At 44.3% G+C, this 60,948-nt stretch overlaps 2 protein-coding genes across 2 annotated transcripts; one reads left to right on the forward strand and one right to left on the reverse strand.

Moving 5' to 3' along the window:
• Nucleotides 1-201: 201 nt before the first annotated feature.
• On the forward strand, nt 202-5,621 carry sdf2l1 (stromal cell-derived factor 2-like 1). Its single transcript, XM_088995112.1, has 3 exons — nt 202-521; nt 2,398-2,594; nt 4,492-5,621. Exons 1-3 carry the CDS (start codon nt 350-352, stop codon nt 4,780-4,782), a joined length of 660 nt encoding a protein of 219 aa, XP_088851238.1. The 5' UTR covers nt 202-349; the 3' UTR covers nt 4,783-5,621.
• An 11,744-nt stretch (nt 5,622-17,365) lies between these two features.
• oclnb (occludin b) lies at nt 17,366-60,732 on the reverse strand. Its single transcript, XM_088995111.1, has 9 exons — nt 60,621-60,732; nt 51,793-51,866; nt 42,603-43,287; nt 41,334-41,492; nt 38,415-38,530; nt 22,568-22,672; nt 21,501-21,672; nt 18,676-18,717; nt 17,366-18,595 (listed from the first exon to the last, which is right to left on the reverse strand). Exons 2-9 carry the CDS (start codon nt 51,840-51,842, stop codon nt 18,497-18,499), a joined length of 1,428 nt encoding a protein of 475 aa, XP_088851237.1. The 5' UTR covers nt 51,843-51,866; nt 60,621-60,732; the 3' UTR covers nt 17,366-18,496.
• Between the last annotated feature and the right edge of the window lie 216 nt (nt 60,733-60,948).

Raw genomic sequence — 60,948 nt, forward strand, 5'->3', positions numbered from 1 at the left:
TCGGACCCAGCGTGCAAGGCATTTATAATGACTTTAACAAACATAATAAACCAAAATGCCAATTTGCCGGGAGAGAGGGGAACTGCTATGTGTTCACGCGCCGCCATCTTGGGAAAACAAAAAAACAAAAATAACAAATGATGATTAAGCAACAATACAAAACTGATGAGCCATTTGGGAGCCAAAAGAGCCCGTTCTTTTTAATGAGCTTACATATGCCACCTTTATTGCTGTATAGAGCGGTCACTTCCTTGTTGTTGCATGACACGCCAGGATTAGCTCAACCAAGCTATGACGTTTTAACTTGGTTGGCCAACGCTTTTTCTTCTCGTTCTCCCGTCCCACGAAGATGGAAGTGATCTACGCAGTTCTCCTTAAATTGCTGATATTTTTTGTGATGTGGTCACATTTCGAAGGAAGGGAGACCGAATACAAAGATGTCAGCTGCGGTTCACTGGTAAAACTTATGAACACCAGACACAGCGTCCGTCTTCATTCCCACGATGTCAAATACGGGTCAGGTAATTGTGTTTCTTCATTGAATTCAACTTAACACTTCAAATAAATTCTCTTTTTTGTTATTTAAATGGAAAGTGGTCGTTTTAACATTAGGATATTTCATGATCACCGCAACCACGATTATGTCAACACTTCTGTACCGTATCAATTCTACAATAGATAAACAATAAAATTACATAAATTTTATCTTAATGTTCAGCGTCACGAGTGGAGATTAATAATAGGTACATCGACTTTTTTTTTTATTCTTAGTGTATGCTGCTGGAAGCGAATAAAACACATCACAGCTGAATTAGTGCAGTTTGGGCGGCCCCCTACTCGAAGAGTCAGGCTCAGCAAAGGTTGATAAGAGCTTTATTCTACACTCTGTACAACGGTAATACGGCGCCAATGCGCCCCGCTGAATGTTATGCTAAGGATGTCGAAATACGTATCTATTTAAATCTATGTAGATATCGATGTGGATATAGATGGTTTCCAGTGTATGAGGCAAAAGCCTTCATTTTCTTCAAAAGATGACCATTATACGCCGGTGCGCCTTATATGTGAAGTAGCTGTAATATTGAGCCACAGCAGGTCGCAACTAGCAGCCATGATTCAATTTCCTCCTGTAGATGTAGTGTGTGGTCCATGCACACTGCAAGAATCCGAACAAGGGCGCGGAAAATCCTACTGGACCCTCCGCACCCTGCCCACCACCTTTTCCAGCTACTCCCCTCAGGCAGGCGCTACCGATCCATGCGCACCAAATCCAGCAGACATTTAAACAGCTTCTTCCCCCAAGCCATTAACTCTTTGAACTCTTCAACAGTAGCCAAAATAGAACTGTATATAGTGCCACTTAGCAGTTTTTTTGACGACGATACTAGTGCAGCGTGTTCTACCGGAAACAAATTCCTTGTGTGTTCTACATACTTGGCAATAAAGATGATTCTGATTCTGATGCTGGGAAATAGGAAATGCAACCCCAGCCTCTACTGTAGTGCCGCCTAATATGGTCTTGTAGTCCGGTGGCGCACCTTATACAGTTTATGGAAAAATTGTGACTTGTAAGTCTTTCTCGATTTGAGTCTTTCAGACTTTAAACGTCTCCTGAATGTTTTGTAATTTGTAACCGTCTTCGTTTACTCGGACACATAACTTTTTCTTCCGTGAGACATAAATGTAAATGAATGAAATTGTAAACTTTCACAATTCGAGTAAACTCTTCAAGAGTCACTTGCATGTCATCATTTTGGCTTCAATGATAGAAAATAGCCGTGTGGACACACTTATTCCGTCGCATTGAGAGTTGCTCGAGTTGGCAACTGCGAGCTTTCATATGGCTTCCACAATTCCCGTTGTTTTCAATAAAGAAAAAAGTAATATAGTATGAGAATGTTTAATGCCTGCATTTGTTTATTTGTTTGTTTATTACCGGGTTTGGAAATTCCCCTTTGACTGAGGTCAACCAGTGGTCGATAAGATTTATTTCACAATCTCTTTATTTCTTTTTGTCTCCCTTCCTCCCTGCGCTCTGCAACTTGAAGGAAATGTTACCTGGCATTGAAATACATGTCAACTCCAAAGGAAATGAATGCAATCATTCATATCAAACCTCAGTTGTATACCAACTTTCTGCGGGATGGATTAAAAAGACCCTTGAGCCGTAGTGTGTCCACCTTTGATGTAGCTTCATAGTTATGGAAGAAGTTGGTGTTGCACCATGGTCACAGCAATGTGTGTGTGTGTGTGTGTGTGTGTGTGTGTGTGTGTGTGTGTGTGTGTGTGTGTGTGTGTGTGTGTGTGTGTGTGTGTGTGTGTGTGTGTGTGTGTGTGTGTGTGTGTGTGTGTGTGTGTGTGTGTGTGTGTGTGTGTGTGTGTGTGTGTGTGTGTTAGGAAGCGGACAGCAGTCTGTCACTGGAGTTGAAAATGCAGATGATGGCAACAGTTATTGGCAGATAAGAGGAAAGGCCAACCATCCATGCCAGCGTGGTACAGCAATTCAGTGTGGTCAGCATATCCGCTTCACGCACATGAAGACTGGCCGAAACCTTCACACGCACCACTTCAGCTCCCCCTTATCTAATAATCAGGTTTGTTATATGTGCACAATGTCAGAAGGTCGTGCTCTTTGAGATATATATCCATCCATCCATTTTCTGATCCACTTATCCTCACAAGGGTCGTGGGCATGCCGAAGTTCATCCCAGCTGACGTGGGGCATTCAGCAGGTGCCACCCTAAAATCGTGGCCAACCAATCGCATGGCACACATAGACAAACGACCATCCGTGCTCAGACTCACACCTATGAACAATTTTGAGTGTTTGTGTGTGTGCGCGTGTGTTTAATAATAATACATTTTATTTCAAGCGCCTTTCAAAGCTCTCAAGGACACTTTACAGTCACAGACAAGCATAGATACAATAATAAATAAAATACAATTATAAATAGAAACAAGAGATAAAGCTACACAGAAAATGTAATTTTAGATAGGTGGGTTTTGCGATGGGATTTGAAGGTAGGAAGAGAATCTGTCACGGTTTGAAAGGTGGTGATGGCGGTTGTGGATCCCAAAAAGCAGGCAGGAGGGAGCAGCAGGTTGTATTTAAGAAATGTTATTCAAATAAAGTCAACAGGAACAAAATCTAAAACATCAAAATCATCTGAAAAGAACAATACAAAGTATCAAAGAAAAAGCAGGAATAAAAGTCTGCCAAGATGAAACAAACACATGCACAGCATACACAATGCACAATGCATACAATGATCCTTTTAACTGCCACTGATGAAGACGACCAACACCTGAGCAACTGAGGGCGGGGCCGACAGCATTACCCGTTGGTCGCCAACCAGAACGTGGCAGTCTGCCACTGATCAAGACGACCAGCACCTGTGCAGGTGCAGGCGGGGCCGAACAGCGCCACCCGCTGTTCGCCAACCAGAGCGTGACAGAATCAATGTTACAAATGTTAGGAGGAATTGAGTTCCAGAGTGTGGGGGCAGAGCGGCTGAAAGCTCTGTCCCCCATCGCGCTGAGACGGGCTGGGGGCACACAGAGGTGGAGGGAGGAAGAGGATCTGAGGGAACAAGAGGGAATAGAAATTTAAAGAAGGTCAGATCAGTATGGGGGTCAAGGTTATGGATAGCTTTAATGTAGTATAAAGAATAATTTAAAAGTTGATTCTATATTTGACCGGGAGCCAATGAAGCTCTTAGAGGATGGGGTGATGATGTAGATGAGGTTCTGGTGATAATCCAGGCTGAAGACTTCTGGACTAGTTGAAATTTGTGGAGAAGTTTCTGAGGGACACCAAGGAGAAGTGAATTGCAATTGTCAATTCGGGAGGTGACAAGACTATGAACAAGGATAGCAATGGTGTGAGGGGTGAGAGACGATTGATATTGCGTAGGTGGGAGTGCGCAGATCGGGTTAAGTTATTTATATGGGAATGGAAAGATAGTATGCTCTCAAGGATGACACCGAGGCTCTTGACCTGATGGGATGGAGAAACGGTCGAATTGTCAATAGTGAGAGAGAAACTGTTCGCTTTGCGTAAGGTGGATTTGGTACCAACGAGGAGAATTTTAGATTTTTCGCTGTTTAGTTTGAGGAATTTATGGGTAAACCAGGATTTAATTTCAGAGAGGCAGAGTGAAAGGGAAGAAGTTGGAAGAGAGGCGTCGGGTTTGCTGGAGAGATAGAGCTGGGTGTTTGTGCATGTGTGCGTTGAAATGCCTGTAAATACTAGTCCAAATGAAATAAATGCAACCATTCATATCAAAGTCAAAGTCAGCTTTATTGTGAAATATGCTAATATGTATGACATACAGCACAGATGAACTTGCTGTCCTCTCAGACCCAGCATATCGGACCTCAATTGTATACCAGTCTTTGTCGGCCGGATTGAAAAGACTAGATCTGGCCCAGGGGCCATAGTGTGCTCACCTCTTCTATAAACTGTAATTCTTCTAACTGCTGTCTCTGCAGGAGGTTAGTGCATTCGGAGAGAATGGCGAGGGTGATGACCTGGATGTTTGGACAGTGCAGTGTGATGGTGTCCACTGGGAGCGCAATGATGCTGTGCGACTCAAGCATGTAGGTACCAATGTTTTCCTGAGTGTGACAGGTGAGCAGTATGGCCATCCCATTCGTGGCCAATGGGAAGTACATGGCATGACCTCACCAAACCAGCATAACTGGTGGCAGGTAATGGAAGGTGTCTTCATCCAGCGAGGCCAGGATCCACCCCATCAATCTGCCCATCACAGTGAACTGTGAAATCAAAAGCCACAAATCTGTCCACGGCTGTGCCTTGGTAAATTATTTCATTTGAATGGTAATTAATTTAATTTGTTTTATAATATAGGTTTTAGGTTTGGGTCAGGCATAGAGATTGGCTGTCAAAAATATTTTTGGGTGATGTGGCCCCTGTATAAATGACCATGAAGGATCCATGAAAATTAAATCAATGTTGATTTCCATGTTTTTCTTTTGCTCAGGTGCTTTTTTTTCTTAGAAAGTACCTGTATACCAGACTTAAAATTGAGCACGTGTCCATCCACTCACTTTGTCCCCGTTCGCCCCAATTGCTAAGTCACGATTACATTGACACACCATGAAGTGGAGATCGGTTAATTTACCTTAGCAATGGTAGCCAGGTAAACCCCCACAAAGATGTATTTGCTAAGACATCTGTTTACTAATGTGTGTTCTCCCTATGTGATGTGTATCTGTATGCCAGTGGTGGAGAAAAAAAACACAAGAACAAAAGTTTCTGGCGCAGGACTTTAAGTGTAATTGCAAACTGGTCACTGCTCAAAAGGAGGGAATAAAGCCCCAGTTTAAATGAACAAAACCAAGTCCCATTTATTTAATCTGAAGTCTTTGAACCAAGTTCACAGTTCACCACCAACTATGATAAGGAGGTGATCACACTGATGGAAAAAATCAATGAGAATTTTTATTTTTAACATTGTTGAGCCTCTGTATGTACCTGATGCATGTTATGGTCATTCTATTAGGACACATAGAAACAGGAAAAATCCCAACCGTGTGGTTCTTTAGTATGAACCTGTTTTTGAAAAACGAATAAACCTGTTTGTAAATTTCAAACAAAACAGTTTGTCAGGTATTTTTTTTCCCCCATCATTAATCCAAAACTACATATACATTCTCATTCTGGCAGTGTGATTTTTTTACACCAATGACATGCAGTCAAGGCCTTCCATGCTTGGCCTAAGCACTGACCTACATTTAACACCTCCATAAAATAATACATTGTGGAAGGCACGAGGACTACGCGTCTCACCCAGCAGGTATACAGCAGGGGGCATGTTTATGTTAATGTTTTACTGCACTTTCCTTGCTTTAGTCAGATCCACTTGTTAGCAATTGGAATAAAGACACGCTCCAGTCAGTCGTGTGTGCTCCTTTCTCTACTGCTACACTGGTGACCCCCGACGTTCAAAATGTTCCTGGCAACGGACAAAGAGGCGCGTCTTCCTCGGCTATGTTGCGCCAACCTGTGCAACTGACAGCCCGCGCCACGAGTGCAAAGCTGCCGGAGTTCTGGCAGAGCGACCCACCTTCATTACAGACTGCGGAAGACGTTTCGTTGTGGACAGCCGATCACAGGTGAGCATGCTGACACGGCCGCGGACAAGGTGGCCGGTGGATGCGGGCCTCCCCTGTGCGCATCTAATGGCTCACCCATGAATAACTTTTGTTCCACGTGTGCCATTTTCATTTCCTCCTCGAACGGCGCCGCTTCACCACCTATGTGGATCATAGACCATTCACATTTGCCATGTCGAAGGTGACCGAACCATGGTTGGCCTGACAGCAACGGCACTCAGCCATTTCAGAGTTCACAATGGACATTCGGCATGTGGCTGAAAAATGTAACCCTGTAGCTGATTCCTGGTTACACGCGATAGTATGTCCAGTCCAGCTCGGGGTAAATTTTTCAGAGATGGCCGCCGCGCAATCTGAGGATCTGGACATCCACAATCTCTAGGCGGCAGGCACGGCCCTGAAGCTTGAGGAGGTGGCACTGTGTGTCCCGCTCTCCTCTGCGATGTGTTTACGGGGCACACGTCGTGTGGTTCTGCGAGAGTGGCGTCGCCAAATTTTTAATTCTATTCATTCCCTCTAACACCCTGGCGCCTGGGTGTCAGTCAAGCTACTTGGGGTGGCTCGCTTACGAAAGAACGTCAGGAGGTGGGAAGCTGCATGCGTGGCATGTCAGTGCGCCAAAGTCCACTGGCACACCCGGGCGAACCTGGAAACTAACGATCCTGACCAGGAGATTTGACCACGTCCATGTGGATCTGGACCCTCCTTCGTAGGGTTGTACACATCTTCTCACTATGGTCAATCGGACCACTAGGAGGCCGGAAGCAGTCCCCCTGTCTTCCACAACCTCGGCAGATAAAGCCCGCGCGTTTCCGTCATCCTGGGTCACACGTTTCGGCACGCCATCCGATATCGCCTTGGACAGGGGTCGCAAGTGTGTGTTTGAGCTATAGTCGGCCACAGCGCAGTCCTTGGTTGTGCAGATACGCCACACAATGGCCTACCACCCGCAGGTGATGTGTGATGTGTGAACATTTTCACCAGTCACTTAAAGGACAACCGACGTCTCCGGACAAGTTGTGTCCATAATTTGTAAAATGGCTTCACATGACTTCTACTGGGCGTATTTTAATAAGATTCCACCGCATATAGCTATATTTTACATTTTAAGACTCGCTCTGAACATTCAGGAAGTCTTGTTTTTGAGTTGGTGATGAGTCCTCACGTGACGTTAGAAAAGGACCGCCTCCTGACCGTAAAAAAGACGCATTGTAGCATCTTTCCATCACATCAATGTATTTTGCTGTACTGTTTTTTTGAAACCCTTGTGTTACATCCAAAAGCCACCAGCAGAGGGAGTCAAGCTCCATGGAAGGAATTTATCAGCCTGTGGAAACGGGCTAATTCATTCTTCACAGCTCGGTGGCCATTTTATTGCCTCTTTTTGGGTGAGATATTCCCCCCGCGCGTTTGCCTCAAAATGACACGGAATAAATTCTGTAATCGATTGCAAACATCTATGCTTTCCTCTTCAGAACTATTTGAATCATATTCATAACTGGATGTGTAACAAGAAAGGATATTATCCGAATCTGAAGCCATTGTTTTTATTCTCCAGCAATGCAAGACGTCTTGGCGTGACGTCACAAACTGGGGGCGGGACTTTCTGAAAATGCTCGATTTTTTTTGCAGATTTTGGACACTGAGTCATTTTTATTGGTGTTTTGCATTTGACTAAAAATATAATACTGTGTGTTTTGGGTATTTTAGATGCTATAAAACGTTTTTCTGGAGTCAGTTAAAAAACAAAAAATGTGATGTCGATTGTTTTTTAAAGCTGCGCTCCGTATGATGGTGCGTTTCGAGTGCTTGAACACGGTGAAAAGGGTTTTGTGCTTGATAAGGTTGGTCGAAGGGATTGGATTGGATTTGCCTTTATTAGTCTTGCAGTGGAGAAATTTACATTTCACAGCAGCAAAGTTATGAAAGTAGAAAAGCAAAACACAGGAGCTGCTGGAAAGGCAGCCACTCTCGCGGCACCGTCTTGAAGTGCGTTTCATTAGACAGGCTCAAACCAGATCATTTGATTGTCGGTGAGGACATTTTGCCAGCCCAGGTCCCACGCAGCAGTTGCCCTCCGAAACCTCCAGCCTCACTTCTGCATGCCAGGGATGAGTGTTGTTCCCCCACTCGGGCCTCACCTGGGTCGCCTGCCCAAATAAGTTCACCTGCGGCACCGAATGAAGGAATGTGTAGTCGTTGTGGCAGGCCCCTGCAAAGTTTTCACTTTGATTTTCCTTCTGGGTGTTCCTGGGTGTGTGGCGGGCACAAGGACATTGCGTCTAACCCAGTGTCATATTCGGATTTGGCAGCAGGTTGCGGGTTCGTCTGTTACACACCTGCTGCCAATCACCTCATTATGTTACCGGGTATTTAAGTGGATAATGGGTCATTCAGTCATGGGATGGCCGGTTAATTCACGTTGTCTCGCCACTTCCATTGCCCAGGTTTGACTATTTCGTCTGAGCTTTACTTCCCATCCGAGGCCCCTCCGTGAGTTTTATTCTCTTGAGAGGGTATTACTCGTTACACTCTCTTGTTAAGTAACTTTTATCGTTTGTATTTGCGAGGGTTGTTTTCCCATTGCTTTCTTACTCTCGTTTTCGTTGGTACTTGTTCATATTCTCCTGGTCCGTATTTGACCAGCGCCTTTAGTTTGTATTTTGTTTCGTGCGTGTTTATGCTACCAAATTAAATCATTTACGTATATGGTACACCTGTATCTGTCTGCTACTTTGGAGATCCAACTAATTATTTCGCTCCAAACGAGGCGTGACTCTCTTCGCCTCGTTCGGGTTGTGACACCCAGCAGGTATACAGCAGGGGGCATGTTTATGTTTACAATGTTTTATTGCATTTTCCGTGCTTTAGTCAGATCCACCTGTTAGCAGTTGTAATAAAGACGTATTCCAGTCAGTCGTGTGTGCTCCTTCCTCCACTGCTGATTTATGTTGCTCTTTCACAACAGCTGCAGCTGTAACAAAATAAAACAAACACAACACCTAACTTCAAAACACAGAGTTGCGCACTCTGAACCACTTGCCATCATGTATGAAATAGTAATAATGTATTTCCTGCAGTATTTTGGTCTTAATGTATCCATAGCTTCCAGTTGTTTGTAGCTAATTTATTTATTTTTGTAATTTGGTTACTTTCCAATAAGATTTCCAGCTGTGTTCCTGTTCTTGTGTGTCTCCAGCGGATGGCAGTCGAGGTCCCTCGTTTCACTGCACACCTGTATTTATCAATTGCCAGGCACTAGAGCGGTGGCACGGAGGGGGCAACCAGTCGGTGATTTAAGAGCCATTTTTTACTGTGTTACTGCAAAGAGCCACATCATAGACATGGGTACAGAAAGACAACATCACCCCCTGGCCCCATTTCTCCTACTCTCTCACTCACACTTCTGCCCTAACCAAATGTTAGTGTGTAGACAGCGCGCTTAACAAACGAAGATGAGAATCCATCGTTTGGTATTTTTATTGAAGTCTTTCTTGTAAAACTACAAACAAACAGAAAAAAACAATAGGAATGTTGTACAGCATCCAATCATACATATAAAATTACATTCATGTAAAGAAAGAGGATGGATGTGGATGTGATCGCACCTCTCCACTGGTATATTTCAAAATAGCTACTCCACAACTTTTTGAGTGGTTTTAACTATTTCCACCACTAGGGGGCACTGTGCTGCATTGTAATGCAATTACTGGGGGCAGAACACTCCCCGCCTGGCATCTATAAGATGGAAAACCAACAAACATCATCAGAAGGTAGGTGTCAATATCCTATCTTCTTCACAGCGACCAATTTTCCTGTCGTCTTGACGGTGGCGATGCACACGATGCCCATGGACCCCTCCCCGATCTTGATGTACTGGTCCAAATAGGTGCGCAGGTTGCCGGGATCCACCACTAATTGTGTAGCTGCCCGGAACTGCTCGTGGGACACACACTGCGGCTCTCTCTGCGGATATCTGTTGCCGCCGGCGGCAGGGCGGAGGGGGCCAGTAGTCGTGGGGCTGGCACGCTGGGGTGAGGCGTGTGTGGGTGTTGACCCGCTTCTGACGTCAGGCTGGGATTGTCACATCCTGATTGGCGTCAGGTGTGCGCCCCTCCCCTACCTGCTCATCCGGGCTCACGCACCTGATCCCAATCCACTGATTGTGCCTTCTGGCTATAAAAGTCACCCGGTTAGGCTTGGTATTCACCGGTGTATTTCCGCATTCCATGCCCTTGTCGCCTCGCAGTCCGCAGGTTGGTCCTCCTCTGCAGTCGTTGCCTCACTTTTCCATTTCGCCACTTTGTTTGTTCCCTGCGTGTGTCAGTAAAGCCTCTTTTGAACCTATTCCTGTCTCCATCGAGTATTTTAGATTCAGCTCTCCTTTTTGTCCGACGAGATCTGTCGCCACACCTCGTTCGGACGTGACAGGGATGAGACGAGGTGTGGTGAGAGTGCAGTTGCCTGACGGGGGGCTTATGGCCGGAAGGTCCTCGGAGGGGCGCGGGGCGTTTTGAGAGGATGACTCGTGGGGTCGCTTTCCGCCCTGGGATACGTGTTGAATGGCCGAATTGTCTGCTGTGTGGTCTTCATCACACCATCGGTTGGCGCCAGGTTAGGGATGCGGATGTTGCACCCTGAGAGGGGTCTCTTTTCCCGGGGGGACTGCGGGTTGCCATCCCACACCTGATAGCTGGACTTTGGCCTGTGTTCGGCATGCGGATCAGCTGATCCTGGTTCTGGTCCCGATGCTGTCTGTGTGAGCAGGTGGTAGAGGGGGACCGGATGCCGGTCTGTCTCTGTTGCCCCGGCCTAGTTGTTGGCCTCGGGGCTGCTGCTGAGGTCGAGCGTGGTTGGACTCTGATAAAGACTCAGACGAGGAGAGGTTGGATGGCTTGCTCTCTTCTTTCCATCTAAACTTTACATAGTGATCTTTCATCTCTGGCTTCTTCAAAGTACGCCGAAGAGACAGGAGACAGTTGAGGGCGTGCTCCCTGTTGTTTGGCAAGCGTTGCCTTGGAAACCGTAACGGGAGGGGAGCCACCCAACTGTTTGAGTCATCCTTTGAGAACTCCTTATTCATGATTTGGAGGAAGAGTTCATCTTTGACAGAGAGGGACAATTTCTCATCCTCAATGGTGTGACTGAAGATATGCTCGCCAAAACCATCTTGAACTGGCTTTTGAGGATGTTGTTTAGGGTGCTCTCCTGTGAACCTCTCATGCTGGTCTCACAGGGTCTGAAGAAGCTAACTCGACCATTCTCTTGGATACTCGTCCTGAAAGTGTTCACAGTGGGTATGTGGGCTCCCCTGAAGCAGACGTCTCCTATAATTACCCATCCCAAATCAAGGCGTTGGGCATATGGCACACTGTGTGGCCCATTACGCTGACTGCGAACTTTGTGAACTCGGATGACATCTCTTCCAGGCAACAGAAGGATTGCGGCGGTGGTATCCTGTGAGCAATGGTTTTGAGATGGCGATGATGTGTAGCAGCCTCTGGAGTTGGTAACTCCTCTCTATTATTAGGTATCAGATTGCACTTAATGAGTGTTGGCAGTACCATGGATACTCCGCCATCAATAGCCTCGATGATGAAGTTTGTGGCTCTTCTTCTACTGGTTTCTGTCATGCCAGAACATGTCTTCAATGTATAAGGCGAGACCATTCCCTGAACGTTAAACATGTCGAAGAAGACTTGACGAGTGACAAATTACTTTGGTCATCCAACATCACATACATTTTCTTCTTCTGTTCAGGATATCCTTTGGGATACACTTTCAGAATCAGAAAACTTTTATTCGTTCCACAATGGGGAAATTTGCAGTCCACATCAGCAATTTGAAAGGGGATGGGGTGGGGGGATGAAAGGATAGAAAACAAGATATTCTACGCATAACAAAATAAAAATGTCAACTCTATACTGTGCAAATGTAAATTTGAAAAAACGTTTCATTAAAAAACTGTACATAATGCAAGTATCATGAAAGGCATATTGATATATTGCATCAACCCATCGATGAGAAGGTTTCTTCAGCCGTCATCTGTACAAAAGTGAAGGTTTCGGACGTTTCGCCTCTTATCCAAGAGGCTTCGTCATCGAACTAAAGTCTGACTGGTCGTATCGGCCCCATTTATATATCCCTAATGTCCAGACATGGTGGCGCCGGACACAGCTATGATAGGTCCCTACTCTCAGGTTGGGAGGGGCGGGGGACCCCTCCCTGTGGCCCCACTGATTGTTCCTACATTCCTGACTAACGATTGGCCTATTACCCCCACTGCCCCCGGTATCACCTCATCAGCATAACGACCCTCATCAGCATTGCGAAAGTTGCCTAACCTGTTTTGCCTGAGCAGGCTATTGTATGAACGAACATAGATGGTTTGAAAGGGGGGTAAAAGAGGCGATTCTTATAAAACAACAAAATCCTTCATTAAACCGGTCTGGTGGTGTGAGGTTCAATTTGGATCGTTCATACAGAATCCATAAACCTCCTCTTCGGTCTTCCTCTTGGTCTCCTGCCTGGCAGTTCAAGGCTTAACATCCTTCTCCCGATATAGTCACTCTCTCTCCTCTGGACATGTCCAAACCATCTCAGTCTGGCCTCTCTGACTTTCTCTCCAAAGCCTCGAATGTGAGTTGTCCCTCTAATGTACTCATTCCTGATCCTATTCAACCTGGTCACACCCAAAGAAAACCTCAACATCTTCAGCTCCGCTACCTCCAGCTCTGCTTCCTGTCTTTTCTTCAGTGGCACTGTCTCCAGTCCAAACATCATGGCTGGTCTGACCACGGTTTTATACACTTTTCCTTTCATCCTAGCTGAAACCCTTCTATCACACATCACACCTGACATTTTTCTCCAGCTGCTCCAGCCTGCTTGGACACGCTTCTTCACCTCTTTTCCACACTCTCCATTGCTCTGGCCAGTTGACCCCAAGTACTTAAAATCCTCCACCTTCTTTATCTCTTCTCCCTGTAGCATCACTCTTGCACTTGGATCCCTCTCATTCACACACATATATTCCGTCTTGCTGCAACTGATCTTCATTCCTCTCCTTTCCAGGGCATATCTCCACATCTCTAGTTTCTCCGCCACCTGTTCCCTGTTCTCGCTACAGATCACAATGTCATCTGCAAACATCAGGGTCCAAGGAGATTCTTGTCTAACATCGTCTGTCAGCCTGTCCATCACCAGAGCAAACAAGAAGGGGCTCAGAGCTGACCCTTGGTTGAGTGCCACCTGCACCTTGAATTCCTCAGTCACACCGACAGCACACCTCACAACTGTTTTCGTGATACATGTTTTCGTGATACATGTCTTGCACCGCTCTGACATACTTTTCAGTCACTCCAGACTTCCTCATGCAATGCCACAGCTCTTCTCTGGGCACCCTGTCATACGCTTTCTCCAGATCTACAAAGACACAATGCAATTCCTTCTGACCTTCTCTGTACTTCTCTATCAGCATTCTTAAAGCAAACACTGCATCTGTCGTACTTTTTTTTGGCATGAAGCCATACTGCTGCTCACAAATGTTCACTTCTGCTCTTAGTCTAGCTTCAACTACTCTTTCCCAGAGTTTCATTGTATGGCTCATCAACTTTATTCCTCTGTAATTAGTACAACTCTGCACATCTCCTCTGTTCTTAAACATGGGCACGAGTACACTTCGTCTCCATTCTTCAGGCATCTGTTCACCATCTAAGATCTTGTTGAGTCAGGAACACCATTGCCACCTCTCCAAGACACTTCCATACCTCGATTGGTAAATCATCAGGCCCGAGTGCCTTTCCCCCCTTCATCCTCTTCTCCCTGCAGCTCCACTGATTGTTCCTATTGTTCTGACTAACAACTGGCCTGATTGCCCCACATCCACCGGTATCACCTCATCAGTATTACTAATCCTATTTTGCCTAAGCAGGCTGTTGTACGAACGATCCAAATTGAACCTCACCCCACCATATCGGTTTAAAGAAGGATTTAGCTGTTTCATGACAATCGCTTCTTTTACTCCCCTTTCAAACCATCTATGTTCTTTCGCTAAGATTTTAACCTCATTGTCGTCAAATGAGTGGTTGATAGCTTTTAGGTGCATATGTACTGCCGATTGAGGCCCACTCGTATTATCCCTGTGATGTTGATAGTCTTTTTTTGAGAATTTGTTTAGTCTCCCCAATGTACTGCGCTTTACAATTTTCATTCTCACAATGTATTGAATAAACTACATTACTTTGTTTTTCATTTGGCAGCCTATCTTTTGGATGAACTAATTTTTGCCTTAAGGTGTTTATCGGTTTGAAATAAGTAGGAATTTTTGTGTTGCCAAAGGACTGTAGTTTTTCAGAAACTCCTGCAATTTAAGGTACTGCTCCTCCTCTCCTATTTGTATCTTCAGAATTTTTGGTTTCATTCCCCTATTCTTTCTTTCTGACATTTGTTAAATGACCACTGAGGGTACCCACAGTTAGTGAGTGCTCTCCTGATATGTTTAGACTCCTTTTCTCTACCTTCAACGCTTGTTGGTATTAGTTTAGCCCTATGCTGGAGGGTTCTGATAACTCCAACTTTGTGTTGTAAAGGGTGGTTAGAATCGAAAAGTAAGTATTGGTCAGTGTGCGTGGCCTTCCTAAATACTTCTGTATTTCACGCTTTGTCCTCTTTTACAGTAAAGTCTTGTTATATCTATATTGTTTATATTGATAATACTGCTTATTATGACACTATTTTCATTTCCCGTGCACATTTCTAGTCTTTTTATGTATAATTAGTTCCGTTTAGTACGATTTGTGGTTTTTACGATAATCCGGTTACTACGGTGCTCTTTTTAATCTCCCGCCGGCCATTTTGCTATGTTTATATCGATACAAAAGATATTTAAGATGAATCAATATTTGCTTAGGGGTTTCTATACAGTACCACCATTATCGAAATCTGTATCGGTCGCGCCATTGGTCGACTTGGTCACGTGAGTTTGTTACGTGTCCAGCTCCTGTGTAGCAGAGCCATTTTCGTTTTCAGACGCTAGCTCGTGTGTAGCAGACGAGATTGAAGTGTTTGTGTTAAAAGGTAAAAATGGGAAGCAGAAGAAGATTGCTGACTTTTTTTAAATTGCATACATAATACAGTAAGATGTAAGCGTTGCAGTTTCCCTGTTGTATTATGTACATGCCCACTGTACTGTATATGAATGCAATCGTTTTTTACAACGTTTCTTGTTTTGTCTACTGAAGCCTGATGATTTTGAAAATTACTGTACATTCCATACTGTGTATTAAAGGACAACCGATGTCACTTTGTATTCAAATGCAAAACACCAATAAAAATGACTTGCATTGCTTGTGAATCCAAACAATGCCTTCAGATTCGGATAATATGCTTTCTTGTTACACATCCAGTTATGAATATGATTCAAATACACTGTAGTTCTGAAGAGGAAAGCATACATGTTTGCAATCGATTAAAGAATTATATGTGCCATTTTGAGGCAACATTGGGGGAACATCTCTCACCCAAAAAAAAGAGGCACAAAATGGCGAGCTCATGGCCAGCTCCGTTTCTTATATGGCGCTTGGATTTCATGTCCTCACGAGTTGTTGATATCTACTGAGTTGAGGTGATCTGTGAAGGATTGAATTTCTTGTTTTTTAATTATGACAAAAGTATTGTCCACGTTTCTAAACCAATGTCTAGGTTTTGTCCCCGGGAAGGATGTGAGGGCCTGTTTCTCCATCTCTTCCATGCCACGATGGGTGAAACTGGTGAGCCCATAGCACAACCATGAATTTGTTTGTAAAATTTCTCCCTAAATTGTACATAGTATTAAGGCAGATTTCCAATAATTGGCAGATGTGGTCCGGTTTAAGTTTGGTTCTTTCATGCACGCTTCATAATCCGATGTGTTGAGAAGCACTGTACACCTACCCTGGTCTGCTGGCAAAATAGTAATATTTTTATCTTTTTGTAGTAGTTAACGCTTTTTTTCTCTTCTAATGTTATGTTGGACCCCAGCAGCAGTCTCAGTGGTGAGGACGAAACTGCTGACGAAGTTTCTTGGCTAAGAAGCGAAATGTCCGACACCTTCAAAGAAGTACAGATGACGGCTGAAGAAACCTTTTCATCAATGGTCCAATAAAAAACACGAAGATGAGAATCCACCGTTTGGTATTTTTATGGAAGTCTTTCTTGTAAAACTGCATACAAACAGAAAAACAATAGGAATGTTGTACAGCATCCAATTATACATATAAAATTACATTAATGTAACAGGCCTATTCCCAAGCTCATTCAACAATTCTATGGTAAGCATGTGAAATGCTTAACTGATGAAATATTGCTGTAGGCTTATATATAACTTGCACAACAAACAGTAAAATGTTTAATCGTGTAAATGTACTTACAGATCGTGCCTGAACAAGTCAAAAGAAAGAGGATTGATGTGGATGTGATCACACCTCTCCACTGTTATATTTCAAAATGGCTACTCCACAACTTTTTAAGTGGTTTTAACTATTTCCACCACTAGGGGGCACTGTGCTGAATTGTAATGCAATTTCTTGGGCAGAACACTCACACCGAGGGAAAATTTGGAGTATTCCACATAATGCACGTTTTTGGAATGTGGGAGGAAATCAGAGTACACGGAGAAAACCTACACAGGCACCCGGAGAACATGCAAAATACACACACTGAGGCCAGAGCAGTAATCAAACCCTGCGCACTGCACTGTGAAGTTGCCAGTTTCCAGTGGATCACTGGCTCTCTGAGAAAATCATTGTTAACCAAAAAAGCTGGTCCGGGTAGCAAAAAAAGATATTAATGACAATATTCCTATAAGTTCAATTGCAAGGAATTTACGAATGTCATCATCCATGGCTCATTATATCCTGAAAAATCTGAAGAAGAAGCTCAAGTAAGTGTAAGAGACAAGCCCAAAAAAGGAATAATAAATTAAATACCCCTGTGACTTTCGATCTTTCAAGAGGCACTGCATAAAAATATCACCACACAGGCTCAAGAACACCTGAGTGCGCAGTGGCAAGGCTTTGGGGTCAGTCAAGCAAATTCTTCAAGATTTAAATTGAATCAATACTGTCCGAGGAAGGAATGTGATGTGTTCATATCTTAGGGGCATATCAAATAAATCCAGATGTGGTCTGTAGATAATTTAAAGTAAGAGTCAATTTCCTCATAAATGAGCAACTGAGAGCATAAACCAATGTGGTATTTTCAGAAGTTTAATAATAATAATAATAATACATGACATTTTAAGCTCCTTTCAAAGCTCTCAAGTAGAGAAGTCCACACATTTTTGTGTTTAATGATTGTCTATTTTGGAAATCAGTGCTGGAACAATTTGGATTGGATTGGATTGGATTGGATTTGCCTTTATTAGTCTCACAGTGGAGAAATTTACATTTCACAGCAGCAAAGTGATGAAAGGAATGAAAGTAGAAAAACAAAATACATGAGCTGCTGGAAAGGCAGCCACTCTCGGGGCGCCGTCTTGAAGTCAAAAGAACAAAAAAAACTAAATAACAAATAATATGACAGCATAGAGACAATATGACAAAACAAAGACACAGAGAGACATTCATTCTTCAGGACTTGCTGTACCCTCTTTGTGATGACATAATGAGGAGAGGATCAAAGCCCCAGACATAATGCTTGGTTTGTAACATGTAAAACTGTGACCTCCCTGCTCCCCCTCTATCCCCCGAAAATAAATCTTCACAAACTACATTGAAAACTTTTTTTAAATATAATATTAAATTTTAAATAATATTGTTTGCATGGCTTAAGCCATAAGCCAAAAATCATCTGTCATATTCCATTTATGCATCCTACACTCATAATTTGGATTCTTCATACGAGTTTTTACATTTAATTTTCTGTGTGTCAACAAATAAAATAAACCCTTGTAGGCAGTAAGAACAAAGCTGAGAGCAAGCTCGTAAAACTCAAAATTCATGACAAACAATACCACAAAATCTAGTGAAACCTTTTATTCCAGTTCTGCTAAAAATCACAATAAAAAACATGCACTATTGTGAATCAAATATTGTTTACAAGAGCTGATCACTGATTTTAAATTCACTCTGCTTTTAAGAGGATATGTTTAAATTGGCTTTAAAAAAGTATTCTTTAAATGTTATCTGAAGTAATATTGAATATCATATGTACAGTCCATGAAAAATCTTATTGTTTTTATAGTTAATGAATTCAAAACACACAAAATCCAGCTACCTTAACTCTTAAAGTATATTCTTTGTGTATAGCTGTGGCGAGTCCTGAAAAATTAGAAAAAAAGACACTGGGGGTTTGCATCATTCACTGAAGAGCAACTCAAGATTTAAAGTCGATGATCGTATTCACTGATCATTCTTTTGATGTGGGACAGCTTGGACCTGAGATATTTGCACTGCTTCCGATTGATCTGGTAATCGGAGGACTAACATGAAAAGAAGAGATCAAAAGCAAAATGTTATTTTAATAACTAAAGGACCACCTGCGGCATTTTAAAGGACTTACTTTCTTAAGATTCTTCAGTCTGGTGTACTGTTCCATGGCATCCTGAAAAGAACATTTGGAGAGAAAATTAATTTAAATGGCAATCCTAAAGAGAATAATTTGAGATTAGACCATTATACACAAGTGTGTATGATGAAATTGCCCAATGACTGAAGTTCGGTTGCAACAATTGACATAATTTTCTTCATATACAAATACTGTGCAACTGTATTTTATATCGGACATTTTACATCAGCTACATGTATGTATACTGACATTTATTTCTCAGGTTTGTAAAAAAAAAAGGCTTTTTCAGCCGCTATGTTTCACTGGGATGTTTATGTTTCATTTTTCAAACCCCCCGGCGCTCTCTTTAAAGGACAACCGACACCTCCCGACAAGTTGCGTCCATAATTTGTAAAATCACTTCAAATGACTTCTACTGACCGCATTTTACAAAGATTCCACCGCATATAGCTATATGTTACATTATAAAAGTCATGCTGAATATTCATGAAGTCTTCTTTTCGAGCCGGAAGTGACGTCACATTCGGTACGCCCCTGACTGAGAAAGCGACACACAGTGCATTTTGGGTGCTTTTTTTTCGTCTGAAAACACCACGTTGAACGTGAAATTAGACGGAAAACTACATAAATAATGTGATGGTGAATCGTTGTGTGGCAGCCAATTGTGGTAACACGCATAAGGAAGGTGCAAGTTTACACAAATTCCCAGCGGACAAACCAGCCATTTCCTACGGACCAGAGCAGTATAGCGCCAGCAGAGGCGAACGAGGAAGCTAACTGGAGTTAGCGATTCAGCGCTTGGATAGCGGAAGTTTGATACATGTTTACTAATTTAATCGGACTGCATGCTAACTGTGAGCTCACCTGGTGAAAGAGAGCAATCGCCATATTAGTGGAGCAAACCGATCGGACAAACATCCACTTTCCACCTTGTCATTTGTTACTCTGTAGCGCTGTCGAACTCTCTCGTCTCAACATCTCTGATGTTCGTGTGCTGCTCAATTTGTGCCGCTGTCTCTTCTCCTTTTGTGTGTGTGCGTAAAATCCACCCCTCTGTCTTCTACCACGGATTTTAACCAATCACGGGCAGCTTTGACCGAAGGCTCCATATACTGGACTAAACGCAGCTTGTGCGCCATCTTGTGCATTTTCTGGGCTGCTACAGATCTCCTTCACCGTTTTCATTGCTTGCAGAGGGCTCAAATTGATACGGAAGGATGTCTTTAATCGATCGCAAACATTTATGCTTTCCTCTTCAGAACTATTTGAATCATATTCATAACTGGATGAGTAACAAGAAAGCATCTTCTTCGAATCTGAACTCTCTGAAGCCATTGTTTTGATTCTGGAGCAAGGCAGTTTGTGGGTGGGCCAAACCTAACGTGACGTCACGAACAAGGGGGAGAGGCTTTCTGAATCTCCCCAGTTTCAAGCTCATTAGTGGCAGTTTTGGGCAACTTTAAGTCATTTTTTTGGTGTTTTGCATTTGACTAAAAATATCAGATTGTGTATTTTGGATATTTTAGAAGTTAGTTAGTCAGTTAGGAAATGAAAAAAATGCTGTTGGTTGTCCTTTAAAAGGTTCTGTACAGTGGCACCATGGCTCATGAAAAAACGACTTAATGAACAAAGTAGGGACAAACCTTCCTTCAGTGCTGCACTTTAATTAATGAGAATTCACATCAGTGATGCTTTATCTCAAGCAGCATAAAATGAAATAAAGCTGACCACTTTCATACATCAATAAATCACACTAATAAATTTTTAATTACACAAATGTACTACTTGGATAGATCATGAGTGAGGACATTTCTTGAGTGACCAAGGCCTGAAAATGTGATTTTTCTGAAGTAACAAAAGGAACATACCATGACTAATTTTCTGCATCCATTCATGCAAATATTCATCCATCCATCCATTTTTTTATCCGGGGGTCTCACGTAGTGCTGGAGCCTACAGTATCCCAGCTTTCTTCAGGCAGTAGGCAGGGGACACCTTAAATTGAATACCAGCTGGGCACCCAGAGACAAACAACCACCTGTACAGGCCACCTGACTAATTTTCTCTGCTGGTTTAAATAAAAATGCAACATTATTGTCATTCAGTTGGGACTGGCAGTGGGAAAAATGACTCAAACATTAAGGTTGCGGGCGGTGCTGGAGCCTATCCCAGCTGTCTTCGGGCACGAGGCGGGGGACACCCTGAATTCGTTGCCAGCCAATCACAGGGCACACAAAGACAAACAACAGTCACTCTCACACACACACACACACACACACACACACGCAGGGACAATTTGGAGTGTTCAATCTGCCTGCCATGCAGGTTTTTAGGAGGTGGGAGGAAACCGGAGGACCCGGAGAAAACAAGGAGAACATGCAAACTCCACACAGGGAGGCCTGAGCGAGACGCGAACCGGCAACCTCTGCAATGTGAAGCCGGCGCGCTAACCACCAAACTACCGGGCTGCCCTGACTTAAACTATTCAATCTAAATAAGTTCAAACTCTGAGCGAGTATGAGTCTGTTAATTAACTTGCTAATTTGGAGTCGGGTCTTGTGAGCTACTAAACGACATGGTTATGTCAAAGGCCATAGCATTGTTGATGTTATTGCCGTAATGACAGGTAACATCGATTTCACCATCTATTCTACTTGGAATACTGTAACTATATCAAAAATAAAACATGTGTATGAAATGATCAATAAAGAACAAAGACAATGTACTCTATCACATCAAATGTCCACGGTCCAGATGAAATCAGTATGAAATCCCGATTTTGAGTAGTGGTGCACCAGCCTTTTTTTCCCCATCCTCACCAGAAACTGTGGGCTGCTATCTGAATATTTGTCCAGTTTGTCATCCAGATGAGCAATATTCTGGTTGATGTTGTCCAGCTCAGTTTGAATTCTTTTGTACTCATGGTAATCCCGCTCAAACTCTTGTTTGTAGGTTAGACGCTCCTCCTCGTTCACAATGGAAGGAAACAGTCTACAGAGGGAAGGAATTAAAACATATATCACATGGAAAGTAAACTAACAACATAAAGAATAGGCTCCAAGCAGTGTCATGACTCACAATGGTAAATAACTAAATAAAACCCATAATAACAGAGGTAGGCATTCTCTCTCTGGAAAATAATGGACCATTATTTCCCCAGAGAGAATGCACAGAGGTTTTCATTTTTTTTTAAGTTTAACCATTCAAGGAAAGACATGGTTTTTTGTCTGTCCCGTAATTGACCCATGCTGTAACGCAGGGGTCGGGAACCTATGGCTCGCGAGCCATATGCACCCTGCTCCTCCCTCCTGCCTGCTTTTTTGTGTCCACCGCCTTGCAAATCTTGACAGCTAAATGCTATCATGGTTGACCCAAACTGTAATCAATTCAATCCAGCCTGAAAAGAAAGCTGGTTGAGTTGCATGCCTCTCGGTCTCATCCCACACAATGTGTCTTGTGTGGCGTGTGTGTGTGTGTGTGTGTGTGTGTGTGTGTGTGTGTGTGCGTGTGTGTGGGTGGGTGCGCATTTTCAGCTGCTGCTTATTCATCTGTATGCGTGTGACGTATTATGTACCTTTTCCACTCAGACACGAGTTATCCAAACTAACTTATTTGGGAAAAATGGGTGAAGGACAAAAACGACCTTGGAGTTGTCAATGCTGTTCATAGTTTATTTTTATTTCTTGTGTGTAAAGTTGTCCACACTGCTTCACAATAAATCCAATTATGTGCCAGGTCTTTAAAGGGACAGAGGACAGTTATTTTATGATAAGGATGGAGGGACGTTGGCGCTAGGTGACCAAATCGCAGACAGAGGATGGTAAAATAGAAAGTACCCATCTCAGCATATTAACCAACTTTTCAAAATACAGTGTGGTGTACGTACTTGCTGAAGTTCTCTTCGTCAAGGTCATCTCCTGAATCTGGTCCAGTGTCATTATCTATGAATCTGCTGTTTAGGCCGTCCATGGTGCTGAAGATATCAGAATTCCTACAAACAAATGTTACAAATGTTTTTGAATTTTCAATAAATGTCATTGAGTCATTTATGCGTAAATTGTATTTGTGTTTGCCTCGATGGCCTCCTTAATTCATACTTTTAGTAGTAGACGCCTTTCAAGGCTCTCAAGGACACTTTACAATCACATTCAACAGGAACGTGAATAAAATCACAGATAAAATTATGAATAAAAACAGGAAAGAAACCTATAAAGAGACTGTGATTTTAAATAGGAGGGTTTTGAGATGGGATTTGAAGGTGGGGAACGAATCAATATTACGGATGTTGGGAGGAAACGATTTCCAGACTTTGGGGGCAAAGCGGCTGAAAACCCTGTCCCCCCACACAGAGGTGGAGGGAGGATGAGAATTTTAGCTCTACGGATATTTTGTTTAATGGCAGTCAGTCAATCAGTCACTGATTTCACCACGGACAAATGTTTAAGGTTTTGCGGGCATAGTTTTGATCTCAACTTAATTTCTGAAAAACTTGCCATTGCAAATTGAACGGTTTTGAAATAACTGCTTTATTTATTAATTATTTATTATGATGTAACTGGAAGATAAAGCATCTTAAAGGACTTTGAAGTTCTGTTTGTGATGTAATGTAGGGAAAGAGATGCCCATTAAAATCAGAGCATTTTCATCAAATGGTGAGTATAGTTTTTGCTTTTTTGAATGTTGCTGTGCCGATGACCATTTTGTGTTTGAGAGCCTGTTGCTGAGCGAGTTCTTGCTCTGTAGCCACAAAGGTACATAAGTCTTCCTGTGCCGGTCCCAAGCCTAGATAAATACACAGGGTTGTGTCAGGAAGGGCACCCAACGTATAAGCTTGGCCAAAACAAACATACAGGTCAAACCTCTAAAGATGGAGGACCATGATTTGCTGTGGCGACCCTGTTGTGTCCGGAGGAATGAGAGAGGAGAGTTGCTTTGTCAACGTGTTTATTGTGCCACCATCTTAGTCTACCTGCGGTCGTGACGTCACCGCTGCTTTATGACCTGTCGCAACATTCTGTAGCAGTGTGACATATGCTACATTTACCCCCCCTCCCTGAAGGAACCAAAAACACTCTGTAACAAGGGAAACCGGGTAGACTGCCGGTTTCCCTGCTTAGCCGTGTGGGTTATTCTGCCACGCGATAGGCTAAGCACTGGCTAGGGTCTGAACATTCAAAATCGGTGATAATTGTCCAAATACCGAGGGCAAAGGCGAACACGAGCTGGCCGAGGCTCTGGCCCCACAGGCACGGCTGGTTCACCACGCTCTTCGAGGCGTCCCATCGGTGTTCTCTGATGTGTGACAGGACGTTAGTAGTCTTTGCCTGAGAAGTCGTTCGAGGGGGTCGGTGCCGCCACTCTCCTTAGGCGGCTGGCATGCCAACGCGACCCGTCAGCTAGACAGAAGGTGGTCGGTCCGAGTTGGACGGTAATCTGGACTGTGCTGTCCAGAATGAGTCCAAATTGTGAGAGCAGCTCGGCCGGCGAATGCGGACCCAGTCCGACACAGTCAGTGTGGGTTGCTTCGTCCGGCGCTTCTCGTTGGGCCCTCTGCTGGCTGAGGAAGAGTAGGGCAGGCCTTCTGCTTGGTTGGAGCTTTCTCCACCCCCGTTGGCCTTTGGGTGAATTGTGGCACCCGCATTGTCAGAGATAGAAAAGCCGAGTGCACAAAACAAGTCCAAGCCCAAGAGGTTGGCGCCATGACGGGATATTTGGAAGGTGAAGGGGGGGAGAGTCCTCGAGCCATAGCGCACTGTGAAGGTGGCAGTGCCCACCATACCAATCTTAGTTTGGCCATAGCCAAACAAGTCCTCAGCGTTGGCCTCGATCTGAAGATGAGGAAATAGCCGTCGAACTGTGGACACGTTCAACAGTGACCTGGAGGCTGCAGTGTCGAGCAGGAGTGGTAAGCTCACTCCATCCAGTTCCACTGTGCACCACTTGAATGGCTTGGCGCGCGAGCCCACACAGTGGATGGTGGTTCGCCTCGGCTGGTCTGGTGAGCGGCGCGGCGGGTATGTTGACGTGGGAGCAGAGCGGCACATCCTGGCGAAGTGGTTCCTCTTTCCGCAGTGCTGGCATCTCTGTCCAATGGCTTTGCAAGTTGGCGCGTGTGTGGGGTGCCAGGCAGACCCACAGTTGGCACAAGGTCTGCGTGTGTTGGCCCGTTGATGTCTGACGACATTTATCTCGGTACGGTCGTAGGTAAAGGTGGGAGCAGAGCGGCACATCCTTGCGAAATGATTCATCTTCCCACAGCGTTGGCATCGTTGTCCGGTGGCTCCGCAAGTGGGCGCACGTGTGGGATGCGAGGCTGACCCACAGTTGGCACAAGGCGTGCGTGCATCGGCCCGTTGACGTCTGGCTACATTTATCTCGGCACCGTCGTATGTAGCGGTGGAGTCGTAGGTGAAGGTGGCGTCTGGGAGTGGAGGGGTTGGAGCAACAATCTGTGCCAACGCGGGAGAGTGTGAAGGTGTGGGTGGGTTCACGAACCGAGCCGTTAATTGTGCTGCGTTCAACAATTGAAACGCCATTTCCACAGTCTTCGATAGTGGGAGGTCATCAGGGGACAATAACAGTTTCTCCCGTAGTTTGGGATCAATCGTGTGCTCGGCGAGTTGATCCCTAATCATTTCCTCCTCCAAGCGGCCGAATTTACAGTCCCGCAGAATTTACAGTCCCGCTAAACACCGCAAGTCGGCAACGTAGTGGTGTACCGACTCGCCTGTTCGTTGCCGTCGTTGACGGAAGGCAATCCGCCGGACAATCACGCCCTGAGGTGGGGCGAAATGTCGGGCCAATAAAGTGACACAATCCCCGTATGTCTGCGCGGGTCCAAGAGAGCGAAAAATGCGCTGCCCCTCACTACCTAAACTGTGTATTAGCATTGCCGTTCGGCGTGCTTCGCTTGCCTCGTTTAGTCCGGTCGCCGTCAGATATGTCGTGAACGAGTCATACCAGCGAGACCACGGGACTGGTGGCTCACCGGGGAGCGCGAGAAATGAGGGGAGGGGAGCTGTGTAGAAGTCCATCTTCGTCGCCAATGTTGTGTCCGGAGGAATGAGAGAGGAGAGTTGCTTTGTCAACGTGTTTATTGTGCCACCATCTTATTCTACCTGCGGTCGTGACGTCACCGCTGCTTTACGACCTGTCGCAACATTCTGTAGCAGTGTGACATATGCTACAGACCCCTTGAAGGGAAAAGCCGAAAGGAAAAGAAGAAGTCATGAACGTTGATACTGGATGTTATACAAACATGTATGAAATAAATATGGTTATTATATATTGGATACAGTGTAATGTAGCCACAAGGGGGCACAAGCCAGTGTCTTGTTGTGCAGGTCCCAAGCCCAGATAAATACAGAGGGTTGTGTCAGGAAGGGCATCCGACATAAAAAAAAAAAATCCAAAACAAATATGCGAATCAAACCTCTGAATCCCATACCGTATCGGTCGAGGCCCGGGTTAACAACGGTCGCCATTGGTACTGTTGACCTTCAGGGTGCCGGTGGAAAATGGACTACTGTTGGTTGAAGAAGGAGAGGAGGGAGGTGTGGCCGGAGGAAAAGAGCGAAATGGAACGCCAAGAGTATAGAACTAAGCGTAGGAACTTTGAATGACACGTAAAGGTAGAGAGCTGGTTGACATGATGCAGAGAAGGAAGGTAGACATACTGTGTGTCCAGGAGACCAGGTGGAAAGGGAGCAAGGCTAGAAGCTTAGGGTTAGGGTTTAAGTTGTTCTATCATGGTGAAGACAGAAAGAGAAATGGAGTTGGGGTTATCTTAAAAGAGGAGTTTGTTAGAAATGTCTTAGAAGTAATCATATATAGTATAGAGTATCATATAGAATGATGAGTCTGAAGCTAGAAATTGAAGGCCCCACAAGTAGGAGAGCTGGCGGAGAAGGAAAAATTTTGGTTGGACTTTGATGAAGTCATACAGAACATCCCGGGAAGTGAGAGGGTTGTAATTAGTGGAGACTTCAATGGACATGTTGGGGCAGGAAACAAAGATGATGAGGAGGTGATGGGCTGGTTTGGACTCCAGATGAGGAATGCTGAAGGATAGATGGTGGTTGACTTTGCTAAGGAAATGGAAATGGCTATTGTGAATACTTTCTTTCAGAAGAGACAGGAACATAGGGTGACCTACACAGGTAGACTACATTTTGTGTCAACGGCGCCATCTAAAGGAAATCAGTGACTGCAAAGTAGTGGTTGGTGAGAGTGTTGCCACACAGCATAGGTTGGTGGTGTGTAGGATGACGCTGGCAGTGAGGAAGATGGAGAACCCAAAGGCTGAAGTGAGGACAAAATGGTGGAAGTTGAAAAAGGAAGAATGTTGCATGACATTTAGGAAGGAGGTAAGACAAGCACTGGGTGTGCAAGAGGTCCTTCCAGATGACTGGCAAACTTCAGCGAACATAATCAGAGGCACAAGTCGGAAAGTACTTAGTGTATCGAGTGGAAGAAAGGTAGACAAGGAGACTTGGTGGTGGAATTGGGAGGTGCAGCAGGGTATACAGAGAAAGGGGTTAGCAAAGAAGAAGTGGGACACTGAGAGGACAGACGAGAGTATACAGCAGTACAAGGAGATGCAGCGCACGGTTAAAGTAAAGGTGGCAAAGGCGAAACAAGAGGCCTATGATGACTTGTATGCTCGGCTGGTCAGCAAGGAAGGCGAGACTGATCTTTACAGGCTGGCGAAACAGAGAGACAAAGATGGTAAGGACCTGCAGCAGGTTCGGGTGATTAAGGATAGAGATGGCAATGTATTAACATGTGCCAGTAGTGTGATGTCAAGATGGAAAGAGTACTTTGAAGAATTGATGAATGAGGAAAATGAGAAGGAACAAAGAGTAGAAGACGTGACTGTGTTGGACCAAGACGTAGCAAACATTAGCAAGGATGAAGTGAGGAGGGCGCTGAAGAGGATGAAGGGGGGAAAGGCACTCGAGCATGATGATTTACCATTCGAGGTATGGAAGTGTCTTGGAGAGGTGGCGGTGGTGTTCCTGACTGGGTGATTCAACAAAATCTTAGATGGTGAACAGATGCCTGAAGAATGGAGACGAAGTGTACTGAGCCCCTTATTATTTGCTATGGTGATGGACAGGCTGACAGACAATGTTAGACAAGAATCTCCTTGGACCATGATGTTTGCAGATGACATTGTGATCTGTAGCGAGAACAGGGAATAGGTGGCGGAGAAACTAGAGGTGTGGAGATATGCCCTGGAAAGGAGAGGAATGAAGATCAGTCGCAGCAAGACGGAATATATGTGTGTGAATGAGAGTGGTCCAAGTGCAAGAGTGATGCTACAGGGAGAAGAGATAAAGAAGGTGAAGGATTTTAAGTACTTGGCGTCAATTGTCCAGAGCAATGGAGAGTGTGGAAAAGAGGTGAAGAAGCGTGTCCAGGCAGGTTATTGCATACTGTGTCGTTCTTTTTTTTTTTAATTAAAAAAACTCAGTTTGATTACATCGCCAAAATAAAACACGAGGGAGATACACAAGAATTTTGACAGACCTTTGAAGATCTAAACCATGATCTGCGTTCGATATACATTACCAGGTGTACACACCATTGTTCAAAAGTCAGATTTTTGTGATATATATTAATGAGACCATGATAAATAATTTCTAAAAACTTTTCCAAAACTAATGTGAGCCTGTTTAACTCATACTCCTCTCTTTCTCTCAAATGGGTAAGAACGTAGATCGAACAGTAAATCGAGAGCTCTGGTCAGAGTCCAGCGTACAGAATCCAGATTACCGGTACAAGTGTTGTTTTGGTCAATGATGATGACATGATGTAAGCAATGCCCATTTTTTATGATGATAACAAGATGACAACGAGCTAAAATTACCTGAAATGTGTTGTGACGTATGCGAGTTATCGTTGACAAGATGAGACTGGACAAAAATTATTAACGTGTGTTCTCTCAGATGTTTAAAATGCATGACAACTTTTCATCTTGTGCATGTAATTTGTCTGTCAAAAAATAACAGCAATGGTGTTACATCCTATTTTTGTTGGGTCACACCCACCAACTGGTCGGCACGGCGTGAACACTGGCAAACTCAGCATGCCAGCAGTCAATAGTCACACAAAGTCACGCATGCAGCGCACACACCGCACACACACACACGCATACATGTTTTTGCTACATGGTGGGGACATGGTGTGCAAAAGTTTTGACCCGTGGGAACCCAATTTCAAACATGAAAAAAACATATTTATGAAACTCATAAAAAAATTGATTTTAGGACCCACATATTTTTAGCCTTTGCTCACTCAGAAATCACTTTAAATGGCATAATTCTTGATGTAATTTTTCCAGGTTTTTCACAACTCCGTGGGGACTTAACGAATCATGTCAAACCAAAACTACCAGCAGGTGGCGCTTATTTTTTTTCAAGAGACAATATTTAGAGCCTGTATGGTCAGCAATTGTGTTTTGCAGGAGCCATGATCGTATATTTTTTGACAATTCCAAATTTTGAACGCATAAATTGGGAAGTATTTTGTTCACACGCACAACTGGGTCCAAGCACCCTGCCATTTTCTGACACGATATCCGACAGAATAATCAAGCACCAGATGTAGGTCTGCCAGGTTCTGTCACAACCAAAAGTTTGACTGCATCCAGTATTGGACTTTTCTTTATTATTTATCTGTGATTTACATCCCATTGGTGCTGCCAGCAAATTTTTGTTTCATAAATGTGCTGAGTTCCAACACTTGGTGTGCTCTTTGTGTAGTTTTTAGATTTGTATGTGTTATCTATGGGAAATATCTCTTGTCCTTTAAATACATATTGACTAACAACCTGTGCAGATCGGACCTAAATTAGAATGTTTTACTTTTGTCAATTTTCAATCTAAGTTGCTAGAACAAACATACTTTTTCTTGCATATGTATTGGATTGGATTTGCCTTTATTAGTCTCGCAGTGGAGAAATTTACATTTCACAGCAGCAAAGTTACGAAAGAAATGAAAGTAGAAAAGCAAAATACAGAAGCTGCTGGAAAGGCAGCCACTCTTGCGGCGCCGTCTTGAAGTCAAAAGAACAAATAAACTAAATAACAAATAACATGACAATTATAAAATAGATTGAAGAGAATCAAGTAAATTAACACTGCTCACGTACCAATTTCAATGGCAGTCTCCGATCTTTTTAATAATTGAAATACATCAAATTGAAATTTCAAACATTCAAGACATTGTGGTAAGAAAATAAATACAAATTGCTTTCATATTAACAACTGCATGTAGAACGTTCAAGATTGAAATAAAAGTGATGGACAAAATTGGTGTGTCCAGAAGTTAAGTCAACAAATATTCAAGAAAAAAACACTCAATATGTTGAAATAAAAGCTATTGTCTCTGTGTTGTATTGAAATGTGCAAGAAACAAGTGTAACATACAAAAAAACCTAACCTTTCCGTAGTTTCGAACCTAACCTTACCTGCGTTGTGCGGACATTCTCATTAATTTATCAATGCGGTTTTTCACAAAATATTTAACTCCCTCCCAAATTCTCCCTTTCAATTCTTCTGGTGAAGCCTTAATGCAATTCATGCATTCGTCTTTGCCTGGAATCTTGAGAGACCTGATGGAGTCCATCAAGGTTTTCTCCACAGCGTGGATTTCTTCTTCTGTCCACTTTTTTACTTTCATTTTTACTTCTTCCTTCCCTATATAAAATGGGACAGTGAATTAATATTCCTCCAAAAGTTAAGACACAGGCCAGTGCTGTCTAAAGTCAGCATTGGTCTGTTTTGTAACAGTTTTTATACATCAAATGATAACACATTCACAAGCCACTAGATAACAGTTTACCTTCAGAGATCTTCACCAGCTCTGCCCTACCATCTAATTTACCTATTAGTAGTAAACACAGAATAAATATATTGAGTTCTACAAAATCAGGAATATGTACTTCAGTGCTATGATCACAGTGCAGGTCTGAATGCAATTCGGATTTTTTTGGGTGGGATCAATTTATTTTTTAAGGGTACACATTACATTAAGAAAAGCTTATCTATTTACTAATGAGAAAACATGATTTTAAAGATTCCATTACGATTTCTATACACTCTCGACGTTAACTTGAAGTTGTTCAATACTAAATGTCCCATAGAATGTTATGAGGAGGAAGATATATAGAGCATTTTTGTAGGATAACAATAAATTATGGTAATCAAAAACAAAAATAATCTATCATATTTCCCCTACCCATAAAGTATATAGACCCCTACCACTGTTGCTTGTCAGATGATAACTCAGTCACGAACCAAGAAAAAAACAGTTTACCTTTTGTTTGCTGTGGTGGAACAGGCACCTTCTTGACGAGCAGTATCTTCCCATTTGACCTACCTGCACAAAAAAACATGTCTCTTGTTTCTATTTATAATTGTATTTTATTTATTGCATTCTATTTGTGATTGTATTTTTTTTATTATAGTACCTATGCTTGTCTGTGACTGTAAAGTGTCCTTGAGATCTTAGAAAGGCGCTTAAAATATAATGTATTATCATTATCATTATCATTATCATTATCATTATCATTATTATTATTATTATTTTTATTTTTTACAGTGAGACCTCAACTTATGAACTTAATTGGTTCCCAGACAGCGTGTGTAAGGTGAAAAGTGTGTATCTCAAAAAAGTAAAAGTAAGTAAAAGTAGTCCATAGGAACCCATTAAAATGGGAATAATCCGTTCCCGGGTTTCCATAAAATATAGTTTTTAACTAAATAAGCCTTAAAACTACACACAACATACCTTATTCTATGTATAATAAATTTGCCATTGTATTGTAATGAAAGAAATACACTGCATGGTATCATAAAGTCACAAAGAGAGGCACATTACATGAGGATTAAAGAAATAAAATGTGCTGTAAAATAAAGTTTTATTTACCTTTTTGATGGTCATTGATGGCTTATGGAAGGACAGTTACCTTCGATCAGGACTGTTGGTAACTTCACCTCTGCTGTGGCTTCTCTTCTTTTTTCTTTGGAGACTCCTCATCATTTTTGCTGATTAAAAACCTCTTAATTGACACCTGTTGCTTTCTGACTTGTAAGGTCTTACAAAGCTGAGGCATCACATTATCGTTCATCATTTTGATGATTGTCATAGCCAGTCTTTTCTGAATGGAACTGTTCGGTAAAAGCCTGCACATCATTCCACTTTGCCAACATTGCCTTCTCCTCCTCGGCCTCAGATGTTCTCGAACCATCCGTTACTGGCTTTAAAATCCTCAATAAGCGCCGAACTTTCAGGTTGGCGCATGGCGATATCGGCGTGAATTAGCCGTGCTTTCTCGCATAAAATAGCTTTACTCACGCTGTCATAGCTGCTTTTCGTGAATCCAAATTAACAGAAGTTTTTCAACTTCTTCGATTGCCCGAGACCGTCGCTTTGAGAGCAGGGAAACACCTTTTGCAACAGACGCACCTTTGATGGCTTCTCTGTTCCAGAGAATTGGAGCAATGGTTGACTTAGCATAGCCGTGCTCGGCCACTAAATCACAAAAACGCACACCTCGTTTGTGTTTTTCAATTATCTCCTTCTTCTCAGCGACAGTGATTTTATTTTGTGTCTTCTTGGGCTGAATACGAGCCTGTGGTGGGTTTATTTTTGGTCCCATAATAGTAAAATTATCAGCAAAATGCTCCAAGGAGGCGATCGACATGTGCATTCAATGAGAGGGCGTGTGGAAAGGTGGCCCGGCAGGAGCGCTGTTCGGTCGTGTGCTTCCGCCGAAGATCACTCCGCCAGTCGTGGTGTGTGTGTATTATGAAAATAGTGCTTATTATAAGGTTTAATTTTCATAAATTTGACGTTCATAAGACGAAAAGTTTGTAAAATAAGGTGTTTGTAAGTTGAGGTCTCACTGTATTATTATTATTATTATTATTATTATTATTATTATTATAAATACAAATAAAACACAACATATGTGTACTGTCTGTAATATACCCGACAGCAAACACATAACTGGATTTCGGGTGGGTACGTTGCTGTCTCAGCATCAGTGACTGCTTGTCCCTCCTCCCACTCTCCTTGTGCAAGTTAGATAAAATCACATTACATTACATTACCCTTTATTAGACTCACAGTGGATAAATTCACAAGGATTGTTCTGAATTTACAATTATTTTCAATATATTTACAATTTATACTGACATGTATGACACCTATGGTCTACATTTTCGGGAAGGCATTGAACAAAACATATGCTGACCTAAAAAAAAATCAGAACCAAAAAGTCATAAACACACCAGATGATTGTGGCGATGATGTTGATGTAGGAGTACATTTTGTCACATCTTTATCATCCTCATCATCAGTGCCTGGCATATCAGTTTCAACACAGCTTTTCTGAGGAACAGAGGAAACAGAGATAAAACTTCAGCTGGCAGAGAAAAAAATTGGTGCAATTATTTCCTAAAATATGCAGATGTGTTCTTACCATGGGGATCAATGTTGATTTTATCCAAATTCTTGCCCTTAAACTGGGACAAACTTCCTGTTTCCAGAGCGATGAGTACCTTGCTCATTTTTGCAATCTGCAAATTCCCCTCCGGAATAAACAAATTCTCAAAAAAGACTTTATCAACATCACAGGGATAATACTAGTGGGCCTTAATCGGCAGCACCTAAAAGCGAGCAACCACTCATTTGACGACAATGAAGTTAAAATCTTAGCGAATCTTAGATGGTTTGAAAGGGGGTTTGAAAGGGGAGTAAAAGAAGCGATTGTCATAAAACAACTAAATCCTTCATTAAACCTTACACACAAAATATATCAGGAAGTGAGTGAATTTACTAAATATGAATACATGAGGCACCACAGCAAAACCAAAGAGAGACAAAAGGGTAAATTTCAAAAATTACTTTTACTGAAACAATCTCAGCTACTGGTAAACACGCGAAAAATTAGGAATGAGCAAATTTCAAGAGAGAATTGGTTCAAAAATTTGTCAGACAGAGATCTCTCAGAGACAGAAAAGGCTGTACTAACCAAAGGTTTAAATTTCTCAGTAACTCCTAAAACAATACCTACAATAGACTACATCACAGCTACTGAATCGGCTATTAAAATATCAAACTTTCGTATGCAGAGGCAGATGATCTACGCATTAGAATATAAGCCCTTCTGAGAAGTGCCAAACCACCTCCGTTAGCCTTGTTGTTGAGAGTGGTGTGGGAGCTGTGCCTCAGGTATGGGAAGGTTGTGAAATTTGGGACACATTATCAGTAGTGCTCCAAAGAATCATTGGGTGTTTCGGCCTTTCATCACTAGACACCCTCATCGATGGTGGCCAGCGACAGGTTGATCACGCCCACGCTTGTGTCCCATGCCCAATCAGATATTCAGAAGCTGGTGGGGGGGTCTTAGGTTGCTGACCTATGAGCCCAACAAGGGTCCTTCCTCTTCATCCAGATCCAGTGGCTGCTTCGTTCTGCCGCTTCAGAGAGTGATCTAACTGTGTGCCGCAGAGCCTGTCCATGGATGCCCTTTTAGCAGTTTGATGGTGGAGGAAGCCACAAACCCTCTACATCCAACTTCAATGGGATAGACCTTGGCTTTCCATCCTCGCTGTTGCGCATCAACTGCGAGTTCTGCATAGCGCAGCTTCTTACGCTCATAGGCCTCTTCAACTGAGTTTTCCCACGGGACTGTGAGTTCTGCGATGTAGACAGCCTTGAGTGACGAGGACCAGAGCACCAAGTCTGGTCTGAGGGTGGTGGCTGCAATCTCCGCTGGGAAAACCAATTGCTGGCCAATGTCAACCCCGCATCTTCCAATCCCGGGCCCTGGCCAGCTGTCCAACCTCAAGTTTTACAGGAGGATGTTTGGGCTTTTTCTCTCCCTCTCGGATAAAAGTCAACGGTGCTGTGGTGGAAGTGGTGGCTCTCATGAGCAAGGAGTTGATGGTATTCCTATTGCTCTCAAGGACAACTGCCAAACTCTTCAGGACCTGGTTGTGCCTCCAGGTGTAGCGGCCTTGTGTGAGGCTGGTCTTACAACCGGTCAGGATGTGTTTGAGAGTTACTGGAGTTGGACAGAAGTCACAGGTTGGATCTTCGCCATACCATTGGTGGAGACTTTTTGGAGATGGGAGAACATCATTGATAGGTCTGGTGATGAAGCTGATGTTGCTTGCCTCCATTTCCCAGAGATCTCTCCAGCTGAGCTTTCGCTTCTCCAGGCCTTCCCACCTCATCCATTGTCACTGCTTGGCAAGAGATACAGCCTTCGCAGTTCTTTCAGCTTGGTCTTGGCGGCGCAGCTCTTCCATTACCAATACTTACTTTTTGACTCTAACCACCCTTTACAACACAAACTAGGAGTTATCAGAACCCTCCAGCATAGGGCTAAACTAATACCAACTAGCGTTGAAGGTAGAGAAAAGGAGTCAAAACATATCAGGAGAGCACTCACTAACTGTGGGTACCCTCAGTGGATGTACCTTATGTGGCAAGCGCTCTTCTGGCATCTTGATCACATGGCCTAGCCAGCGACGTTGGTGCTGGGTGACTGTAGTTTCCACACTGGTGCAGTTGGTTTTATATATAGTGGAGAAATTTACATTTCACAGCAGCAAAGTGATTAAAGGAATGAAAGTAGAAAAAAGAAATACATGAGCTGCTGGAAAGGCAGCCACTCTCGCGGCGCCGTCTTGAAGTCAAAAGAACAACAACAAAAACTAAATAAATAATATGACAACACAAAGACAACATGACAAAACAAAGACACAGAGAGTCATTCATTCTTCAGGACTTGCTGTACCCTCTTTGTGATGACATGAAGCCGTTCTAGATGAAAGAGGAGAGGATCAAAGTGTCTTTCCACCAGTGGATCAGGGACATCATGGTGGAACGTGCATGTCGACTACAAGCTAAATGTTGAAAGCAAACACGCAGCTGTAGCATCCATTGACGAAAAGAGATTGTCTCACATCTCCTGTCCAACATAAATCTGCTTCAATTCCAAGCCACAACAGTTCCACATACGCATCGGCGCTCTGCGTTGACGCTCCTTTCTTCTTATCGCGGGCTCCTCAAGCCATGCATCCATCCAGCCGCAGACTGTCCAACAGCACCGACCTTTCCGCTGAACAAAGCGGGGCTGTGAAGATGCTGCCCATTACAGGCGCAAAAAAAAACACAATGGCCCCTTTGGTGTCCACCGATGGCAGTCGAATGGCACCGACATTCCTCCCATTCAAAAACAGTACTGGCATATTCATGCTGCCGAAAAGGCGCAACCGCTCAGCACAGTCTCCTCCTTGATGAATGTCGTGGTCAAAAATGCTGAAAAACAATCTGTATCCATTCCACACGACGCCCAACAACACAAAGTGACAAAAGAAAACACAAAACAAGACAAAAACAACAAAAAAGCAAGGCTCATGAGAGCACTAGCCAACGGCTGCCGACTCGGGCGCCATCTTGGACTTCTATTTTGTTTTGCTGAGTATTTCAGTGTGGGGGACTCTGTCTCTCCAGGATAGCCCAAGGATGCATTGTATGCACTTGATGTGGAAGAACTCAAGCATCCTGAGGTGGCGACTGTATAGGGTCCATGCATCGCAGCTGTAGAGGAGGGTTGACACAACAACAGCCCGATAAACTGCAGTCTTGTTGTGGAGTTTGAGATCTTTGTTTTGAAAGACTCAACTCCTAAGTCTGCCAAAAGAAGATTTTCTCTTTTTTAAAAGAGAAAATCACATCATGGACTGGGAGAAGGCCAGAGTCATCCGCACCGAAGACAACAAACATCAGCGCTGGATCAGGGAGGCCATTGAAATCCGGAAGCGAGGACCAAGGACCATCAACAGGAATGAGGGAGCTTACACGCTCTCTACTACCTGGAGCAGTATCCTGGAGGGACGAACGGACAGCGGGGGGCGTGACTTGCCTGTCAGATCTGACAGGTAGGTCACGCCCTCATAGCAACACCAGCTGAAAATGGCGCGTCACACCAACATCCGTGACACTCTGACGAAGGCGGAAGTAGTCGCCGAAACATGTCAGGTATTTGAACACCGACACTGTCTGTAAGTAAAGAATCTGCTTCACATTCTGACATTTTGTTGAAAAGTGGCGCGCACGTGTGCGTGTTTGCATGTGCGTTTGCGTGCGCGTTTGCATGCGTGTTTGCGTGTGTGTGTGTGTGTGTGTGTGTGTGTGTGTGTGTGTGTGTGTGTGTGTGTGTGTGTGTGTGTGTGTGTGTGTGTGTGTGTGTGTGTGTGTGTGTGTGTGTGTGTGTGTGTGTGTGTGTGTGTGTGTGTGTGTGTGCGGCTCTCACTGAAAAACATTTCCAAATATTTTAGTTTTATGGCTCTCTTAGTCAAAAAGGTTCCCGGCCCCTGAGTTAATGTTCATGGAAAGGCCACCCATGAAAATGTCCATGTTTCTCTTGCTTTGTGGATGTTTGTACGCAGGGATGCTTTGCGCTTCAGGAGACACCTGTGGCCGCCCAGGCCTGTGATATGTAAATGAAGGTGTGTTTTTCGGATTTATAGTATCACTTTTAATTTGCATCGATGAGAAGGTTTCTTCAGCCGTCATCTGTACAATTTTGAAGGTTTCGGACGTTTCGCCTCCTATCCAAGAGGCTTCGTCAGCGAACTAAAGTCTGACTGGTCGTATCGGGCCTATTTATATATCCCTAATGTCCAGGCATGGTGGCGCCGGACACAGCTATGATAGGTCACTACTCTCAGGTTGGGGGTAGCAGAGGACCCCTCCCTGTTGCCCCACTGATTGTTCCTACATTCCTGACTAACGACTGGCCTATTTCCCCCACTCCCACCGGTATCACCTCATCAGCATAACGAATGTTGCCAAACCTGTTTTGCCTAAGCAGGCTATTGTATAAACGATCCAAATTGAATTGCACCTAAAAGCTAGCAACCACTCATTTGACGACAATGAGGTTAAAATCTTAGCGAAAGAACATAGATGGTTTGAAAGGGGGGTAAAAGAAGCGATTCTTATAAAACAACAAAATCCTTCTTTAAACCGGTCTGGTGGGGTGAGGTTCAATTTGGATCGTTCATACAATAGCCTGCTTAGGCAAAACAGGTTAGGCAACATTCGTTATGCTGATGAGGTGATACCGGTGGGAGTGGGGGAAATAGGCCAGTCGTTAGTCGGGAATGTAGGAACAATCAGTGGGGCAACAGGGAGGGGTCCTCTGCTCCCCCCAACCTGAGAGTAGTGACCTATCATAGCTGTGTCCGGCGCCGTCATGCCTGTACATTAGGGATATATAAATAGGGCCGATACGACCAGTCAGCCTTTAGTTCGCTGACGAAGCCTCTTGGATAGGAGGCGAAACGTCCGAAACCTTAAAAATTGTACAGATGACGGCTGAAGAAACCTTCTCATCGATGGACCACTCCTGTACGACTGAGAGCTTACACAGACGTTTTAATTTGCATGTATCATCAATAAAAAGGCCGGCAGAGGTTGCAGACGTCAGGTGTCAGTTGACAAGCGCGCACAAAGTGGCTTCATGAAACCAATTCCTCGTGCCAGCAGTAAAAGTCAATCTGTTCCTGCTCGAGAGCTTCGGTTTGACTGCCCGAGCAAACACCTCTTACAGTGCACCAACAGATTTAATATGAAACATTGTTCCCATTTGGATGTGGAAAATATTGTCTGCCTTTTCATCTTGTTCATGATGATGCATGGCTTACCCTGGCATGTAAATGGGCTTGTTTTGGTCCATTTGGTCCCTGTAGCTCTGAGGCGCTCCAACTTGATCGTTATAATCATTCACCAATGTTTCTGGCTCACCAGACACATTTTTTACCTGTTGCAGAAGACAGCGTCACACACTTGTTTATATTTCAGTGATTTTTTTTCTAAGATGTTCAAAAAGTTGTTCAACAAGTCAAACTTGTTCCATTGCCTTACAAAGGTAGCGAAAGACAGGCGTTACAGAAATGTGAATGTCAACTTTTAAGTCTTTTCTTAGGGATGCCAAATTAAAGTAAGTACGGTTACACGAATTGAATATTTATACTTGCTTGGTGCAATATGTTTTACACAATTAAGAAACACATTTATTGACATGCCCACACATTTAAAAAACTTCTCAATTGACCACACCCAGAAACTGCTCCTGAAACTCTCCCTTTACGTCACTGTGTGGAAACACTATTGCTTTTCAGAAAGGAAAGCAGTTTGTCTGGAGCGAAAAGCATCACAAAAATATAAGAACAGTCTGAAAATTTGATGATATGGTATGTGAAGATACCTGACTGAATCAAAAAACATTTAAAGTAGAAGAAATGGGGTTAAAAAAAATATATATATATATAAATATATATATATGTGTGTGTGTGTGTGTGTGTGTGTGTGTGTGTGTGTGTGTGTGTGTGTGTGTGTGTGTGTGTGTGTGTGTGTGTGTGTGTGTGTGTGTGGCCTGCCAAAAATACATAAAGAAGGGTTCCCCCTCAGACCCATTGTTTGTAGCATTGACTCCTCTACATACAATGTAGCCAAATATTTAAAAACTATTTTAGCTCCGTTGGTTGGTAACACAGAATATCACGTAGAGAACACCACAGGGTTTGTAGAGAGGACAAACCCCTCATATTGGAACCTGAGGAAACTTTTGCATCATACGATGTGACTTCTCTCTTTACATCTGTCCCAACCCCAGCAGCAGTCTCAGTGGTGAGGACGAGACTGCTGGCGGACGTTTCTCTGCATGAAAGAACCAAACTTAAAGCGGATCACATCTGCCAATTATTGGAAATCTGCCTTAATACTATGTATTTTCAATTTTGGGAGAAATTTTATGAACAAATTCATGGTTGTGCTATGGGCTCACCAGTTTCACCCATAGTGGCTAATCTGTACATGGAAGAGATGGAGAAACAGGCCCGGGGACAAAACCTAGACACTGGTTTAGATATGTGGACGATACTTTTGTCATAATTAAAAAACAAGAAATTCAATCCTTCACAGATCACCTCAACTCTGTAGACATCAACATTAAATTTACTCGTGAGGACATTAAAGAGAACCAACTAGCCTTCTTGGATTGTAAAGTAATTATAAAAGAGGACAGAGCGCTAAAAACAGAAGTCTTTAGGAAGGCTACGCACACTGACCAATACTTACTTTTTGACTCTAACCACCCTTTACAACAAAAACTAGGAGTTATCAGAACCCTCCAGCATAGGACTAAACTAATGCCAACTAGCATTGAAGGTAGAGAAAAGGAGTCAAAACATATCAGGAGAGCACTCACTAACTGTGGGTACCCTCAGTGGTCATTCAACAAACGTCAGAAAGAAAGAATAGGGAATTAAACCAAAAAATCTCAAGATACAAAAAGGAGAGGAGTAGCAGTACCTTACATTGCAGGAGTTTCTGAAAAATTACAAAGAGTCCTTTGGCAAAATAAAATTTCTACTTATTTCAAACCGATAAACAGGTTAAGGCAAAAATTAGTGCATCCAAAAGATAGGCTACCAAATGAAAAACAATGTAGTTTATGCAATACATTGCAAGAATGAAAATTGTAAAGAGCAGTACATTGGGAAGACTAAACAAATTCTCAAAAAAAAAAGACTTTATCAACATTGCAGGGATAATACTAGTGGGCCTCAATCGGCAGTACATTTGCACCTAAAAGCTAGCAACCACTCATTTGACGATAATGAGGTTAAAATCTTAGCGAAAGAACATAGATGGTTTGAAAGGGGGGTAAAAGAAGTGGTTCTTATAAAACAATAAAATCCTTCATTAAACCGGTCTGGTGGGGTGAGGTTCAATTTGGATCGTTCATACAATAGCCTGCTTAGGCAAAACAGGTTCGGCAACATTCGTTATGCTGATGAGGTGATACCGGTGGGAGTGGGGGAAATAGGCCAGTCGTTAATCAGGAATGTAGGAACAATCAGTGGGGCCACAGGGAGTGGTCCTCTGCTCCCCCCAACCTGAGAGTAGGGCCCTATCATAGCTGTGTCCGGCGCCGCCATGTCTGGACATTAGGGATATATAAATAGGGCCGATACGACCAGTCAGACTTTAGTTTGCTGACGAAGCCTCTTGGATAGGAGGCGAAACGTCCGAAACCTTCAAATGTGTACAGATGACGGCTGAAGAAATATATATATATAGTAAAGTCTCATTATATCGATATTGGTTATATTGATAGTACTGCTTATTAAGATACTACAGTAAAGTCTCGTTATATCGATATTCAAGGGAGTCCGAAAAAAATATCGATATAACTGGGACTATCGATATATCCGACCCTGTTTGCATGTAATTTTCTCTGTGCGTGCATAGAAATAGTATCGATATAACCGGGACTATCGATATATCCGATATCGATATAACGAGACTTTACTGTATATATATATATATATGGCCCGATGCCAGAGCTACCAGCTAATATTTGTTCGCTGACAAAGCCTCTTGGATAAGAAGCTAAACATCCGAAGTACAGATGACGGCTGAAGAAACCTTTTCATCGATGGACCACTCCTGTACGGCTGAGAGCTTACACAGATGTTTTTTTAAAAACTACTACTATAAATGTTATCTTGCCACACTATATGTCATTCAGAATCTACCATATGAAAATAGACACTCACCCACTCTCCAATGCTGTGACTATCGTTGATAATCTTAACCTCCTCCCACAGAATACGGTCTCTCCCCCAGCGCCTGATGCAGGAGCGTGTCTTCACAGCAAACACGAGAAGAATGATGAGGGCTATAAACACTAGGAAGCCCAAGACAATTGCGATGGCCTGCAAAGAACAGAAGACCAATTGTCAGTGTCGTGCCAATTTTAGAAAATAGAAAGTCTTCATGTTTTGCACTACATTAAATATCTGTATTACATTAAATATCTGTTAATCAGTATCAGTTAATAACTAGTCAGTTCACTTACATTTGAAGTTCACTCAATCCAATATTTGTATTTTATTGATTTGTTTTCTACTGACTGGGAGAGTTGATGTAAGATACTCAACTACCAGAAAGGTAGACTATTCAAGGGAGAAAAGGTAGAGCCAGACAAATGCCATGTAATCAATTTAAGGCTTTGTAAAAAAATATTTTTGATTAATCACAGTTAATCATGCAATATTATTCAGGCTAAAACATTTTAATATTATGCAAATATGTTTTAGTGGACGATTAAAAAAACATAAATGTGACTATTTTTAACAATGAAAAACATGTCACTAATAGACAGTAGAAAAATATAACTCATATATTTTTAGAAATCTATTTCTATGTTTACTTATTGAAATTTTGATGCATTCAGAATCAGAAAACCTTTATTCGTCCCAAAATGGGGGAATTTGCTGTGTGAATAAATGTCCAAGCATCCAAGCATATAAGCACAATCTTGTGAATCCCACAAATGTGAAATATGCTGATGCTCTTCAGTGGGGGCAACCATTGAGGTTTGCATACAAAGCCCAAGGAGGCATGTCATATTGAATTATTCTTCATGCGTATTGTACCAGGGTGTTGAAGCACTCCACTGAAATGCAAACTCCACTTTGCACAAATCCAAACTTTTATCTAGGCTTCAGGTGGTTAAAATGAAATTTGCCTCCCATTAATCCTATCACTGCAGTTTGATCTGATGTCCTCCATTTAAATAGCTGTTGGCCATTAAAACAGAGTGTATTCGTGAATTGCACACTGACAAAGGCTCTGGGTTGAAACTTTATTTTTTTTTATGCTTTCATTATTTTGTAATTAGGTGGTCCTTATTATCACATTAAAGTCCCAGCCCATCATTTTAATACTAGTGTGGATTTCTAAAAATATAAGTGAACAAATTCAACAATAAATATAGTATTTACAAAGACTGAAGCTCAATCTCAACAAGATTGATATCTCACCTCTTGGGGTTCCACCACACAGTAATGGTACAGGTATTGGTTGAGGAAGATACCCTGAGCCTGGTTCTGGTTTTGATACTGAGCACACAGCTGGCGAACTTGGTTGTAGTAAATGGAGCCTGAGGACTGGGCAGTTGGGTTTACGGCTACCAGGTACACAATAGTGGCGATGATCATTAAAAATGCCAAGATGGCACAGATGATGATTGTTGCAAGGTAGAACTTTGACGAACGAGCAGCACGTTGTCTTGACACAACCAACACAAAAATGATGAGCACAGCTATGAAGGTGATGGCGGCAATGGCAATGATGAAGCCTTTTCCAGCTCGAGGGTCCATTTGTGTTGTTCCTCCATAGCCACTGTAGCCATTATAAGAACCGCCAATGCCTCCTGCAAATCCGCCCCCATAACTGCCACCGTATCCGCCGCCATATGACCCACCATAGCCTGGCACCAATCCGGCGCCACCACCCAGACCGATGGCATTCATATCATAGTCCCAGGCAAGTGTGGAGGCCACACAAGCAAACACAGCCACACACATGATGATGATCAAGATACAAAGGATCTTCATCACACCCGGTGGTGAAGTCCAACGATAGAAATGAAGCATCTTGTCCGCAGGGTGGTACGAAAATGCTGGATTGGACTTGAGTTCGCTATGCCTGTATCTGCTGCTGTGTCTGCAAAAAAAATAAATAAAAAAGACAAGATTTAGATCTTTGTATTATTTTTTAAACAACTTTAGGCTTCTCACATAGACACACACACACACACACACACACACACACACACACACACACACACACACACACACACTCACACAAAATAACTGTCTTTTCATTTAATGCACATACCAAACCAAAATTGTGTTCACAACTTCAGAATAAGAAAACCTTTAATCGTCCCACAATGGGGAAATTTGCAGGCCACAGCTGCAATTTGAAAGGGGATGAGAGGGTGAAAGGATAAAAAAACAAGATATTCTGATTACAGTGATACCTCGGCTTACAGACGCTTTAGCTAACAAACTTACGAACGTTAAATTAACGAGAATATAATCTTGGCATACGACCTATTTTTTGGGAAACACACGTAGCCCCACAATGAGTGATGTGGCTCCTAACAAAGAGCTGTAAATGGCAGACGACTTTTTTTGGTCCTCTATTCCCCACCCCCAGTCTTCGGTTAAAGCCACACATGATTGGTCAAGATTTGTGATAGAGGAGGGAGAAGACACACGCAGCAGGACACACGCAACAGTGAGCGAGGGGGGGTTACAGAAACATAGAGCTGCACACGAGCAGGAAAGGCAGACGACAGAGGTTGAAAAAAAAGTGAAAAAAAAACTAAAGTGAAAAGGTGTGTGTGTGGGCCGGAAATACTAAACCTACAGCATTAAAGGACAACCGACGCCTCCCGACAAGTTATGTCCATAATTTATAAAATCACTTCAAATGACTTTAACTGAGCGTATTTTACAAAGATTCCACAGCATATAGCTATAGTTTACGTTCTAAGACTTGTGCTGTATATTCACTAAGTCTTGTTTTCGAGTTGATGACGATCCCCATGTGACGTCACGTTTGGACCGCCCCTGACCGAGAAAGCGACACACAATGCATTTTGGGTACTTTGTTTGGTCTGAAAACTTCGTGTTGATGGCGAAATTAGAAGGAAAACACATAAATAACGCCATGGTGAATCGTTGTGTGTTGCACCAAGACAACTATTTGATATTCGCTGACACAAATTCCCAGCTGACAAATCAGCCCATTTCCAACGGAGCTTGGGCGCAATCTTCTGCATTTTCTGGGTGCTACATTGCTGTCATTGGCGGCTCGAATTGATATGGGAGGACTCCTTGAATCATTTGCAAACATTTATGCTTTCCTCTTCAGAACTATTTGAATCATATTCATAACTGGATGAGTAACAAGAAAACATCTTCTCCGAATCTGAAGCCATTGTTTTGATTCTCGAGCAAGGCAAGACGTCATGGCGTGACGTCACGAACAAAGGCGTGGGACCTTCTGAAACTGGCCATTTCCGGATTCATTTTGAAGTCATTTTTATTGGTGTTTTTCATTTAACTAAAAATATCAGCCTGCCTGTTTTGGGTATTATAGATGCTATAAAACGTTTTTATAATGTCAGTGGGAAACACAAAAAAATGGTGCCGGTTGTCCTTTAAATGTAGTGTGTACAAACATCAGCACAGTAAGAACCCAATTTATTAACTGTCTTTCAAATGTGAAAAATATCCCTGATCAGTTAATAAATTTGTCTCAAGGAATATGGCGTTTACATACTATTTCGCAGATACTTGGAGGAGGAAATGGAAATAGATTAAAATAACATATGCACTGTGATTTATCAAGATTGCGTCTGTTTTTAATAGGTTTTCATTGAAGGGGCAAAGTTAAACATTTATTGAAAAATGGAATCACTTTCAACATTCAAAACATATTATTCCACAACGAAATATTCAAGCTCAATAATACCTACTTGTGTTAAATTCCGCCAAATCATAGATGGTTTGTCCTGACCGCGCGCTCAACAAACTCCTCACTGACGCCCTCGCCTTCACGCGCTAACAATACACGCGTACCGTCGCCGAGCACACAGACATAGGCAACCTGCAGTGAAATTTGCATACTCGGCACGGCAGCCAATCAGAAGCATGCTGCTTTCTTCCGGACTTTCGCAAGCGTTATAAAGTCGTGCAATTGCATATCGTTTTCCAAAATAGATGCACAGAACCTCAGCCCAGAAGAAAGATTCAATAGAAGCTAACAACATATGTGACGCTACTAAACGTAAATTTACATTAAACCGTGACTGTAAAGTGTACGTGAGACTCATGAAAGGGGCTGAGTGGCTCGTAGGAAGCAATGCAAACATTGCATTGTGCACCACAATGACAATCGACTACTGCAGCAAAATGAAACCATGCGCATTTACCGTAAATTAAGCAAGGTAGCATTTGTAGTAGGTACAATGTTGACAATGTTTTTTAGTGTGATTAGTTGTCTCATTGTGCTTCAGGTTGTGAAAGATGGGGCAGGCAACTTCTCAGTCATCTGCCCTGTTGTCCCGCTAACTTTTTGTCATGAGTTTCTGATGCTGTTTTTACTATAATTTGGGCAGGTACGACGGCGGGCCGGATTAAAAAGCCTAACGGGCCGTATGTGGCCCGCGGGCCGTAGTTTGCCCATAGCTGCTCTAGGCTGTTTGGAAAGCATTATCTAACTGAATGAGCGGTGACAAACACTTGCCAACGTTTTTGTGTTGCTACACCTGAACGCACCCCCCTGTCAAGATGCGATAGAAGTGATTGTGATTGGCTAAAGGGTAGAGTCATGTGTCATGGTAAGCCAATCAGAGCTAGTGTTTTCACACACACCGGAACAGCGTGTCAATAGTCACGCTAAATTGTCACGTGCGAGTTGACAGCTCGGGCGTGGGTGCCGCTCGCGACACTTCAATTACATTTCATTTCAACGAGTCACTGTCACCTCACCAGTGACATGATTACGACGAAAGTGCATCGCTATGTCCTGTGCTCCAAAAGTTTGCTTGTGCTCCAAAAGTTTGCTTTGCACAAGGTGATTGTTAGACGCGAGTGTGCCATTTTATTCGCCCCGCCCGCCTTGTTTTGTCGCGTTTTATTCCGCGTCCGTGGAATCATCGGACTCGCGCCTTTTGTTGTCATAAAATCTCTGCCAGCACCTACGGGACTCGAAGTGAATGCAGATGACATCGAGGAGCTTGTTGCTGACCATAATGAGGTCATCAACACAGAGAATTTGATTAGCCTTTAAGAGGACACGCAGAAACAGCCCATTCAACAGTTGATGTGCAGGCTTTTATTGAACAGTTCCATTCAGAAAAGGCTATAAGAATCATCAACATGATGAATGATAATGTGATGCCTCAGTTTCGTAAGACCTTACAAGTCAGAAAGCAACAGGTGTCAATTAAGAGCCATCAATGACCATCACAAATGTAAATAAAGTGAGTTTATTATACAGTGCAGTGTATTTCTTTCATTACAATACAATAGCACATTTATTATACATAGGATAAGGTAGGTTGTGTGTAGTTTTAAGGCTTATTTAGTTGAAAAGTATATTTTATGGAAACCTGGGAACGGACTATTCCCATTTTATTGGTTTCCTATGGGATTTTTTTTTGAGATACACACTTTTCGCCCAACACACTCTATCTGGGAACCAATTAAGTTCGTAAGTTCACGTCTCACTGTACTACATTACATTTTAAGCGCCTTTCAAAGCTCTCAAACAATGACAGTCACAGACAAGCATAGGTACTATGATAAATAAAATACAATAATAAATAGAATGCAATAAATAAAATACAATGATACATAGAAACAAGAGAGAGAAAGCTGCAGAGAAAATGCAATTTTAAATAGGTGGGTTTTGAGATGGGACTTGAAGGTGGCAAGAGAATCGATGTTACGAATGTTGGGAAGAAGCTATCCATTCCATCAAGCCATCAACGACCATCCCAAAGGTAAATAAAATGACTTTATTATACAATACAGTGTATTTCTTTAATTACAATACCATACCACATTTATTATACATAAAATAAGGTATATTGTGGGTAGTTTTAAGGCTTATTTAGTTGAAAATTATGTTTTATGGGGACCTGGGAACATATTATTCTCATTTTAATGGTTTCCTATGGGGCATTAATGTTTGGAATACACACTTTTTGCCTTACACACACTTTCTGGGAACCAATTAAGTTCGTAAGCCAAGGTATCACTGTACGGCGATTACCTCCTAATACGGCAGCTATACCACCTCATTTGCAACACCTGGCAAAATGAGACACTTCCTCAGGAATGGAAAGACAGCAACATCGTCACCATTTATAAAAGGAAAGGGAACAAGTCAATCTGTGGCAACAGCAGCCGTGTCGTCTCCCTGCTCTCTGTTGCTGGCCAGATTCTTGGGAAAATTATATATATATATATATATATATATATATATATATATATATATATATATATATATATATATATATATATATATATATATATATATATATATCCATCCAGCTTCTGCCGCTTATCCGGGGTCGGGTCGCGGGGGCAGCAGCTTCAGTAGGGAAGCCCAGACTTCCCTCTCCTCAGCCACTTCTTCCAGCTCGTCCTGGCGGGTCCCGAGGCGTTCCCATGCCAGCTGGGAGACATAGTCTCTCCAGCGTGTTCTGGGTCGTCCCCGGGGTCTCCTGCCAGTGGGGCATGCCCGGAACACCTCACGAGGGAGACGTCCCGGGGGCATCCTAATCAGATGCCCGAGCCACCTCATCTGGCTCCTCTCGATGTGGAGGAGAAGCGGCTCGACTTTGAGCCCCTCCCGGATGACCGAGCTTCTCACCTTATCTCTAAGGGAGAGCCCGGACACCCGACGGAGAAAGCTCATTTCGGCCGCTTGCATCCGGGATCTCGTTCTTTCGGACACAACCCATAGCTCGTGACCATAGATGAGAGTTGGGACCATAGATCGACCGGTAGATTGCGAGCTTTGCTTTTTGGCTCAGCTCCTTCTTCACCACGACAGATCGGTACAAAGTCCGCATCACGGCAGACGCCGCACCGATCCGCCTGTCGACCTCTCTATCCCTTTCACCCTCACTCGTGAACAAGACACCCAGATACTTAAACTCCTGCACTTGAGGCAAAATCTCCTCCCCGACCCGGAGAGGGCACTCCACCCTTTTCCGACTGAGAACCATTGTCTCAGATTTGGAGGTGCTGATTCTCATCCCAGCCGCTTCACATTCGGCTGCGAAACGCTCAAGCGAGAGTTGGAGAGCTCCACTTGAAGGCCCCAACAGTACAACATCATCTGCAAAAAGCAGAGATGCTATACTGAGGCTACCAAAACGGAAACCTTCAACGCTTCGGCTGCGCCTAGAAATTCTGTCCATAAAGGTTATGAACAGAATCGGTGACAAAGGGCAGCCCAACCCTCACTGGAAACGATTCCGACTTACTGCCGGCAATGCGAACCAGACTCTGACATCGGTCACATAGGGACCGAACGGCCCGTATCAGCCGCTCCTGTACCCCATACTCCCGAAGTACCCTCCACAGAACTCCACAAGGGACACGGTCAAACGCTTTCTCCAAGTCCACAAAACACAGTGTGGTTGGGCGAATTCCCATGCGCCCTCGAGGACCCTGCTAAGGGTGTAGAGCTGGTCCACTGTTCCGCGGCCGGGACGAAAACCACACTGTTCCTCCTCAATCTGAGGCTCGACTTTCCGACGGACCCGCCCCTCTAGGACCCCTGAATAGACCTTTCCAGGGAGGCTGAGGAGTGTGATCCCTCTGTAGTTTGAACACACCCTCTGGCCCCCCTTTTTAAAAAGGGGGACCACCACCCCGGTCTGCCAATCCAGAGGCACTCTCCCCGATGACCACGCAATGTTGCAGAGGCGTGTCAGCCCCACAACATCCAGATCCTTTAGGAACTCCGGTCGAATCTCATCCACCCCCGGGGCCTTGCCACCGAGGAGCTTTTTAACCACCTCGGTGACTTCAGTCACAAGGATCGGAGGGCCCACCTCGGAGTCCCAAGACACTGCTTCCTCCAAGGAAGGCGTGTTGGTGGAGTTGAGGAGGTCTTCGAAGTACTCTGCCCACCGGTCCACGACGTCTCGAGTCGAAGTCAGCAGCGCCCCACTCTCACTGTACACAGTGTTAGTGGTGCACTGCTTCCGCTTGGCTAGTCGATACGTGTCAGCTGTCTCAGGAGTCCCACAGGCTATATAAGCCCGGTAGGACTCCTTCTTCAGCTTCACGGCATCCCTTACTACTGGTGTCCACCAGCGAGTACGGGGATTGCCGCCACGACAGGCACCAACCACCTTACGGCCGCAACTCTGATTTGCCACCTCAGCAAGGGAGGTACGGAGCATGGTCCATTCGGACTCAATGTCCCCCACCTCCCCCGGGACATGTGTATAGTTCTGCCGGAGGTGGGAGTTGAAACTCCTTCTGACAGGGGATTCTGCCAGACGTACCCAACAAACCCTCACAACACGTTTGGGTCTTCCAGGTCGGACTGGCATCTTCCCCCACCAACGGAGCCTACTCACCACCAGGTGGTGATCAGTTGACAGCTCCGCCCCTCTCTTCACTTGAGTGTCCAAAACATGAGGCCGCAAATCCGATGATACAACTATAAAGTCAATCATCGAACCGCGACCAAGGGTGTCCTGGCGCCACGTGCACATATGGATACCCTTATGTTTGAATAAAGTGTTTGTTATAGACAATCCGTGTTGAGCACAGAAGTCTAATAACAAGACACCACTCCTGTTCTGATCGGGGGGCAAGCATTCCTCCCAATCACGCCCTTCCAGGTCCCACTGTCATTGCCCACATGAGCATTGAAATCGCCCAGCAGAACAAGGGAGTCCCCAGGGGGAGCGCTCTCCAGCACACCCCCTAAGGTCTCCAAAAAGGATGGGGACACTGAACTGCTGTTTGGTGCATATGCACAGACAACAGTCAGAACCCGTCCCCCACCTGAAGGCGGAGGGAAGCAACCCTTTCGTCTACTGGGGTGAATCCCAATGTACAGGCAGCGAGTCGGGGGGCAATAAGTATGCCGACACCTGCTCTACGCCTCTCACCGTGGGCAACTCCAGAGTGGAAGAGAGTCCAACCCCTCTCGAGAGGGCTGGTACCGGAACCCAGGCTGTGTGTGGAGGCAAGCCCAACTATGTCTAGTCGGAACTTTTCAACCTCGTGCACCAGCTCAGGCTCCTTCCCTGTAAGAGAGGTGACATTCCACGTCCCCAGAGCTAGCTTCTGCAGTCGAGGGTCGGACCGCCAGGGTCCCCGCCTTTGGCTGCTGCCCAGCTTACATTGCACCCGACCCCTCTGGCCCCTCCCATGGGTGGTGAGCCCTTGAGAAGGGGGACTCACGTTTCCTCTTCGGGCTGAGCCCGACCAGGCCCCATGGGTGTAGGCCCGGCCACCAGGCGCTCGCCAACGAGCCCCATCTCCAGGCCTGGCTCCAGAGAGAGGCCCCGGTGACCCGCGTCCGGGCAAGGGAAAACTAAATCCATTTCTCTTTTTCATCATATGGGGTCTTCTGAGTCGTACTTTGTCTGGTCCCTCACCCAGGACCTGTTTGCCATGGGTGACCCTACCAGGGGCATGAAGCCCCAGACAACCTAGCTCCTAGGATCATTGGGACACACAAATCCCTCCACCACGGTAAGGTGACGACTCATGGAGGGGTATATATATATATATATATATATATATATATATATATATATATATATATATATATATATATATATATATATATATCCCTAATGGACAGAGAGGCAGTGCCAGACCTCTGCTCTGATAGGTCCCTGCTATTAGGTGGGGGGAGCTGTAGACTACTCCCAGAAACTCTTCGGATGAGGACCGAAACGTTCGACACCTTCAAAGAAGTACAGATGACTGCTGCAGAACCCTTTTTCCGGATGGATCACTTTTGTACGCTTACACAGAAGAATGTAACTAATTGTTTTTTGACGACTGGTATGTGAAATTGGATCATTTCCCATGGGCAGTTGCACCCTACGGCAGGGGACTCAAACTTGCAGGCCGAATGCGTACTGCAAGACGCTATAGTTTGGGGCCCCCGCCTGGATATGTAAGTCTGTGCGAAAGAATTAGGTCTGTCTCATTTGAAGGTTGACAGCTTTGGAGAACCCGGATTACAGCGGCACATGACCGCACCCTGCACCAACTTGAATACATATGTAAAACACAGGTGTAAACATCCAGCCATTGCTGCTTTACTTGTGTTGCTGAATACAGAGTCAAACAGGGAAACAACATGCCAGTGTCATGTGGCTATCATCGCAGGGGTCCCAAATTGAGTTTGGGACCCCTGCCCTCAGATATGCAGCATGGGTGCCAAAAGGACAGTGGTCCTCGCCATCAACAAGCTCCCACCCGCCCCCACTCTCATTAACAAAAAAAAATGTCAGTGGACAGCAAACATTTTTGGCCAGGCAATACACCCAAAGCAAGTGTCAAAACCAGCCACATATTCCCTCTGCGCACACCCAGACTCAGGACATGTGTCTTCACCGACGACAAAATTAAATCATAATATGTAAAATAATAGACTCACTGTTTGCTGCCATTTGGTTGATATGGAGGGATGCTGTTATCGTGCGGCATTGTGAAGTCCACTTAGAATGCACCCTACAACAAAATTACACACGTTCATTGAAGGGTCACTCAAGAGAAAAAAAATATTTGGAAAAATATATTTGTGTTCCCATTAGTTTAAACACAGTTTTCTCATTAATATTGCTTTTCGGAAGAATAATTAATCCCATTGATCAACTTTCATAAGTCCAGGACTTTGCCTTTTTATTTGGTACCACCCTATGCTGTTAACTGAAATTGATGTCACATGACCAAACACAGAAAACAGGTAAACAGTGAAATCCAGCAAAAGAGTCAAGGGTCACTTATGTCAGTTTTTAAATGGCTGGGATAAATTGTTGCAATGACACTTTTTTTGCAATGAATTCTATTTAAAAAGGCACAAAAAAGACTTGTGAAATTTAAAAAAAGTAGTTGACGAGCTTCGCTCGACCTCTCCCTTTCAACATCAAATGAATAGCCAAAGTAAAAAAAATGAATAGCCATAAATTCCCAAATAAATTGCAGTAGAAAAATGACAAGACAGTGTACGTATGTGTAAATGACACAAATGTGAGGTTAGAGGTAGAAGAGATGAATGAGATGGAAGATTTTAAGTACTTGGGGTCAACTGTCCAGAGCAACGCAGAGAGTGGAAAAGAGGTGAAGATACTGTTGAAAGCAAAGTGGAATGGCTGGAGAAAAGTGTCAGGTGTGATGTGTGATACTGTAGCCATTGAGGAAGGAGCACACACGACTGAATGTGGAGACGTGTTTATTCCTACGGCTAACAAGTGGATCTAACTCAAACAGAAAATGCAGTGAAATATATGTGACATAAACCCGCCCCCTCCCGTGCACCTGCTGGGTGAGATGCCTGGTCCTAGTGCCCACCACACAGCCCCCCCCAGAACATCCAGAAGGAAGGTCAAGGTGAAAATGTTGCAGGGGGCTTGACCAGCCTGCCACAACGCCTACGCAGTCTGTCGTTCGGTAGTGAAGGTGAACTCATTCGGGCAGGTGATCCGGGTGAGACCTGGTGGGGGAACGACACTCGACCCTGGCATGGCGCGGTGAGGCTGCAGGTTTCGGACGGCGTCCGCGACATGGAATCTGGGCCGACGAAATGTCCTCGCCCGCAACTAAATGAGCTGGTTTTAGCCTGTCTATTGAAATGCCTTCCCTTCGCCCGCCCATATCGAGCACAAAACTCTTTTCACCGTGTTCGAGCACTCTAAAAGGGCTATCGTACGGCGGCCGGAGGGGAGAGCGGTGGGCATCGTGACGCACAAAGACAAACCGGGCTGACCTAAGAGCAGACGGAACAAATATTTTGGGGACGCAGCGGTGATATGGTGCTGGAGTCTGGGGCTCTCCTGGCAAAAGGGGGAAAGAACGTGTACCCGAAGCTTCAGGCAGAAATTCACCAGGAACGCAGAGTTGCTGACCGTACATTAACTCTGCTGGAGCGGCGTTAAGGTCTTCTTTTGGGGCCAAACATAACCCGAGCAGGACCCACGGAAGCCGGTCGACCCAGTTACTGTCCGATAGTGCGGCCCGTAGCGCGGCTTAAGGTCACCAGTGGAAACGTTCAGACATCCCGTTAGCCTGCGAGTGGTAGGCCATAGTGCGATGTACCTGCATACCCAAGGACTGCGCCATGGCTGACCAGAGCTCGGACACAAACTGGGGGCCCCTGTCCAAAGTGATATCGGATGGCGTGCCGAAACGTGCAACCCAGGATGACAGAAATGCGCGGGCAATATCTGCCGAGGTCGTGGAGGACAGGGGGACTGTTTCCGGCCACCTTGTGGGCCGATCGACCATAGTGAGATGTGTGCAACCCAGCGAAGGAGTGAGATGTGTGCAACCCAGCGAAGGAGGGAATGGCCCGACCAGATCCACATGAATGTGGTCAAATCTCCAGGACAGAATTGGAAAATTTTCCATGCTTACACGGGTGTGCCTGTGGACTTTGGCCCCAAACTTGGCCCCAAGTAGTTTGACTGATGCCAGGGTGTGAGAGGGAATGAATAGAATCAAAAATTCGCAGACGCCACTCCTGCGGAACCACGGGACGAGTGTGACCCGTAGACACATCGCAGAGGAGAGCGGGACCCCCTTCACACAGTGCCACCGCCTCAAGTTTCAGGGCCGTGCCTGCTGCCTTGAGTTCGTGGATGTCCGGATCGATCGCGGTGGCCATCTCTGTAAAATCCACCCCGAACTGGACTGGACACACGATCGCGCGTGACAAGCAATCGGCCACAGGGTTACATTTGCCGTCCACGTGCTGAATGTCTGTTGTGAATTCCGAAATGGCCGCTAAATGCCGTTGCTGTCGGGCCGGCCGCGGTTCAGTCACCTACGACATGCCGAATATGAGTGGTTTGTGATCCACATATGCGGTGAACCGGCGCCCCTCGAGGAGGAAACAAAAATGGCGCGTTGCAAGATAGAGTGCTAACAACTCTCTGTCGAAAACAATATACTTGCGTTCGTTATCTTGCAGCTTCCGACTGAAAATGGAAGGGGCTTTCATTCCTTCTCCACAAGCTGCTCAACCACTGCCCCTACGGCAACATCAGACGCATCGGTAATCAATGCCACCTGTGCGGTTGAGATCGGGTGGAACAGAAGAGTTGCACCCGCGAGAGCTTCCTTGGCTCGTTGAAAGGATTGTGCTAGTTGCGGGGCCCACTCGACAGGGTCATTAGCCTTCCTTTTTCTCAAGGCGACTAGAGGGGTTGTAGGAGGTCGGCTGCGTGAGGAAGAAACCGGTGCTAAAAATTGATCATGCCCAAAAACTCCTGCAGAGCCTTAACTGTGGCCGGGCGGGGAAATCCACTACTGCCTGCACTTTGGCGGGTAAGGGGATGGCGCCCTGTGGAGAAATGCGGTGCCCCAAGAAATCGATCTTGGACAGACCAAATTGGCACTTTACAGGGTTACCGATAAGGCAGTGCGAATCAAGACGCTTGAAAAGCTTAGTTAAGTGCGACAAGTGTTTCTCCGGTGAAGGGCTGGCCACAAGGATGTCATCTCGATTGACAAATACAAAATCGAGGCCTCGCAAGAACGAGTCCATCAGTCTTTGAAAGGTCTGTACCGCCCCCTTGAGGCCAAAAGGCATGCGGAGAAATTAAAAGAGGCCAAAGGGGGTTATCACCGCAGTTTTTTGGCACATCCTCTGCCCGTACCGGCACCTGGTGATAACCGCGAACTAGATCTACTTTAGAAAAGATCCAGGCGCCAGCCAAACAAGCAGAAAAATCTTGAATGTGCAGGATGGGGTAACGGTCATGTGTGGTTATGTTATTAAGCCGACGCAAATCACCGCACGGCCACCAAGAACCGTCACGTTTGGGCACCATGTGTAACGGCGTGAGGCACACGGGCTGTTGGAACGCCTCACAACGCTCCATCGTCGCGAATTCTCCTTTCACCATTGCCAATTTTGCCGCGACGAGCATGGGCAAAGACTGGCGGGTCGACTGTGGGGATGAATTGCTCTACCCTGTGTTTCGTATTGGAATTGGAAAAGGCGGGGGTAGTTAACGACGGGAAATCGGTCAGCAGACGTTCATAAACGTTACTTGACGTTAAATAATTTGCCCTCCAGCCTCACACGGGAAAGTCGCGAAAGAGATGCCATCAATCAAACGACGGTTAGCAATGTCCACATGTAGTCTGGGAGCACATAAAAAATCTGCGCCGATTATCGGAACTGTCATCAAGGCAACAATAAAGTTCCACTTGAATTCCCGTCCATGGAAGCGCACAGTCACCGACCTGGAGCCAAAGTTGCCGATGGGCGAGCCATTAGCTGCGCACAGGGGAGGCCCGCACCCACCTGCCGTCTTGTCGGCGGCGGTGGCCGTCAGCAGGCTTACTTGTGCCCCGCTGTCCACAAGAAAATGTCTACCTGACGAGGAGTCCGTGATGAAAAGCAGCTCACTTTCGTTGCCGGCGCCCACGGCTGCTACTGGGTGCCGGGTGTTGGAGATTCCCGGAGCCTCGTAGGAGCAGGGGGGTACGCAGTGTCAAATCTTGGCGCCAAACTGCTGATGGAAAAAGCAGATGGCTTGCCCACGCCGCTTCTGCGATCCCACTCCGGCCACATCGGTCGGATTGATGCTCGATGCCCCTTCACCGAGGGGTTCGGCCGTCACGCTTTGCACGGCGAACCGCCGTGTCGCCAGAAGCACTCGATCCGCTTCTTCAGCCAAACCTTGATAGTCGCTGGTGGCTAAGCACGTTGAGTTAGCTAGCGCTGCGCGCGCTGAGGCTGGTAGCTCACGGAGAAATATATAGGGGAAAAGGAATCTGGCCTCATCCGAACTTAAGAACGACAGCATATTATCCATGAGATCCACTTCTGTTCCGTCGCCGAGTCCGGGAAGGGAAAGAAGCCTGTCTGCTCTTTCAGAGGCCGATAACGTGAACCTTCTGATCAGCAGGTGTTTGAGCAGCAGCACACAACGAGTATTCTGCTCGTTGAGAGACGCCACGACCAGCTAATATTTCGGCTCATCCGCCGTGATGACTCGTAGGTGGAAAAATGCTCCCTCATGCTGGAACCACGAAGCCGGATCGCTGTGCCAGAACTCGGGCAGCTTCGCCGTAGAAGACACATCTTCGTCTGTTTCCATGAACATTTCCAACGTCTGTGTCACCAGTGTAGCCGTTGAGGAAGCAGCACGCACGACTGAATGTGGAGACGTGTTTATTCCAACGGCTAACAAGTGGATCTAACTCAAATTGAAAATGCAGTGAAATATATGTGACATAAACCCGCCCCCTCCCGTGCATCTGCTGGGTGAGATGCCTGGTCCTAGTGCTCGCCACAATGCAAGAGTTTTAGCTAAGATGAAAGGAAAGGTACTGTATATAAACCTGAGGTGAGACCAGTCATGCTGTTGGGACTTGGGACAGTGCCGCTGAAGGAGGCAGAGATGGAGATCGCAAAAGACAAAAATATATATTTTTTTAATTTTTGTCTCTCTAACGTGAATACCTTTTGATTTCCGTCGTCCTCCATGAAAGTAGACAAATTGTCTATGTATTTTAAGCAAAAAATACATTCATGGATTTCAGTTTTGAGTTAGAAAAATTCAATGATTTTCTGACATTTTACCGCAGTCTTAAAACTCATAACTGAAAACATTTCAGAAGCCCGTGTAAACCTCAATCCGTAAGACTAGGGTTAATAATTCCCAAATATATAGTTTTCAGTGTGAACACAGGACAATAAAAATACTGTAATAATGAACTTCACTGATTCTGAATTAAAATAAAAATGATGATGAATTTGTGGTCGTTCTTTTATCTACAACAAAAATAGACATAATTAAAATATTGAAATAGAGAGAGAAAAAGGTGTAAGGTATATGCTCTTTAAATTCTAGATTAATCAGAATCAGAATCATCTTTATTGCCAAGTATGTAGAACATACAAGGAATTTGTAGAACATACACATACATAAAAATGTGCAAGTCAATGAGCACACATTAAAATCAGAAAATTTGGATTGGATTTGTTTCGAGCATTAACATCGTGAACTCACACTTGCAGTTTGCCATTTCATCCAGGTGGTACATGTTTCACTTGGCACGCAGGTGGCAGGAATTCAAATCCATCAATTATGTATCGATGAAAAGGTTTCTTGAGCGGTCATCTGTACTTCTTTGAAGGTGTCTTCTTCTTCTTCTTTTCCTTTCGGCTTATCCCTTCAGGGGTCGCCACAGTGATTCAATGTCCTCCATCTATCCCGGTTTTGTGCATCCTCTTCTTTCACACCAGCTACCTTCATGTCCTCTTTGACCACATCCATAAACCTACTCTTCGGTCTTCCTCTCGGTCTCCTGCCTGGCAGTTCAAGGCTCAGCATCCTTCTCCCGATATAGTCATGTCCAAACCATCTCAGTCTGGCCTCTCTGAGTTGTCCCTCTAATGTACTCATTCCTGATCCTATCCAACCTGGTCACTCCCAAAGAAAACCTTAACATCTTCAGCTCTGCTACCTCCAGCTCTGCTTCCTGTCTTTTCTTCAGTGGCAATGTCTCCAGTCCAAACATCATGGCTGGTCTCACCATGTTTTATACACTTTTCCTTTCATCCTAGGTGAAACCCTTCTATCACACATCACACCTGACAATTTTCTCCATGATACATGTCTTGCACCGCTCTGACATACTATTCCGTCACTCCAGACTTCCTCATGCAACGCCACAGCTCTTCTCTGGGCACCCTGTCGTATGCTTTCTCCAGATCTACAAAGACACAATGCAATTCCTTCTGACCTTCTCTGTACTTCTCTATCAGCATTCTTAAAGCAAACACTGCATCTGTCGTACTCTTTTTTGGAATGAACCCATACTGCTGCTCACAAATGTTCACTTCTGCTCTTAGTCTCGCTTCAACTACTCTTTCCCAGAGTTTCATTGTATGGCTCATCAACTTTATTCCTCTGTGGGTAGTATAACTCTGCACATCTCCCCTGTTCTTAAAAATGGGCACGAGTACACTTTGTCTCCATTCTTCAGGCATTTGTTCACCATCTAAGATCTTGTTGACCCAGTCAGGAACACCACCGCCACCTCTCCAAGGCACTTCCATACCTCCATTGGTAAATCATCAGGCCCGAGTGCCTTTCCCCCCTTCATCCTCTTCAGCGCCCTCTTCACTTCATCCTTGCTAATGTTTGCTACGTCTTGGTCCACAACAGTCACGTCTTCTACTCTTTGTTCCTTCTCATTTTCCCCATTCATCAATTCTTCAAAGTACTCCTTCCATCTTGCCATCACACTACTGGCACCTGTTAATACATTGCCATCTCTATCCTTAATCACCCGAACCTGCTGCAGGTCCTTACCATCTTTGTCTCTCTGTCTCGCCAGCCTGTAAAGATCAGTCTCCTTGCTTCCTTCCTTGCTTTCCAGCCGAGCATACAAGTCATCATAGGCCTCTTGTTTGGCCTTTGCCACCTTTACTTTAACCGTGCGCTGCATCTCCTTGTACTGCTGTCTACTCTCGTCCGTCCTCTCAGTGTCCCACTTCTTCTTTGCTAACCTCTTTCTCTGTATACACTCCTGCACCTCCCTATTCCACCACCAAGTCGCCTTATCTACCTTTCTCCCACTCGATACACCAAGTACTTTCCTACCTGTGTCTCTGATTATCTTCGCTGTAGTTTGCCAGTCATCTGGAAGGACCTCTTGCCCACCATGTGCTTGTCTTACCTCCTTCCTAAATGTCATGCAACACTCTTCCTTTTTCAACATCCACCATTTTGTCCTCACTTCAGCCTTTGGGTCCTTCATCTTCTTCACTGCCAGCGTCATTCTACACACCACCAACCTATGTTGTCTGGCTACACTCTCACCAACCACTACTTTGCAGTCACTGATTTCCTTTAGATGGCGTCGTTGACACAAAATGTAGTCTACCTGTGTACTTCTGCCTCCACTCTTGTAGGTCACCCGATGTTCCAGTCTCTTCTGAAAGAAAGTATTCACAATAGCCATTTCCATTCTCTTAGCAAAGTCAACCACCATCTGTCCTTCGGCGTTCCTCATCTGGAGTCCAACCCTGCCCATCACCTCCTCATCATCTTTGTTTCCTGCCCCAACATGTCCACTGAAGTCTCCACCAATTCCAACCCTCTCACTTCTCGGGATGTTCTGTATGACTTTATCAAAGTCCAACCAAAATGTCTCCTTCTCCGCCAGCTCACATCCTACTTGTGGGGCATACCCACAAACAACATTGAACATCACACCTTCAATTTCTAGCTTCAGACTCATCATTCTATCTGAGACTCTTTTTACTTCTAAGACATTCCTAACACACTCCTCTTTTAAGATAACCCCAACTCCATTTCTCTTTCTGTCTTCACCATGATAGAACAACTTAAACCCTGACCCTAAGCTTCTAGCCTTACTCCCTTTCCACCTGGTCTCCTGGACACACAGTATGTCTACCTTCCTTCTCTGCATCATGTCAACCAGCTCTCTACCTTTACCTGTCATTGTTCCTACATTCAAAGTTCCTACTCTTAGTTCTATACTCTTGACGTTCCATTTCTCTCTTTTCCTCCGGGCACACCTCCCTCCTCTCCTTCTTCGGCCAACAGTAGTCAATTTTCCACTGGCACCCTGAAGGTCAACAGTACCAATGGCGGCCATTGTTAACCCGGGCCTCGACCGATCCGGTATGGGATTCAGAGGTTTGATTCGCATAATTGTTTTGGCAATTTTTTTTGCAATTTTTTTTTACGTCGGATGCCCTTCCTGACACAACCCTCTGTATTTATCCGGGCTTGGGACCGGCACAATAAGACACTGGCTTGTGCCCCCTTGTGGCTACATTATATATATATTATATTATATAGTGATTTGTTTATTCTTATTGGCTGTATGAATGTCTAATCAAGAAAAAAATATGTAACTGTGTGAAATACTTAAAAGTTCAATCGTCCAAATTTTCAATTATTTATTCCTAGTTCAAATACTAAGCAACATCAAAACAATGGTCTTTGTCTTTCTTGATATGACCGTTGGCCGAGATGGAATGCGGTCCACGAGTTCAATGCGGTCCACCAAGATCAATCACTTTGGAGGCATTCACTAAATCCTAAATTGGGTTACTTATACGTGATTAAACAGCCGATTAAACCATCTACGAATATCTTCTTCAGCTAATCGACAGTGGCGTGCTGCCACGAGTTGCTTTATGTTTATGTTAATTTGAGATTTTCTGTGCTCTACGTCATCTAACAAGATTGAGCAAATTATGGTAAAACTCACCTTCCGTCGGTCTCCTGTATGCTGTACCAAAATCCCAATGACCTCGCGAAGAATGATATTTGTGCTGTGTACCTGAGGGGAAAAAGGGATTTCAAGGTGTGACTCATGATACTTGCTCCTCCTTAATGCTACTGGACTAACCTGTTCGTCCCTGTCACATCAACGCAACAGCACAGTGATCTTGTGGCGTCATCAATTTGACATGAAACAAAAAAACATCGAAGCAATGTTTGCATTCCACCAGCTGCTCTATTGTTAACGTTTTGTTTGGTTTTTCATACGTACATAACGGCTCAAAATAATTGGAATTAAACGAGGTCTACTGAAA

This window comes from Hippocampus bargibanti, linkage group LG04 (assembly GCF_051943395.1).
Source record: "Hippocampus bargibanti isolate YZ-2025 linkage group LG04, ASM5194339v1, whole genome shotgun sequence".
NCBI classification, from domain to species: domain Eukaryota; kingdom Metazoa; phylum Chordata; class Actinopteri; order Syngnathiformes; family Syngnathidae; genus Hippocampus; species Hippocampus bargibanti.

Excerpts from the sequence above, each read along its gene's own strand:
- sdf2l1 (XM_088995112.1), top strand. The coding sequence starts at position 350 with ATGGAAGTGATCTACGCAGTTCTCCTTAAATTGCTGATATTTTTTGTG. Across the intron at positions 522-2,397 it reads CGATGTCAAATACGGGTCAG|GAAGCGGACAGCAGTCTGTC; the intron begins GTAATTGTGTTT and ends TGTGTGTGTTAG. Across the intron at positions 2,595-4,491 it reads CCCCCTTATCTAATAATCAG|GAGGTTAGTGCATTCGGAGA; the intron begins GTTTGTTATATG and ends CTGTCTCTGCAG.
- oclnb (XM_088995111.1), bottom strand. The coding sequence starts at position 51,842 with ATGCCGCACGATAACAGCATCCCTCCATATCAACCAAATGGCAGCAAA. Across the intron at positions 43,288-51,792 it reads CAACCAAATGGCAGCAAACA|ACACAGCAGCAGATACAGGC; the intron begins GTGAGTCTATTA and ends TTTTTTTTGCAG. Across the intron at positions 21,673-22,567 it reads GACGAAGAGAACTTCAGCAA|ACTGTTTCCTTCCATTGTGA; the intron begins GTACGTACACCA and ends TTCCCTCTGTAG.